At 32.3% G+C, this 72,089-nt stretch overlaps 2 protein-coding genes and 1 long non-coding RNA gene across 4 annotated transcripts; 1 reads left to right on the top strand and 2 right to left on the bottom strand.

Annotated features, from left to right (window-relative positions):
• Positions 1-21,685: 21,685 nt before the first annotated feature.
• On the top strand, positions 21,686-23,627 carry LOC115699412 (1-aminocyclopropane-1-carboxylate oxidase). Its single transcript, XM_030626803.2, has 4 exons — positions 21,686-22,013; positions 22,136-22,362; positions 22,615-22,948; positions 23,175-23,627. The coding sequence occupies exons 1-4, from the start codon at positions 21,909-21,911 to the stop codon at positions 23,466-23,468; spliced, it is 960 nt and encodes a 319-aa protein (XP_030482663.1). The 5' UTR covers positions 21,686-21,908; the 3' UTR covers positions 23,469-23,627.
• A 16,771-nt stretch (positions 23,628-40,398) lies between these two features.
• LOC115701326 (tyrosine-protein phosphatase DSP1) lies at positions 40,399-45,308 on the bottom strand. 2 transcript variants are annotated; one of them, XM_030629087.2, is made up of 5 exons: positions 44,676-45,308; positions 44,453-44,546; positions 41,254-41,311; positions 41,060-41,103; positions 40,399-40,974 (listed from the first exon to the last, which is right to left on the bottom strand). In XM_030629087.2, the coding sequence occupies exons 1-5, from the start codon at positions 44,993-44,995 to the stop codon at positions 40,744-40,746; spliced, it is 747 nt and encodes a 248-aa protein (XP_030484947.2). In that variant the 5' UTR covers positions 44,996-45,308; the 3' UTR covers positions 40,399-40,743. The 2 variants fall into 2 exon arrangements, with proteins under 2 accessions (XP_030484947.2, XP_030484948.2); XM_030629088.2 differs by having other exon boundaries at positions 40,399-40,950; positions 44,676-45,301.
• Positions 45,309-46,269: 961 nt separating this feature from the next.
• Positions 46,270-47,764, bottom strand: LOC133030309 (uncharacterized). The gene is made up of 3 exons (XR_009684159.1): positions 47,236-47,764; positions 46,976-47,136; positions 46,270-46,889 (listed from the first exon to the last, which is right to left on the bottom strand). It is a non-coding gene; the product is annotated as an uncharacterized LOC133030309 (long non-coding RNA).
• Between the last annotated feature and the right edge of the window lie 24,325 nt (positions 47,765-72,089).

The following is a 72,089-nucleotide window of genomic DNA, read 5'->3' as shown; positions in this document are numbered from 1 at the left end:
TTGCCAATTATAAAACCGCTAACACACAATAAATGGAAAATAGGTTCGATATAATGAATCGGTCCCCATTATTATTAGACGTAATAGATGGGCAAGTCACATGTCCAAAAAGTTTTTCAACCTTGTTGAATATTAATAATTGGTAGCTAGCCTACAAAGATAAATTTCCCACTAATAATACTATTCAAATGGTTTGTAACAGTTATATGGACATTAATTCATGTGGGGTAGCCTAAATTATTGTGTTACATATATAATGATAAATGTAAACCAGTATAGTTGAAAATTTTGTCCCAAAAAGTTTGGTCCCCTACCTTGAAACCGAAATTGACTCCTAAGATTTATGAACAATATAGTAAATTAAGGGAATTATTTGGATGGATAGATAGTGATGTACAATATCACATAATTGATAACAATACAATTGAATAGAGGTTAAAACTAACACTTCACCCTTGATTAGTTATTTCCTTTTGTCATTTGAGGTTGAGAAAAATTCGTGTCGTTGCAATTTTGGAATTGAGCATTTGAATCACTAATGATGCGTATAATTTTCAATCATTAACTAATTTGGAAAATATACAATTAATCATGTGTTAATTCCAAGATAAGATAAAATTATAAGAAGATTATTCTTGACAGAAATACTAAAATGAGAAGCAATGTGATTGTTAAGAATAACATTAATGAACAAAATAGACTTAAGCTGGAATATTGACAAGTCAACCAAAGTTAAAAAGAACAAATATCAGCGGCTATAATTGGTGTTGGAGATTCAAAATTTTATTGGGTGGACTTCTTCAAAGTTTACATCAATTTATATATTATATAAAAAAATCTATATAAATATGTGTCGATTGTGAAGAATGTGAAGAGCAATTTGACAAAATGAATTCTTGATTATGTTGAGAAAAGAATTACAAAACCCTTCTATACCATTAGAAAAGCTAAACAAGATTCATTAGTTAATCAAGAACAGAGAAACTTGACTAATCACTTGCTGCAACTAATCCTAACTGAATCAACATAACTATCTAACAGATTATTAAGTAATTATAACAGCTTAGCTAAAATAGTATCATTAACGGGTCCCCTCAAACAGAGTACAATGGAATAAACCACACCATGTTTGTCTCTTAGAAAAAGAAACTTAGAGTTGGATATAAGCTTTGTAAGAGAGACAGAAAGTTGATGATTAGCAAGAACATGCTGCACACAAATATCTTTTTGAAGCACTTTGTCGCGTACAAAGTAGAGATCAATCTCTATGGGTTTGGTGCGGGCGTGGAGTACTAGATTCGTAGCAAGCATAATGTTGCTCAAATTGTCACACCAAATCATAGGAACTGTAACAGGAGGCAAGTGCAATTCAGATAGTAAGGATTGAATCCAACTTATTTCAGAAACAACAGAGACAAGGCTTTGTAACTCAACTTTAGTTGAGGACCGAGAGATTGTATTCTACTTCTTAGATTGCAAGCCTATGAGATTGTCACCCCAAAAGATGCAGCAGCCAATTGAGGACCTACTATCATCAGGATTATTGACACAATCAACATCTCAATAGACTTCTAAGTTCAAATGAGAGGCTTTCTTAATGTGAAGACTTATAGTCTAGTGTTCCAGCCAAATACCTGAGATATCTTTAAAATAACTACTAAGTGAGATTGCAAAGGGTTTTGCATATATTGACAAGCTTTATTCACACTAAAGGCTATGTCAGGTCTTGTGATAGTAGCATATTGTAGAATCCCAACAATAGATCTATAGGCAGAAGGATCTACTACAGGATCACTTCCAAAGGTAGAGAGTCTAAGAGCATTGTTCATGGGGGTACTTTGTGTCTTTACTCCTTGTAGCTCACCTTTGCAAAATAGGTCATGTAAATACATTTGTTGGGACAAATGAGACCATTAGAAGTTGGAATAAATTGAATGCCCAAGAAAAAATTGAGGTTACCAAGATCTTTCAAAATAAACTTTGAGTTGAGAGTTGCTATAAGAGGGGATACTTAAGTACTATTGTTACCAGTGACCAAGATATCATCAACATAAACCAGTACATACAAACAGCTATGAGAGGTAATTTGAATAAATAATGAATGATTTGTCTTAGTTGAATGAAAGCCCAAACTTATTAGAGCAAAAGAGAGTTTGTCAAACTATGATCTTGGAGTCTGCTTAAGCCCATATAGAGCTTTGTTGAGTTTACAGAGTTTATTTAGATGTTGCAAATTAACAAAATCAAGAGTTTATTTCATGAAAATTTCCTCTTAAAGATATCCATTCAAAAAAGTATTCTTGACATCTAATTGCCTCACTGTCCACCCCTTTCTCATTGCTAAAGTTAGCATAATTCTGATAATAATAGGCTTTATGACTAGATGTTGGGAAAACCTATTGCAATTAACCACAATATTTTCCCTTTTTGTATGTCAAAAATGGGATACTTATCAAACACCACAACATGCAATATCAAATATCAACTAAAGCACCACAAACAATAAAAAACACCGTAGTCCGCTCAAATCATCCACTATCACCAAAGTTCAATAATGGGATTACAAAGTTCTTCTCTAGTAAAACTAGAGGCTCACAACAACATCAAGATTAAACAATCTTGGATCACCAATACAACCATCATCATCATCTCAAAAGATGGATACACAAATAGAAAAAGTTTGGGTCTCACCAAGTGGGTATTATAGAAGAGCACATTAGAGAGGACAATCGCCAAATCGGAACCGGTAGATTTGAAGAGCACCTTGCAAGGATTCACCACCAAAAATTTGAGCTAAAATGGATGAGAATCCACCACTTAATCTTCAATGCAAAATGGCAAAACCCTTTTCTCTCTCTAGCTTTCTTTCTCTTCTTTCCCTCTCTTTTTCTTTCTTTCTCTTTGGCTGCCTTGCTGCTCACGAAGCGCTTACAACCCCTTTTATTTTTTTTTCTTTTTGTTGATTGAATTAAACATAATGGGCCTTAAGCCCTTAAATGGTCCAAGCCCAACAAAAGGGGCGGACCCAACAAATCTCCCCCTCCGCCTCAGTTGGTGGGCTCTACTAAGCCCACTCTTCGCCTACAAGCTTTAAGCTTCTCTTTAGGCAAAGTCTTTGTCAACATATCGAAACCATTCTCACTGGTATGCACCTTTTCTAAGTGCAATTCTTTCATCTCAAGTACATCATGGATCCAATGATATCTAACATCAATAGCTTGGATCTTGAATGGAATGTTGAATTCTTAGAGAGGTGAATGGCACTCTGACTGTCACAATAGACAATGTATCTTTCTTGCTGCAAGCCCAACTCTTGTAGAAACTTTTTCATCCATAAACCTTCTTTACAAGCTTCAGTTACAGCTATGTATTCAACTTCTGTAGTAGACAAAGCAACACACTTCTGTAACCTCGATTGCCATGAAACAGCTCCCCCTGCAAATGTCATCAAGAATCCTGAAGTGGATTTCCTGGAATCACAATCACCAGCCATGTCTACATCTATGTACCCATCAAGCATAGGTTTACCACTACCAAAGCATAAGCACAACCTGGAAGTACCTCGTAGATATCTCAATATCCATTTCACTGCTTCCCAATGATCCTTACCAGGATTAGAGAGGAATCGGCTAACAACTCCAACTGCATGAGCAATATCTGGCCTTGTACAAACCATAGCATACAGCAAACTGCCAACTACAGATGCGTAAGGTATTGAAGCCATTTCTTGTTTATCCTTCTCACTTGTAGGACATTGTTTGGAGCTTAGCTTGAAATGGCCTGCAAGTGGAGAACTAACTGCTTTAGCTTTGCTCATGTTAAATCTTTCAAGAATTTTTTCAACATAAGCATCTTGAGATAACCAAAGTTTCCCATTCTTCCTGTCACGGGAAATCCTCATTCCAAGAATCTGTTTCGCCGATCCTAAGTCTTTCATAGCAAAAGACTTGCTCAACTCTTCCTTTAGCTTCTCAATCTTTCTGACATCATGGCCAAGAATCAACATATCATCAACATACAACAGGAGAATAATGAAATCATCATCAGAAAACTTCTTTGTAAACACACAATGATCGAAAGTAGTTCTGGTATATCCATGGCTCGACATGAATGAATCAAACTTCTTGTACCACTGTCTAGGTGCCTGTTTGAGTGCATATAAGCTTTTTCTAAGCTTGCACATAAGATTTTCTTTTCCCTTGACTTTGAAACCCTCTGGCTGCTCCATATAAATTTCTTCTTCCAAGTCACCATGAAGAAATGCAGTTTTCACATCAAGTTGTTCTACTTCTAAATTCAAGCGAGCAGCTAAACCAAGAACAACTCTAATAGAGGACATTTTCACAACAGGAGAAAATATTTCTTCAAAGTCAATACCTTTCTTCTGGCTGAATCCTTTCACAACGAATCGTGCCTTGTACCATTGTGAGCCATTGTTTTCAGTCTTATGCCTGTAAACCCATTTGATCTTAAGAGCTTTCTTCCCTTTAGGCAACTTCACCAAGTCATATGTGTGATTCTCATGCAAGGATCCCATCTCATCTTGCATGGCTCCATCCCACTCATTCTTGTGCTCATGTAGAATGGCTTCTTGGTAAGTTTCTGGCTCTCCCCCATCAGTGAGCATTACATACTCATGAGGATTGTATCTTGAAGTTGGTTTACGCTCTCTTGTGGATCACCTTACTGGAGTCCCAACTGTTGGTGGTGGAGGTGCTTCTTGATCCTGTTCAGTTGGCTCACCATCATCATGAAGATCATAATCAATATTCTCACCACGATCTTCTTGTTCATCTACTTCTTCATTGACATGCTCTTCATGGTTTTCCTGTTCACTCCGTAGTCTTGTGAGACTGGAAAGAACCTTCTTAGGACCAGGTCTCCTATGGAAAATTTTCTATTTTTCACTTTAAAATTGAAGTGTTTTTCCACTTTCCTTAGGTACGCAGCTAGACGAATTTGCGACTCTTCCTAGAGCTCTTCTACAAGATTCAAGAATTCTTGTAATAATGATTGATTGGTGACTAGATCGTAGTTGGTCCTTCTGTGGAAAGGAATAGTACTTTCAACTGGGACCATTACTTCGCATCCATATACCATTGGAAACAGAGAGTGTCCAGGGATTCAATTTTTTCTTCTTCGAAATCTGAAATATAAATAGCTTAAGTACCCAGTAATTTCCCCATCAACTTGATCTTCAGAATTGGATCATCAGAGGCTGGACCACATTTCTTTTCCTTTTTATCAGTACTCTTTGCAATTTCTTATGTAGAATTCTTACATGGCCGATCTCGACCTGCCATAGCATTAGCTTGAAGTTGAGATTACAATCCTAGCCCTAACAGAGCAAAACAGAGGAAAACAATTGAAAATATAGAAATAAAATTTTGAACATAAGAAGGGATAGAGAGGTTAAATGTTATAAAAGATAATGAATAGGAGATTTTATCACTGATTCAATTCCCTTACAAAATATATATGAACATAAATAATCTTTAATTTGTTCATGATTTTAGTACATTAGTTACACTAGTTTGCAGCTTTGCTCAACTGTTGGGCCCGTCTCGCAACTTTGCTCAGTTGTTCAGAGTTTTATGCAGAAGTTAACCGGCCAGCCTTATTTTTTAGGGCTTGGCCGGCCTATGTACTCTTATGGTTGGCCAGGTACTGCTCCTGTAGCCCGGAATGTGCTTGCCAACTTTCTATGTACTTGTCAGCCTTTTCATGTGTTTGTCAGCTTTCCCATGTATTTTGCCAACTTTTCCATGTGCTTGCCAGCTTTTCTAATTTCTTTGCACATTGCATAGGTCAGATTTCTTTGATCGAGCCTTTTTTGGTCTAATAGTCACCATTTGGCTAATGAGCTTGTGCTCAAAGTACAAAAGAGTATTTGTTTTTCTTCATATTGTAACTAATGTAAATATAAAAAAAACTTATCCTTTATAAATTAGGTGTGTGTCATCGAGAATATATTATTGAGAGTTCCCCTACATAACATAATCATAGCCATGTTCAAACTAATTAATATCAAGTCCAAACTAATAACTTCTCTCTCAAAAAAAGTCCAAAACTTAATAACAAGAAAAATTAAACAAAAGTTATTATTAGAATCTTATATTCAAATGGCATAAAAAGTTAAAACTATAATGAAATTACATGAATCTTCTATTACTTAATTATTACTCTAAAAAGAAAAAAAATCTTTGTTTCGAAGGAATATGTTGTAAAGTCCAGTTTGTATTCTCCTTAGATATATATTTTCTTTTATCGAAAGGAGACTCTCATGAGAATTTGATGACACCAAATTTGAACCTTAATTTGTCTTGAATATGAAAAAATGGGAAAATTTAATCGGTGGTTAGCATAATTTCTAGTACCGACCACAGGCACACACGGATGGTGGTCACTAGTTATTTCACATCAAAAATCATTTGCAAGACTAGTATATATGAAGACTAGTTCCACAAAATAATATTTTTGACCAACATATCAAGATCAAATTGCAGTTCGAAGTCGAACCACACTATACTAAGAAATTTCTAGGAACAGTTATCAAAAAAAAAAAAAAAAAAAAAAATTCTAAGAAGACTTAAATTTGCATGGTCAAACAAATTGCAACCACACCCTGCAAAATTTCAATTTATCAAGAAATCTATGTCGTAGTCCTTTATTATTTTTTTTCATTCTATTTATTAAATATTGGAGGAAGAAAATTTAATTCATCTATATATATTTATTTTATATAACTTGCAGCCTTTATTTATTTTATATTTTTTTCTAGTTTGACTAGTTTATTTATTTGTATTTGTTTTTCTTACAAAACAAATTTTTGTATTTGTTTGTTCTTGAAGCCGCCTGATTCCTATTTTCCTTCTTTAGCCTCCTTAGAACTAAATCACATGTTTTTTTTTTTTTTATATAAATAGATGATTATAATCACTTATACGTACTACATAGTAACTAGGCTACATCAACATCACCATCAATATGTGATCATCAATTACTTAATAACTAATTATTTATTCAAGTTATTTATAATTTTCCTATAATTATTGGTGATAAATTAAGCAAAAATTAAAGCCACCGTACGTGATTACAAAAAAGGATGTGTCATCTTGTTACTCTGCATTTGGGAGTAAAAACAATCGGTTTTAAAAGCACATATTGAATTAAAATAAAGCATGACACAAAATGCAATTTTTTTTTTTTGGTGAAATAAAGAAGATGCAATTTCTTTTAATTAATTGCAATGCCCTTCTTGCACGTGAAAATTAATTGCAATGTTTTGCATATATTTCCAAATTTTTGAAAGGCACTAAGAAAAAAAGAGTATTAGGAACGAATAGCTAAAAAACGACTGCACTAGCTAATAGTTTAGTTTGATAGGCAGTATAAATTGTTGGAAAGTAAAAAAGCTAGTCTGTCATGACTGATCAAGTCTTCATATTATGAATGCTGAGAAAATATTACCATGAAAAATATGTAATTTATGAAATCATTTTAAGGGCTAAGACATAAACAAAACTAAAGAGGAACATATAACTTTATTTTAAAATTGGGATAATAACTGATGAAGAATATACTAAATTTGTAATGTCCTAATTTTTAGGAACATCACTTTTTTTTCTTTTTTTTTTATATATAAATAAGCTTATAATAATAAGTTCAACTTTAAACTCTAAAAACATGTTTAATTAAAATTTTGATTTTGATATTTGGTATAAATAAATTATACATTCATTTAAAACTTTAATTTTATAGGCTCTTACTATTAGATAAACTACATTAATAATGTGTGAAAATTAAATACCATATATAAGATGCATAGGCTACTCATTATTAATTGGTTTTGAGATGAAATCTCATGCATCTTATCCTACACACTCTATTCTAACTTTCTCAACCATACGATCCTAAATTCAAATATATGGTATCTTAGCTAAAATTAAACTCTAACGAGTATCCAATCCAAATCTAAAAATCGATCCAAAAATACGAGCCAAAAAGAGATGCTTGTGATTCAGGCTTAGTGAGCCAAAAGAGCCGTTGTTAGCTAAAAAAGCCACTTGTGATCGAGACGTGCAAGATTGGTGACTTAAAATTAGCCACCATCTTGAGGAGAGATATTGGAGAGTCTCACATAAATCACTACAAGAAATGTCATTTTTTCTAACACATTTTTGTATTGGAAAAAGTTTGGTATTGCAATAGTAAAATAGAATTTACTTCTGATGTGTTGGCAAAAGGGGTTGGCAAATTAACGTTGGTATTAGAACTTTTGCCAGCACAAAATAAAAAGCGCTGGCAAAAATGACTTTTCCCAGCGCGTAAATACACTAATAAAAGTTAGATTTTAGCCATTGCAAATGTGCGCTGGTAAAACTTTTTTTTATTTGACTTTTTTACCAGCACAGTTACTTTTACCAGCGCAGTAGCGAACTGTTTTGGTAAAAGTGACACTTCTTGTAGTGAATAATATGTATAGAAACTAAATACCGTAAGATGCATGAAACTCCTCTCATTGCCAATTGGTTTTCAGATAGATCCTCATTTAAAATTAGGATAAGTTGAGGAATACCTCTTTTTTGTATATATCTATTAAATAAAAATACCATTGTATTATATTTTATTAAAATGTACTCACTTTTGTGAGTGGGTTACCCAATATACTCTCACCCTCCACTTAAGTTTAACACATAATTTACATTACCTTAAGGGGTATAATGGGAACATCATCTATAAAAATGAGTATATTTTAAAAAAAATATGAAAATAAAGGTGTAAAAATTAAAACATATAAAGTAAAGTGGGTATACAATAAAATTTTCTCTTTGAAACTAAACATTTTTATTTACATCAATAATAAAAAAAATACTAGATAATATACCATAGATATTTCAAAATCAACATTAATGAAGGGAGTAATAATCCATATTTAATGTGCATATATTAGTTTAACACATTAATTGAGTTGGCACATTTATATTAGTTTAATACATTATGGGACACCAATTTTTGACAGATAATCTTAATTCTGAGAGTTGTGATAACATATATTACTTTTTTTATTTGAAATTTACTCTTGAAAAAAAAATAATAAAATAAAAAAAATACTATCTAATAGTATAAAACAAACAAATATATATTAATATCTAAAAAACAAATATATATTAAATAAACACAATTTAAAAAGATATTAGATTCTAATCTAATAAAAGATGACTCCTTTATATGGAAGTCTAAGAATAATTCCTTTTAAATAAATAAACACATGAAAAATAGGAGTTATCTAAAAGTCGTATACTCGTATAGCTTTGAAACCCTATAATATTAAACACGCCCGTACGTTAATCATGGTATAATTAATAACCCGCAGTATAGTATAATAATAGTATGATTAAAAGCACCACTAAGTGATAATATTTTTTTACTTTATTTTTCAAAATATATTATATTTTTTTTTACAACACTTTTATATTACACCATACACCAATTTTTTAAAATACATCACCAAAAATTTATTTTTTAAAATTTAATTATATTTTCTTTTAAAGAAAAATTTTATTATATTTTTATTCATTTCAAATATATATATAATATTACTATATACATGTATTATTGTACAAAAATTATTATTACAACCTAAAATAATTAATAAAATATATAATTGATATATTTGCAGAATGAATAGTATTCTATAAATGCAGAACATGAATAGTGTATTTAAAAAAAATTAAAATGAATAAAGATTTTAGAATATTTGTTGTACATGTTTTTAGTACGATTTTTTAAAGTTTCTCAAAGAAAGGTGTTGTGAGTACTCTAATATCCATATATATATATCATATATACTAAGATGTTACGTGCTAAGTCACGTATGTTAATTTTATTTTAATTTTTAATTTTTTTTAATATCATAATTTTAAAATTAATAATATTCAATATAGTGATAATCATTGAAATTTGAAAGCATAGTAGTGATTTAAATTAAAACAAAAATTATTGTTATACTTTGTAATAGTAATTAAAAAAAATTATTATTCGTTAAATTTATCTTCGCAATTAATGAAAATGCTAATCTGGTTAAACTATTAAAACATTCAAATTTAATTTAAAATAATATTTAAAATTTAACTAATTCTAAATATTAAAATTTAAATAACAAATTTATTATTAATTGCAACACTTTAAGTGGATTAATTATATATATATTTAGGTTTAACTAAGTACATGGATGCTGACCATTTACGTGACAACATCTAATAATTTGTTATTTTTCTATTTAAAAAAAATTCACCTAATAATTTCTCATAAACTAAGAATTCTGTTATATAGCCACATTTTATATAGAATAGATATAGAGTTGTTATATTTAAAATATTTGTAGAATTTAAAATATGTGTAGAAATGTAATTATGTAGGGGTGTTCATCAAATCCAATTCGCACTATTTTGCTCATAGTGCATCCGATCCGCACTAAGTGCGGATTTCATTTTTTGGATCCAATCCAATCCACACAATAGCTCAAATCCAATGCGCAAAAGTGCGAAAATTTGATTGATTATTTTGGATTGGTTACTTTCTAATATTAATTATTTAATATTTATGAAAAAAAATATTTTTTTTTCACATAACTAGTTACAAAATAAAACAAAGTATGATTATTTTATGTCTTCAACAACATTAAAACAAATAAAATAGTAAATAACAAAAGGAAGGAAAAATTGTATGTATAAAGAAATATTTAATTTTATTTTAAATTGTATATAAGTGGATGATATATAAGCATAGAATATACATTTGATTTATTAAGTTTTGAAATATAATTGTATTATATTTTTAAATTACTATTTTTTTTATATTAAAATGTCATTTATATATATAATTTAATTTTTTATAAATATGTGTGGATTGGATTGAATCGGTTACTTTTACATGTCAATCAACATCTAATCCGTACATGTGCGGATTTTGAATTTTCTAATCCAATCCAATTCGCACAAGTACAGATATCCGCACTTTGGATTGAATTGAATTAAATCGTGCAGATTGGATTGGATCGACAATTTTATGAATATCCCTATATGTATATATGATAAGAATTATCCAATATGTAGGTAGGGTCTTCACTCCACACAAATTTCTTTGATCTTCTCCTATAGTGTAGTTATAAAAAGGACAAGTCCTTTTCTTAATTAAAATGGCGTCCTGGTGCAGTGCATGCTGCATAAATTTATATATTGCTTTTTGAACCCTACTCTGTTGTCGTTGTTCAGAAAAAAGAAAAACCCTACTTAATTTTTAATCTTAAACACGTATTATAAATATATTATACATATATATGAAAAATAAAAATGATATCATTGGCACGTCAGATATAATAATATTCCATATTATCATGTATATATAAAGAAGAGATCGAAAAAGAAAATCTTTCGTCCACTTCATCACTTTCGATTGTTTATCCTTAACATTATTATTATTATTGCCACAATTAATATTTTGTGGTCTTCAAATGGACACAAGGTGATCAACTGAATGATCCATATATATCATCACGTACATGTATAAACGGTTCTTAATGGCTTGTCATGAAATACATATATGATAATTGAGAAATGCTAAAAGGCACTAGTATTATCAAGCACTTTTACTATCGCTATTGATTAAATTTAATATCGGGTCCCATATAGTTAAATATAATAGCTTTTAGGGAGTATCGCTAGTCAATCGTAATACGACACGTTTTAAAAGTAATAGTCACTACTGGTACCCGATAACAATACTCTACATTATAAATGTGGCATGTCACGTGCACAACTTTCCATAATGGCTTGTCCAACTCAAAAAAAAAATTATATATATAATTAATAATATATATATATATATATATATATATATATACCAACCTACATATATGTATATATATAATTATTATCCGACAAATGATCAGAACTGCATTAACGACCAGTTAACGTGTGTAGAGCTTATAATTATTACCACATGGATATAGACATGATCAACTGGTTCATGATAAATATATAACTAATTTAGCAGTTATCATTGGAGCTAGGTATATTACCAATAATATAATGTGACTTATGTCGGGTATATGACCAATAATCCAGAAAATCACACTTATAAAAGTGTTATTAAATCTAATCTTTCTGTGTAGAGAAAAGTTAATTACATGGTGTTTATTATTGTAACTTTCTTTTTCCCCTTATATATTCTTTTCAATTAATATAAGATTATTAATTATTTATATACCTATATATTTCTATTATTATAGAATATATAAGTGGACTCATCGATCTACTTGTTGCAATGTTGACGTGGCCATTTTTGATTTGTTTACCACATGCCAATAATTGGAGAACATCCTCATGGTGCATGCTTTTACATAAGCCAACTATACTATCGACATTGCTTCAACTAATTATGTGTATGCATGTATTTGGTACATATAAGTATATTATTATATAAAATATTTAAACAACTCTATATACCCAACAAAAAGCTCTCTTGCCATTTTTTAATTTATTTATTTGGTCTTACCTCTCTCAGTATAGGGTCCTACCTATGCTTTATCAGGTAAGTTTGATCAAAATTATTAATAAAAGGCAAAAAATGAAAAAAAGAAAAGAAAGGAAATTTACCTCTTCTTCTTTTCTACTTTTTCCTTTTGTTTTTCTTAATTATTATTGATCAACTAAATAAGATCTCTATGAATAAACATGTGTAGGCATCTTAAGTTACTCTCATAACAACACTCAATTATGTTGTTTAATTACTAATTAAATTTCCGTGCATTAATTATGTTTTATGTGTACATTAGATATTTACATAATATCATGTAGTATTAATTTGTATTAAAATATTTTATATTGATATGTATATATATACAATTACAAATTATATAATACTTCTTTTTTTTCAAAAAAAAAAAAAAAATGCTTTACATACATGAAATTCAATCCTATAACCCCAACACACATGTATATATGACTATTTTAGCTAGCCTCAATAGTTAATATTATATAAAAAATACTAAACATAATGATATTATAAAATATAATTTAATAAAATACTATATAATACAATTTAATAGGCAAACACAAACCCATAATATAATTATTAATTAAGTGTTGCTACATAATTAAGGACATTTCTAGCTATAATGAACAACTAGATATGCTACCATAATCTTTTTTCTTCCATTCCATGCTGTTAAGACTGTTAAGACAGTTAGAAGTTAGTTAGTCTGTTTTGTACAGCTGTCAGCCGTTAGTTTCATTCTGTTGTAAAGTTGTTAGCTGACAGTTGGTTGTTACAACCGATTCTTTCTGTCTTAGCTTGTATATATTCTTGCTCCTTTAGTGAGCCAATCAGTGAATCATTATCTTTCTCTGATTCAATCTTTCTCTTCCTCTTTTCTCTCTTTTCTTTCATTCATGTCCTTTGCTTTCAGTTCTGTTCTTAACAATCTTTGCAGCTATGTCAAGAAGGAACTTCAACATGGTATCAGAGCAATTTCCACCATTAATGGCGAATGTCATTACCAGCAACTCGAGCAATCAACATCAGAACTCAACAGATCCTGGAGCTGCAAATGGCAGAAGGAAGGAATCAAATGAATCGGCAACAGTGTTCTTCAATCACAGTCTCTCTGTAAAGCTTAATGACCATAACTTTTTGCTGTGGAAGCAACAAGTCATGGCAGCCATCAGAGGAAATCGTTTACTGCATTTTATCCAAGGAGCTGCTCCTCCACCAAAATACTTGTCCGATGCAGATCAAGCTTCAAATACCTTGAATCCTGCTTACACTGATTGGGATGTTCAGGACCAGTTGCTTGTGTCCTGGCTTCTCTCTTCAATGTCCGAAAGCCTGCTAACTCGCATGGTGGGATGCGAATCTGCTGGCCAGATCTGGAGAACACTGGAAAAATATTTTACTCTTCAAGTTTCAGCCAAGATACTAGAGTTCAGAACTAAACTCCAGAACATCAAGAAAGGAAATCTTGGATTGAATGAGTATCTTCTTCGAATTAAGCAACATGTAGATTTGTTGGCCTCAGTTGGAGAAGTTCTATCAGCACGCGATCACATCGGAGCTATTTTCAAAGGACTACCTAGCGAGTATGATACTTTTGTGATTTCTGCTAATACAAGGATCGAAGGCTACTCTGTAGCTGAGATCGAGGCTTTGCTCCTTGCCTCTGAGTCTCGTATTGAGAAAACTGACTCTGAAGTGGATCTCAGCTCTCATATTATCACTAATGAGACTGACATTCATCCTGAAGCTAATTACACCAGCAACAGGAACTTCAGACAAAACCAGCAGGGAAATCACAATCAGTTTCATCCTCAAAGAGGGAATTACAATGGCAACTTCAATAGAAGCAATTTCTCTCAAGGTAACAGTCCTAATCTTTCCCAAAATAACTCCTTTTACTCTAATGATCGTGCTTTTGGAAGTGTATCAAGGGGAGGTGGATCTGGTTTTTCAAGAGGAGGAAGGTTCTCTCAATCGAGCAATAAACCTCAATGCCAGATCTGCTTCAGATTTGGTCATATTGCACAAGATTGTTACTACAGATTTGACAAATCTTTTAGTAACACTCCTGCCTCTAGCTCAACAGCTCAACCTTCTGCACAAGCCAACATTGCTGCTGCAAATCAGAGTTTGGACAGCAACTGGTACCCCGATTCAGGAGCAACTAATCATTGCACACCAGATCCTCAGAACATTATGAACAGCAGTGAATACAATGGCCCTGAACACATGTATGTTGGTGATGGTACAGGTCTGCCTATTAAACACATTGGTCATACTTTTATTTCTCAAAAATCTTGTCATTCTCAACCTTTACTTCTCAAAAATTTGTTGCATGTCCCTGCTCTCACTAAGAATTTAGTTAGTGTATCCAAATTTGCTGAAGATAATGGTGTGTATTTTCAGTTTCATGCTAACTGTTGTCTTGTGAAAGATCAGGTGAAACATGCTACTCTTCTCATGGGGAAACACAAGAATGGCCTGTATTCGTTTGAATCTGAGGACATTCAGCTGCAACCTTCTCCTCAAATTCAACCCTCTCAGTCTACACTTACACCCCAGCCCTCTGTCAATGCCCTAGTGGCATCTTCTCAGCCCATTCCAAGTGAATCCATAGTCAATAATTGTCCAAGTTGTAGTCATAATACTAATAGTCTTACTGTTTGGGATGTTTGGCACAATAGGCTTGGCCATCCATCTCAAAAAATTGTCAAGTCTGTACTACAATCTTGTAACATCTCAATCAATAAAGAATCTAATTCTGTTTGTGAAGCTTGCTGTTTAGGAAAGATTCACAAACTGCCTTTTCCCAAGGCATCCCAAACAGTTTATACCGAGCCTCTACAACTTGTTGTATCAGATTTATGGGGACCCTCCCATATAGATTCTTTCAATGGATACAAATACTATGTTCACTTTGTTGATGTCTTTTCTCGATTCACTTGGATATACCTATTGAAAAACAAATCTGAAGCTTTAAAAGTATTTTTAAACTTCAAAAATGAGGCTGAGTTGCAACTTGGCTTCAAGTTAAAGTGTCTTCAAACAGACTGGGGTGGGGAGTATAGGTCATTTACTAGTCACTTACAAGAAATGGGAGTCACTCATATTCATCCTTGCCCAACTACACATGAGCAAAATGGGATAGCTGAGAGAAAGCATAGACACATTGTTGAAAATGGTCTAGCTTTGCTTGCTCAAGCACATCTACCATTTAAATTTTGGGATGAGGCTTTTAGAACCTCAGTTTACCTTCATAACAGACTTCCTACACCTCTATTAAGCAACAAATCTCCCATAGAAGTTCTGTTCAATATCAAACCAGATTACAACTGGTTTAGAACCTTTGGTTGCACTTGCTACCCTAACATAAGACCCTATAACAAGCACAAACTCCAATTTAGGTCAACTCCTTGTACCTTTCTTGGATATAGTCTCAATCACAAGGGTTACAAGTGTCTAGGTTCAAATGGTAGATTGTATATCTCTAGAGATGTCATCTTTGATGAACATCAATTCCCTTATGCTAAAGTGTCTAAGCCTTCAAATTCACATAGTCAGTCTACTCCTACATGTTTGCCCTCAGCTCATATTCCCACTGCTATGTCTGTACCAGCTATTCCAACTACATGTGGTTCTCAAGAATGCCATATTGATCCCTTGGATTCTAACATTAACAGAACTGCTGATATACAGCAGCATTGTTTTCATGAACAGGTTGCAGGCCATGTCCCAGAATTACCAACTGTTCCTGCTACTGTTCCTACTGCTGTTAATATTTCTTCAGCTCCTGCAATTGTTCCTACCTCTGTCACTGATGCTTCTGCACACAATGACACTCCCACACAAGTACCAGCTCAGCAACCAAAACACAACATGCAAACTCGATCCAAGTCAGGGATCTACAAGCCAAAGACCTTCATTGTTTCCAAACTTCCTCAGAACATTCAACAGGCCTTATTGTATGGCCACTGGAACAATGCTATGTCTGAAGAAATGATGGCTTTGAAGAAAAACAAGACATACACACTTGTTAAATTACCTCCTGGAAGGCAAGCTATAGGGTGCAAATGGGTGTATAGAATCAAAGAAAATGCTGATGGCTCGGTGAACAAGTTCAAAGCAAGGCTTGTTGCTAAGGGTTTCCACCAACAACCTGGTTTCGATTTCACTGAGACATTTAGTCCAGTAGTCAAACCAGTCACTATAAGAGTTGTTCTAACTCTTGCCCTAAGCAATGGATGGTGTGTGAGACAACTGGATGTGAATAATGCATTTTTAAATGGCAATCTTCAAGAAGAAGTTTATATGTTACAACCACCTGGGTTTGAAGATCCCACAGCTCCTCATCTTGTTTGCAAACTTCATAAGGCACTCTACGGATTGAAGCAAGCCCCTAGAGCTTGGTTTGAGAGGCTGCAACAATGTTTGACCAGACTTGGATTTGTCTCATCCAAGGCAGACCATTCAATGTTCATTCAACACACACCAAGTTCAATAATCATCATCTTGGTTTATGTTGATGATATATTGGTCACTGGAAGTGATCAATCTGCTATAGCATCTCTTATAACTCAGCTGCACAATGAGTTTTCTCTAAAGGATTTGGGTTTGTTGGACTACTTCCTTGGCATTGAAGTGTTGTACACTGACCAAGGAATGATGTTAACTCAAACTAAATACATTAGAGATCTCCTCTGCAAGGCAAAAATGCAGGAAGCTAAGCCAAACTCGACCCCTATGACAAGTGGACAAAGGCTCTCTGCATATGGAAGTGATCCGATTGAAGATGTTCAGCTTTACAGGTCTATAGTTGGAGCTTTGCAGTATCTAACCATCACAAGACCTGAGATTGCCTTTAGCGTAAATAAAGTCTGTCAGTTTATGCATAACCCTTTGCAAACTCACTGGTTGGCAGTGAAGAGAATTTTAAGGTATATTAGTGGTACACAGTATCACGGGTTGCATCTAAAGCAATCGAATTCTCTTGATCTCAAAGCCTTCTGCGATGCAGATTGGGCCACAGATTGTGATGATAGGCGAAGTACATCTGGTTTTGCAATATTTTTGGGGTCAAATCTCATCACTTGGCAAAGCAAAAAACAGCATACGGTTTCCAGATCTAGTACTGAAGCTGAGTATAGGAGTTTGGCCAGTGTTGTAGCAGAGATATCTTGGTTGCAATCTCTGTTTTCTGAGCTGCATCTTAACCTCACACACCCCCCTGTAGTCTGGTGCGATAATTTGAGTACCATAATGCTTACTCAAAATCCCGTTTTACATGCCCGAACTAAGCACATTGAGTTAGATCTCTACTTTGTTCGAGAAAAAGTTCAACAAGGACTTATTGAAGTAAAACATGTTCCTTCCTTCGACCAATTGGCAGATGGTCTTACCAAAGCTATCTCAAGTGCTCGTTTTGCTAGCTTCAGAAACAATCTCACTATTGAAGATTCTTCAATGCTGAGATTGAGGGAGGATGTTAAGACTGTTAAGACAGTTAGAAGTTAGTTAGTCTGTTTTGTACAGCTGTCAGCCGTTAGTTTCATTCTGTTGTAAAGTTGTTAGCTGACAGTTGGTTGTTACAACCGATTCTTTCTGTCTTAGCTTGTATATATTCTTGCTCCTTTAGTGAGCCAATCAGTGAATCATTATCTTTCTCTGATTCAATCTTTCTCTTCCTCTTTTCTCTCTTTTCTTTCATTCATGTCCTTTGCTTTCAGTTCTGTTCTTAACAATCTTTGCAGCTATGTCAAGAAGGAACTTCAACACATGCTACATCAACAAAAATTACACCAACAAAATATAAAACTTATTGTTTGTAGTATATATAAAACTTATTATGTATAGATACAAATATTGAGATCTTTGATTTTAAAGATGCTTTTAGGATGTAATCGGTAAATGATTTTGGAGTAATGAATATACTTCTAATTCATCAAAAGAAAACCATCAACTAAAAAGTGAAAGATTATTGATAATAAATTTAATTGATTATATAGTATTTATTTTAGTAATAATTTAATAAAAAATAATATATAATATGATATAAATATATGAAAATTTTTATGTGGTTTAATAATTAAATGAAATTTATCTACTCAATGAGTTTATTTTTGCTAGAGTTTCATTGTACCACTAAAAAAATGCTTCTAGTGATAATTTTTTAGTCATAACATAAATTTTTTATGACTAAATGTGATTTTTACTCGACAAAAAGTTACTTATGAATAAAACATAATATTTAGACACAAGTTGTCACTAATTGATTAGTTTTAGACACAATAAGTATTGTGACTAAAAATATGTTTAATCACAACAAATTGTGATTTTTGTAACTAATATCTTTAACCACGGACTTTTTAGTCACAACATAAGAACAATAATTTATAATTAGTCTCAACTTTTTCTTTTTTAGTCACAAGTTTTGTTCTGACTAAAAGTAAGAATTTTTGTAGTGTACAAAAGAATTCTCTCCTTTTCGAGAATATGTAGGTTAAGACTTTATAGGTTAAGGATGCTTCATTCTCGGTGGGGTGATAGGGATAAGAACATGTACTTTTCATTTATTGGAGATTTTCTAGGTAGGTCTCAGATGGGGTCAGGTCCTCCCGCTCCCATTCTGCTAGACCATTCTTCTTACATCACCTCCAGTTGGTTCCTTTCATCAAATAGCTATCTAGAGGATGATGACTCTAATAATTTGATATATCAGTTTGTTAAAGAGGAATTTGGGCACCTGGGTAGGACAAGTTCTGTCTTGTATCCTCTATTAAACTTGACTAATTCCACTGTGAATATTGTGCTACTTTTCCATTTGATACTCACTAAGTTCTATTCACTTTTGCATGTCCTCAAATGGATGATACTTTTACCCTGGTGGACATGATCAATACTGATGTTGAGGGAGACGAAGTTACACTACTACAAAAATAATTTTTCTTGATGTTTTTAAATAGTCGTTTAAAGTATTTCTGTCAGTTTCTATATTCGTCGCATATACGACCGTCGCAAAATGAGCAAAATAGACGACAACTAAAAACCGTTGCTAATGTGAACTTCCCGACGGTTTAAATCGTGCCCTAAATATCATTGTGTTAGAATAGTATTTCTTTTTATTCGAGGAAGAATAATGTTTCTAAAAAATTCTAATGATTGAATAGTACTCATATATAAAATGATAAAGATAAATTCAGCTCCATATATAAATATAATATATCTAACATATTATTTAATTGATTATTTTTCTCTAACTGTATGAATATATTTTTTTTTTTTTGTTTTTATGTTTTTGTAAAATAATCCAAAAAAAAAAAAAAAAAACTTAACCAAAGACGCGGGATATAATTAAATGCTCTCCGAATTTCATTGTAATAAATTAATATTATAAACTTTTTATTCTTAGTTATTTAAAAGTATTAATATATCTAAAATGGAAGGGATAGGGATGTTTACTGGCCGACACACACACGTATATAAATAGCTTGAACTGTTGTTTTCCATCAACATTTTTTTACCTCTTCTTTAGTTTTGACGTGTGGGGTATCATTTAACTAAGATTTACACGGACAAAACATACATATTCCCAATCACTCCCACTCTCATGCAATAAATATATATATATATATATATATATATATATATATATTACATGTTTTTATCACCAAAAATGAAATAACCAAGGTCCCATTCCGATTAATTTCTCCAATAAAAAAGATAAACAATAAGGTCCCATTGGATTTTTGGGTATCTTCGTTTTAGCTCTCAACAAATTATACTATCCTAATCTACTTAAACTCTATAGCAAGAAAACATTGTTATTTGTTACATATTAAAAATATATTTAGTGCATAATAACTAAAAAGGAAAATTACTCAATATATTAATTTTTTATTTTTAAATTTACGGTTTGAGTTACTCCGGTAGTTTTTATGTAAGCTGTTATACGAATTTTAGTTGCGATTTAAATTGCTCCATTAGTTACTATAGGAGTTTTTATGTGTAATTTCGTAAAAATATATATATAAAAAAACTATTTTAAAGTATAAAAATAAAAAATACTTATAAATAAAGTTAAACCCTCCTCAAGATCATAACATGTTCAATCAGCTTTTGTTAAAGCAAAAATTAGGCAAAACCTATCATTTCATATTGCCAAAAAAAAAAAAAAGAGCAAAAAGAATGGGGGGAGTGGGAGCCAACTCAATTATTTAATGTTTTTTTTTTAAAAAAAAAAGGAATTTCTAGGCTATATTCAGTTAAAAAGAAAGAAATAAGAAAAGAGAGCAATATATTTTTAATTTTTGTGCTCTTGATATTATTATTAGTTTAGTAACTGCATTCAGAAAAAGGAAAGAACAATATTATTAGCCTAGATCCTTCTTTTTGGGAGGGCTTACTCACCATATAATAAAGCAGTGGTATTCACAAATGCTTCTTTCTTTTTAGTCTCCCACATTAAAGACCAAAGTTATCTTATTTTTTGTGTTATCAAAAAAAAAAGTTATATTATTTTTTTTGGGTCTACCCCAATTAATAATTTACAAAAGTACCCTTAATTATCAACTTCCTACATCATAAGTTTTTTTTTTCATCTCTCTAGTCTATATTTTAAGCAATTAAATTATATGAAAAGGGTATAATTTTCAGAAAAAATAAATATATCAAAAGGGGTATAAGGGTAACATGTTAGGGACAAAGACATAGTAGTAGGGCATGCCTAACATGTCAATGCTATAAAAGTTTCAATAATTTAGGGGTTAAAAATGCTATTTGTGAGTCCAAATAGATTGGCATCTTCCAAGATATAACCTTCATCAACATCAAGGCGTGCAAGTGGAACAAAAAATGGTACAAATGCATAAAATGAAAAATATGATTTGTATTTTCTCTGATTGGTCAAAGCTTCAAAGAAGTGAGCCACCATGGTGGGCCAAACACCTGGTATAGTGGAATAGAGGGGTGGTTTTGCAAGGCAAATGTGACAATTGCCAAGGATTGGGTGGGCCTAATTGAAAAACCAAAGAATTTTGGGCCCACTACACCGAACATTTTTATTTTAAGAATTTATTTCATTGTTTTTCTTTTAACTAAATATAAAAAAAAAAAAATAGGATCTCTACAACTCAACCTAGACCCACCACCCTTCCTCACAGCTAGTCAAATAATTTTGTATCCCCATTCCACTTCAAACCTCTATAAATAGCATAACACTCAACACCAAAACCCAACACAAACTAACTTTGTTAAAGAAAGAGATAGAGAGAAAAAACACAAAGAGAGTAGTAGAAAGGAAAGTGAAAAAAAAAAAAAAACAACAAAACTCATCAGCCAAAACAGTTATTATAGAGATGGAGAAGTTCCCTATTATCAATTTGGAGAAGCTCAATGGTGAGGAGAGGAACTCCATAATGGGGCAAATCAATGATGCCTGTGAAAACTGGGGTTTCTTTGAGGTAAAGATACACACACACACACACACTAAAATGATAGTACTTTCTTCTATTTTTTTCTTTGGACTTATATTAGTTTGCTTGCACAATACAATACTCATGTTTTACCTATGTGGTTTTTTTAGCTTGTGAATCATGGCATACCCCATGAGTTCTTGGACACAGTTGAAAAGATGACAAAAGAACACTACAGAAAGTGTATGGAGGAAAGGTTCAAGGAGCTTGTGAAAAGCAAAGGCCTTGATGCTGTTCAAGCAGAGGTCAATGACATTGATTGGGAAAGCACCTTTTTCCTGCGCCACCTTCCTGTCTCAAATATAGCTGAGATCCCAGATCTTGATGATGAATACAGGTAAAAATTTCTGACTCAAAACTCAGAAAAAAACAAAAGAAAGAAAAAAAAATCTCCCAAAAAGCCTCTGACTGGGCATTGAATTTAATTGGATTGACTATTCTTCTTTTCTGTAATATTTTGAGTGAATTAGTACTAAATAGTAACACTGACTTGGGTACAATAAATACCATAAAGTTGAAAAAGAAAATTAGAAAAAAGTGGGGTATGAGAAATGACATCTCATGACAAAATTTCCAAATAATAATGCAGGAAAATCATGAAGGAATTTGCTCAGAAGTTGGAGAAACTAGCAGAGTATCTGTTAGAGCTGCTATGTGAGAATCTTGGACTAGAAAAAGGGTACCTGAAAAAAGCATTTTATGGATCAAAAGGCCCAACCTTTGGGACCAAGGTCAGCAACTACCCTCCTTGCCCTAAGCCTGATCTGATCAAGGGTCTCAGGGCCCACACCGACGCCGGTGGCATCATTCTCCTCTTTCAGGATGACAAGGTCAGCGGCCTCCAGCTCCTCAAGGATGACAAATGGATTGATGTGCCTCCTATGCGCCACTCTATTGTTATCAACCTTGGTGACCAACTTGAGGTATAAAATATAAATTCAAAATCAATTCCAAAATCACTGTGCTTGATTGACATAATTGACAACTAAAACTATGATATGACCCTTTCGATTTCAGCATATAATATCAAATCTCAACTCTCAACCACTAAAATGAATCACTGAGTCCATTATTTAGGACCCTTTTGAGCATAGTCATGATTAGAACACTAATATAATTCATTTGTTTTTTTTTTCTTCTTCTTTTCAGGTGATCACCAATGGAAGATACAAGAGTGTTCTTCACAGGGTAATTGCACAAACAGATGGTACTCGTATGTCTTTAGCTTCATTCTACAATCCTGGAAGTGATGCTGTTATCTACCCAGCACCATCTCTGGTGGAGAAAGAAGCTGAAGAGAAAAACCAAGTCTACCCAAAATTTGTTTTTGAAGATTACATGAAGCTCTACACTACAGTCAAGTTCCAACCCAAGGAGCCAAGATTTGAGGCCATGAAAGCTGTCGAAGCTAAGGTCACCTTGGGCCCAATTGCCACAGCTTGAAATATACAATGTTTTTTTTTTACTTGCTAAATAAATAAAAATATATTTATATATATTATAACAAGAAAAGAAAAGAAAAAAAAAATAAGAGGTGTTTTCTATGTTTTAGCCATGTTGTAACAAGTTTTTAATCATTTGTTATAAAAATATTATTACTCTTTTTCGGTGTTAATTTATTATTTTGTAGAAAGGTAACTAAAGTTGCAAGTTAATAAATATATTTGAAGATAAAAAGGTTTTTGTTTAATGTTTTCGATCTATTCTTGTTTATTTTCAGTACAATTCTTTTCCCTTAGTTTTCGTTATGGCTAAGTGGGGAGTAGATCTCAAAAAGTCATAGGCTGTCCCCGGAAGTTAGTTAATAACATATAAAAGATAAAAACATTACTTAAAAGAGGGATAAACATACTAATTTTGTAGCTGTTTGTACAAGTTATATACTATTTTATTCATGTAGTAAAAAGAAGAAAACAGAATTATATAACTGAAGTCTAGTCTTACATTATTTTAATAGTATAAACGAGAAAGCTAGCAGATTTTAAATTTTTTGTTTAAAATAATAAGTGCCAAACACTAGGATATGCCTTGGAGTCACCTACATTTCTATTTTTGTATTACAAATAAAGTATAAATTATGACAAATATTGAACAATAAAGTAATCATTCAATGTTTAGGAGAAAGTCAAATATTTGTAAACAAGGAGATTAAGAGTTTGGGTCAACACCCCTCATAGGCGTGAAGAGTAAAATCTTAATTCTAAGTAGTTAGATTTAATTTATGTTATATTGTATTGGGATCCAAGGTTTAAGATTCTTATAAGATTCAACAATTTTTTTTTCAAAACCGAAATTTTATTTTATGCTTTCGCTATGATTCTGATATTAACCCTAAAAACCAACATTAGACTCCTTACAATCTCATCTACCTTATCAAAGGTAATCTACCACGTCAGTAATTAATGTCCTTCATTGGGATTGAGGCATTTTTTATCATAACATTTGCCTCGATACGTGTCTGTACATGAATTAGTCATCTTTCATAATATTCCAAGCATCACGCGCTTTCTCAATACGTGTAGGATTCACGAACTAAGAAGCTAAGGTTGTGTGTACGATGCTAGTTGTAATCCAAAGGTCCCCAACCTTCTCCATTCGAAAACATAAAAGGCGAAAAGGTCTCTTCGTTTTCAAGATTATCCACATGTTCATGGTAAACTAGAAAGAAGACTGCGAACTTCTGCCATCTTCAAATTCCAGAAGCTTCGGGGGTAAATATTATTCATGTTTTCGTAAGGATGACACGTGGCGTTTACAAAGTAAGATTAACTCGGAATGACTTGGAGTAAAGCCCTTTCTAAAGATAAGTCTAGCCCAGACGAAAGATGGGCCCGAGCCCCTCTAAAGCCCAAAAATCTCGCTTCTAGAAGGAGGCTCATCCGAATCTTAAAGGGTCTCCAGTATTCTTGAGAAAGAATATACGAAGCCCTCCGGATGAACATTGGGACGCATTTGGAGAGGGTATTCCAAGAGGCACCTGAGAAGCCTAATAGGATGACGTGGCTACCCTCTGACACCTGGTCCCACCGTATTAGATCTTGTCCCCTAATCAGAGCATGATAATGCATGCACCACCAAAAAGAAAACCTCCCTTTTGTCCCACGACACACCTTTGACAATATAGTACATATATGCGGCGCATGTAGGACATCTATCCCAGACCGCGTGGTCCCTAGACATACGGAAGCCTTTGTCCCATGAGCCAGAATCTTGCTAGTGGGCCCAAAGTCATGTATTTCATGTATTTACCCCAATAGTAAGCCTAGTTTTACATAGAAACCCTACCGGATCACAAGTATGCTGAATCTAGATCCTAGCCTATAAATACCTATTTATACCTTCATGCAAGGGGAATGATTAATTCACTTCACATCTTCTTAGGCTTCTTCTTCTCTAAGCTAGAATAACCTAAGTGAGGACAAATAGCAAGAAGGTAAGGTTCTTAAGCTTGTAAGATCCTATTGTAATACATTCAAGCCATTCAGCTTAATAGATTGACTCGTGAAATAGAATTAATTAACACTCGAACTACATAAAACTCTCTATCTCTATTTTTATATTTATTTAATTAATTTATTAAGCTCTTCTTTAAATCGGTTTTTAAAAATATCAATAAATAATAAGAATTTAAATACTTATAAATACTCAAAATTTTATCACACTCTATAAATAAAAGTATATGGAGATTTCAGGTTTTTTTTCCCTCTCTAAAGTTCAAGTGTATTACACAACTAATTATTTCATATGACTCAGAATTAGAAATATGCTGATTACCACATGTTACATGTATCACTAGTAAATCGCCATACGTACGATGAGTTTATTGAACAGAATAAACAGTTTATTAGATGATACCAACATAGTTTTATTGAACAGAATCAATAAATTTGTGGTAAAGCTGTTTGGACAAAATTGATGATAATTTTTTGTTAAAAAAAAAAAAAAATTGATGATAATTTTTTCTTTAATAGACTATAATTTTTACTATTAATTTAACTAAGTAGGAGGAAATCGTTGGATATGTAGCTATAAATTCACCATGCAAAAACAGAGCATGCACCACGATGTTATTAGTAGATATATAGGCAGTATAGTTTGAAATGCATATACATAAAGGTGTTTTTTATTAACTATACAATACAAGAATAATAATAACAACTAATTATTATTATAATAAAGGTAGCCGACATAATGTACTCCATCTCATTTAAAGTAATTTTTAATGGAGAGTACAAAGAGAGGCAAATATGTGTAATTGTCCCTCAATTTTTGGTCCATGTTACCATTTATTGGAAGTATAAGAAAAAGGCTTATATTATATTATATAAACAGAAATGATAAGTATCACAAGAGCTAGATATCGCTATTAATACAAATTAATATTGATATAAAAATTGTTAACCACTCGTAATATATGTCACATCGTTATAGTATTGAGTACTGTAAAATACGCAATGCACCTATATAAACTATAGGGATATTTATGGTTTATTATGGTAGGAGTGTAGGACTAGGAGGAGCTTAGGTCTCTTAAACACTCAAGATGTTGAGAATTGTCTCCTCTATCTTTATTTTTTTCTTTACACATAAGCTAATTATGGGAAACTTTATCATACCAATAAAAAACAATTTCAAAGTGTGATCAAGCAAAGAGAACACTCTTTATTTCTTTCTTTTTTATAAAGATTTTTCATTGCCCAACACAAAATGAACATGCAGTCCACAAAAATGCCACTTTATATATTATGACACCCACACTTTCAACTACCACATAAGAATTCAACTAGCTAGATTGTGACAGTTAGTGCGTGGAGCAGATAATAAGTACCTAAAAGACTATAAATATGTATATTTATTGTACCCAGATCTTTCACTTTTTATTATTTATTTGTTATAATTATACTGTTTTTGGAATCATCTGATAGATTCATAGACAAGTTAAGAACAAAATAAACATTAATTAATTAGAGAATCATGCACTTTGTGCGGCTAAGTTTGCTTATTCATTTGTCAGTTCTTCAAACTTAATTTTATATTTCAAACGTTAACTCAGTGAATGGCTTTTCTTTTTTATTTGATGGGGCATAGTTATGACTCTATGCAAAGAATGTAGCAGCTGATCAATGAGCACTACATGCTCCCACATAAAAAAAAAAAAAAAAAAAAAAAAAGAAATATATAAATTATCCCTAAAAATTCAGCAAAATGACATTGTTTGCCTTAATTCTTACATCAGTTGTGTGTGAATTTTTTGAGGTATTTATATTCTATTCTATGCTGATAGTAATCACTAACACTAGGATAGAGTTTTGTCAATATTCTTTAAAATCAAAAAATTAGAACGGAACCCTTCAGGGTTATAAGGGATTAAAATTTGAAGAAAAAAAAAATGCATGGCTTTAATAATTAATTAACATTTAAATATGAATTTAATCAGAAAATTTTATCATGGCTTAAATATTTTCATTCATATTTTTAATCAGAAAATTGTATGATACTGCTTTATGAAATATACTTGAGAAACGATCAGTTGGCTCTAGTTCTTCTCGTCAAATGATTATTCAATAAAATTTAATATATGACTAAATGATTTGTTTTTATTATTTTTTTTTTTGGATTATTTTAAAAAATATGAGAAAAATTATTAAAATTATAATAAATATGGCATAAAAAATAAATGTCACTAAATATGACATTATCTAACCAATCAAACTAAAAATATAGTTTTTTTTTTTTAAAAAAAAAACCAAAACATTAAAAAGAAATCTGAATTTAAAATTTATAAAAAAATTAAAACTTAATTAAATTACCATAAAAAATATTAAAATTCACTTCATATTTATTTTGTTAAAAAAACAAACCAAATAAAACTATAGTGATCGCTGGAGTTATCACTCGTGCCGAAAAAGTCACCGGAGTTTGCTGCCGGCACCGGAAAAGTCGTCGGAGTAGCTGCCGGTACTGAAAAAGTCATCGGAATTGCTGCCGGCGCCGAAAAAGTTGTCAGAATTAGCATTGTCGCTGGAAAAATCACAGGAAAAATAAACTGGTTTCTTGATGAAGAAACCGATTTCTTGGTGATTTTTTCAGTAATTTTACCGGTGACAATGCCAATTCCGACGACTATTCTAGAGTTTGATGTCGGTGCCAAAAAAGTCGCCGGAGTAATTGCCGGTGTCGAAAAAATCGCCGGAGTTATTGCTGGTGTCAAAAAAGTCGTCAAAATTGGCATTGTCGCCAGCAAAATCACTAGAAAAATCACCAAGAGAGTGGTTTTTTCATTAAGAAACCGGTTTCTTCACCAAGAAAGTGGTTTCTTCATCAAGGAACTAGTTTTGTTACACAACAATAATAAATATTATGAAAACAAAACAAAAATGATATACACTGAATATAATTGAAACCAGTTTCATCAATCAATCAAATAGAGAAAAAAAAATACAAAAAAAATTACCAAGAAATTGGTTTCTTGATGAAGAAAAGAAACTAGTTTCTTGGTGATTTTTTTGGTAATTTTTCCGATGACAATGCCAATTTCGACGAATTTCCTAGAGTTTAGTGTTGGTACTGAAAAAGTCACCGGAGTAGCTGCTGGTGTATTAGTCGTTAGAGTTGGTACCAACGACAGAAAAGTAGTCAGAATTTCCATTGTCGTCAGAAAAATCACTGAAAAAATCACTAAGAAACTGGTTCCTTAGTTTCTTGGTAATTTTTCCAGCGACTATGCCAATTCTGATGACTTTTTTGAAGTTTGTTGTCGGTGCCGGAAAAGTCGCTGGAGTAGTTGCTAGCGTCAGAAAATTCGTCAGAATTGGCATTGTCAATGGAAAAATCACCAAGAAAGTGGTTTCTTCATCAAGAAACCGGTTTCTTCTTCTCTTGGTGATTTTTTCAGTGATTTTTCTGGCGACAATACCAATTTCGACGAATTTTTCGGCGCCGACAGCAACTCCGACGACTTTTCTGGCACCAACTGCTACTCCGGTGACTTTTCCGGCACCGACAGCAAACTCCGGTGACTTTTTTGATATCAATGACAAATGAAACTTCCTAAATAAATAAAAACATTAAATATGGAATTTGAAAACCTAATTACATGACATATCAAATACCATAAAAAGACTTAAAAATAAAAAAAAATACCATATAAATTGGTCAAACTTAAATGTGCCATATTTATCATAAAAACTTTTAAAATCCCATAAGTCTAATTTCTCTTTTTTGTTTTTTTACTATAACCTTTGTAGAGTTTGTTCTATTTATTTTTTCAAAGAAAAAAAAAACACTATAACTATAGGCACCATTGCAAATGTTATGCGTCCCTTCGATTGCATTACGTTCATATTTTTTTTAGAGTTTACGAGTACTAAAGATTGAAGTGGTGCTAATCTAACCCAATTCAAGAGTAGTTAATGTACAAAATTATATATTATTAGATGTAGTTGGATAAGTAAATTAGAATTATACTATTTGTTGTAATGATTTTATATGAAAAATGATTTAAGCTGGAAATAAGTAATTTAATTTAATCTTGTTTTAAATTTCATATTTGGAGGACGAATTGATAAAAGTTTGAAAAATGGAGAAAGTTGACAAAATTCAAAGGTCAAATATAACAATAGGCCCAAGCCCAACTCTCACACGTGTTTTATACATGTGCTTACATAGCATGTTTTTCTTTCTGCAATCAAATACGTGGCATATTGTTTAGGAGCTTTTTATCCAACTTCAAGCACCTTTTAATTGATCTATTTTACATAAATAATGTGATCCATTTATCTTCAATTTCTATTGACAGTGGCGGACCCAGAATTTAAAGTGAGGGGGGGCATAAATAAATTTAAAAAAAAAATATAAAGTGTAGTTAGTGGGATTTGAACCTTTCACATCTAACCTATTTACCAACTACCTTAACCATTACACCAAGGTTACTATTATGTCTATAAATATTATCTTTTAATACAAATATATGTTGTAACTAAGTAAAATACATATACATTTTTTTCTCGATTTTTTTTTTCAGGGGGGGCGACTGCCCCCCCTCGCTACAATGTGGGTCCGCCCCTGTCTATTGATATATAATTTTGGAATAAAATGCATTTATGGATTAAAATTAAATAGATTTAGACTTTATGGTGATTATATATATATATATATATTTATATATGATGTTATCTGGTATAGAAGAAAACTATCATATCAGTAACATTCTTAGTAAAAACTCACCTAGCCAAATTATAGATCGCAAAATTATAATATTTTGAAATAAATAAAAATTTACAACTTAACAAACGATTAGAGAGACATAGTTACTAATACCCCAACTGGAATAGGCTCCTTTTAGCGTCTTGATAACTGTCTCAAAGTCACTCTCTATCATCACAAAAAGGTGATTCAATGAAATTGTTGTCTCCATAGCTAACAGACAGGTTGTAACTTCTACAACAAGAGTATCACAAAAATTGAGCATGTTAGTAGCTACCCACAAAACAGACTCTGTATGGTCCCTGGCCAAAGTCACCACGCACATTGAACTCCAACCAACTTTAACATCACAGTTGATTTTGACCCAATCATCAGGAAGAGGGGAACAAGCAGAGACTCAATAGCCTTCGACGAATCAAACAAACAAGAACCGTAATCTGCTTAACAAATAGAGATAGAGTCAATACAATGTTTAAGGTTACTTAAAAAATCATTTTGTACCTTATTCTTGCATGCTTCTCAGATTTTATCCACCACAACGAAGCATAAAGGAACAATTCATGAACATCGTCCACTCCTTTAGACTTCATACTCCATAGAAATTGAACTCAATCCCAAACACGGGCTCTAGAATCCATAACCGGCATTACTCCCTAGGGGGATGACCTCCACTGGTGAAAGGAAAAATTGCAATATAGTAACACATGCTCAATTGTTTCCTCTCCCTCCCCACAAAGAGGACATGAAACTTCCTCAATATGTAATCTTCTAGAGAGGAGAAAGTGGATAGGGAGAGCATTTGAGAGAATCTCCACCAAAGGACCTTGTGACGCTCCAAAATTTTAGAATTCCAAAATTTATTCCACATAGCAGGAGCAACATTGCACAATGGTGCACGATTCAAATCTTGAATCAGGTATCTAGATTTAGTAGAGAATAAATCATTTAGCTCTTTAGTCCATATCCACTTATCCCTATCCTGGCCATAGGGTCTACCACTTTTGATCATATTATTGGTTTGTTTCTGGGTCAAAAAAAAGCATGTAGTTTGGAGATGTCCCAATTCCCATTGTTTGAAAGTAAATTCGCAACTTTCTCCAAACCCTCAGGTCGATTGTTATTAGATTGACAATAGAAATTTTGGCCATGTATAACCCACAGATCATCCTAGATATTTGTTTCTTTCCCATTCGAAAAAAGTTTACAGGCCCCTTGTTTAAAAATTTCTTTAGATTTCACAACATTCTTCCAAAACCATGAATCAGATTTCTTAAAGGAACAATTCAAGAAAGGCATACCTTTTAGATACTTGGCACTTAAAATCTTACAACACAGAGATTGATCCTCATTAATGAGAGCTCAACCCCACTTAGCCAGTAAAGCCTAATTCATTTCCAAAATCTTTCAGAAGCCTAGTCCTCCTTAGGATTTTGGGACACAACTGATCCTAAGCCTTTTATATAGATAACATGGTTGCCTTGTTCACAAACCCACCAAAAGTCCCTGACCATACCATAAATTCTAGAGGCTAGTTTTTTCGACAACTTTGTGGTCTGCATGGAGTAAACTGGTAAAATAAGGCCAACCAAGTTGATCAAAGTAGCATGACCAACTTTTGACAAGGATTTCAACTTCCATCCGTGAAGCTTCGAGATAAGGTTATCAAGAATGAAGTTGAAATTTCCATCCTTATTGCGAGTTCTAAACAACAAAATCCCTAGGTAATTAATGTTGCCAATGGCATTGTCGAGCCCAAGTTCTTATTTTATACCACGTTTTATCCTATTATTACTGAAGAAAATAGATAGTTTTAGCTTATTTATTCTCTGACCAGACCAATCATAAAATTTCTCCAGATGCCAAACGCCCTTGGCTTCCCTCATGGTGGCCCTACCCACAAGGATTAGATCATCGACAAAGAAAAGACGAGAAAGCTGGGGTCTATTCCTACTCAACTTGATGCCTCTAATGGTTCCAACACCCAGGGTGTTCTCTAGAATACGCAAGAGGATATTAGCAGCCTAAATAAATAGATAAGGGGAAAGGGGATCCCCTTGTCTTATGCCACACTCAGGAGCAAAATTGCTAACAGTGCCTCCATTTAGGCAAATATTGAAGGAAGTCGTAGAGATGCACCGACAGACCCAATTACAAAACTTGTTAGGAGCCTTGAAGTTGCAGAGCACATGATCAATAAATTGCCAGCTTAGCTTATCATGGGCTTTAACTAAGTCAGTTTTAAAGCAAAAAAAAACCTTCTTTTCCTTTTTTTGAGATTAAACGAATGGATGATCTCTCTGACTAGCACATTATTATCTTGAATATTTTGCCATGGAACAAAAGCTGCCTGAGTAAGGCAAATCAACATGGGGAGAATCGGTCTAATTCTATTGTCAATGATTTTTGGGATAACCTTGTAAACCACATTTCAAAGAGAAATATGTTTGAATTGTGACACTTTTTTTTTGGGTTGGGAACCTTAGGAATCAGGACTATATTTGTTTCGTTGAGACCCTTATGCATAGTTCCTGATTGAAATAAATCCAAAACTACCTCACAGAGATCTGCACCCATTGAGTTCTAGTATTGCTTAAAGAACAAGATAGACATACCATCTAGTCTCGGGGCTTTCAAACTTCTCATAGAGAAAAGTGTCTTTCTAATTTACTCATGCCCTGGGATTAATTCTAGTTCAACTTGATTAAGGGAAGAAAGGTGTTCCAAAATCAAATGGTCCATACTCTCTAGAGGTCCCTGGACCGGATTAGTGAAGATATCCCCCAGGAAAGATGAGAACTCCTTTCCAAAATTTCTTTCTTATTCGTTATCCAGACCCAATTCTATTCAAGATACTCTCCACACTATTTTGCCTATTTCGGATGGTGGCAGCAATGAAAAAAAACTTAAAACATTTATCACCATCCTTAATCCAAGAAACACGAGATCTATATTGCTAATATAATGCTTTCCACTGTAAAGCCTTGTTAAGGGCCTTTCTCACTTCAACTTCATGGGCCCAATTCTTAGAACCAGCTGGCATTTTCAGAATATTCCGGAGATGATTTTTGAGCTGGCTAATGCTAGTATCCAACTTACAAAAATTCTCTCTACTCCACCTACTCAATGACAGACGGGTAGCCCCCACCTTCTTAAAAATTCTAGCCAGGGCCCACTCATGAGAAGTTGAATTTTGTTAACATTAATTTTTGTTAACTCAAAATAATAAGTCATTTCGTAATAAATATATCATAGAAATAATAATAAATTATTATATAACACCAGGGATTTTACGTGATTTTGCAGTTAAATCTGTATACTCCACGAGTTTATCTTATAATGATATTTTTCTGTATAATTGTTACAAGATACAAGTGTTGATCTTTTTCTCTCTCAAAAAAATCTATCCCTTTTTCTGTGAAATGTTCTCCTATTTATAAGAATATAAGTTGGCAGTTATTTACATTCAATTCAAAATATAACCGCTTATGAAGCGTGATCAATTCTCACGTTTTATTTAAATCATATGTTGGATAATACTAGATAACCACTTAACTGCTTATTATTCTTATCCTTTATCGATGGTGAATGTTGATTTTGACAATGGTATCTCGCTAAACCAGAGTCAATTTCCTTGTTTATCTTGATGTAGAAAAAATTTTAAGTGTTAGAAGATAATTCCCCTCATCACATCTCTTCATTTGTGTTAATATTGCGAGGTGAATGTCTCGCTATACATATAATCTGAGGCTGTGTTGTGTGTGCATTCATTCTATTCCGAAATAATGAATTATCTTCTTTGGTTGTGTGCTCCTAGGAAGGTGCTTGTCTCGTCAATATGAGTTTTAATAGTCTTTTATCCTCGTCTCGCTTAAGACTATATAGTCATCGAGTTGTGAATATTTTCTATTAACCTTTTTATTAACGAGTTATTCTTATCTTGCATTTAATGATATAATTTTATTATGTTAGCTGAATTTTAGGTATAACAAATCTCAAGCATGGTCAACAATTAGTGTACTTTGAAGGTCCCTTGTCCACCAAGCCTTAAACTGAAATTGTCGTCTTGTTCTAGAGTTAGGATCCACTATACAAATACAAAAGGACATGCTGTCTAAATTGCAAGTATGGAGAGATTGGATCACAATTTTTGGAAAGAGATGTAACCAATCATCATTGACCAAAGCTTTATGAAGGGCCAATTAATGTGAGTTGGGCCAACCCTATGGTTATCCCAAGTCAAGTTGTCCCCTTTAATGGGCATATCAATCAATGCATGCGCTTAATCAACTTAGTGATAAAAGGGAGAAATTGGTCTTTCCCTTAGAACCGACACGCTTAGAGCTACTTAGAACAAAATTCACATATCCCAGGATCAACCAAGACCTGCCAAATTTTGTGCCAATTTCTATAATGTTTGACCAGAATTTCTTCTTCCCATGGAAGTAAGGAGGCCCGTATACACAAGACAATAACCAAGGATTATGCTCAGGGTCAGAGTATACAATGCCAGAAATCTAGTTTTTTGATATACAAATGCTTTCAAAAGTAAAACTAGCTTTCCAAGCTAAAATTATACTCCTCGCACTACCAACAGTAGGAACAACAAAATTAAAATAAAGTATAAATTCTTAAGAGAGTGTACCAAAAAGGCGACATCCATTTTTAGTTTAGTAATGAAAATGAAGCTAGGAGAGCACGACTGAATCAAGGGCTTTTAATTCCAGAACTGTAGAGGTCTTCCCAACCCTCTACAGTTCCAAGCTACACCTATCATGGCTTCTGTGGAGGAGGGACACCATCCTCCTCCACAGGGGCCACACCACCAACTAGCTCACCAATCGCAGAACCCTCATCCTTAATCGAAAAATCCTTCTTGACAGAGATAGAGATATCCATCAATCGAGCTTTGGCTTTCCACACCGTAAGCCTAGCTGACTGTCCCGAAGAAATTGGCTTTTCCACTTGCTGAGAGCACACTGTATCAACCTTAGCGCAAACAATATTCTCCACTTTGTCACTGGCTAGAGGTTCTTCTGACGATCCAGTAAAAATTTGATTAAAATTAGCATCTTCAACAACACACACCAGACCAACTCTCCTAGGGAAATCTCTAACCACTCGCTTCACTCTTCTAATACACAGATTTGGCTTTCTCCCAAGAGAAAAAGTTTCAAAATCCAACCTCTACTTCTTTACAGGCATTGTTCGCTCATTGATTTTAGAAGACAGTTGAACACCAATATCAAAAATGGAAGCTTTCCATTTATTTTGGCCTGAGGCTCTAATAGCGTCATGTTCTTGGATGTATCTTTCTTAGGCTTGAAAGAATTTAGACAGTGATCTATTTTCATCAAGATGAGCAGAGACATCTTGGCCCAATAAAGAGCTATTTTTTTTTTTATAATCAATAAAGAGCTATTTGGGTCATCACAATGTAGATTAATATCCAAGTTAATATTTTTACCCTTAGTAACATTAACCTCATCACAATGCCTTCCAACTAAAATGCTTTTATTTGGCCCAACTGGCGTACTTGAGCAGTGAACTTGTTGAGCATACACCACATCATCCACGTGAGACAAACGACCCAATCCATTAATTAAGTTCTTTTTATTTGGCCCATGAGTCTTAACCAAGAGAGTGAGCTGGTTGAGGGCACCCTCTCCATTCATAAAATTCTCACAGCCCAACTCACCATCATGCCCACAAATATCACATGTAATGTTTGGTTGAGAAAAGTCAACCTTACTTTTACCTTTCAATCCAATACAACTGGCCTCTCTTCTCTTCAAATTCGAAACCATATTTAACTTAGGTAAAGACTTAGAGTTCTCTCCCAGTTGTAGACACAACTTCGAATAAAGGTTTCCACAAACGGCCATACCTTGTGAGACTCGAGTCGGCACAATCGATGAGTTCTTAGGCACCTAAACTTTGCCAGGTCTGAAACGAGTTTGACATGTCATTTTCACTAGAGGCCCGATGTTCGAGCCATCTGTATGAGTCCCTGGAGCAACTTCAGCATACACGGCTTGAAGCTCCACTTCCATCACCGGAAATGCTAATCCCAAATGTCTTGCCTCTGGCCTCCAACTAATTCTTCCCTTGCCAATCATTGCCCTAAAAAATTTACCAAAGAAGCAGCTCAGGTAAAAGGACAATGCATTAATCTAAGGGAAAAACAAAGAGAGATAGATTCCATGAGCATTAAGAATGGTGACAGGAGACACCAGAGCACAATCCCCTCTTTGATGACCCATACAATCGCACAAGTAGCAAAAATTACCTATTTTCTCATATTTAAATTGAACCCAGCAAGCATTAGAACTAACCAGTTTGAAGACACATCCACAAAACAAAGGATTATTAGCATCAACATTAACTTAAAATCTTATCCATTTGTTCCAGGTAACTAGTTTAGTTTCATCCAGTTTAATACACACAACCTTACCCGCCTGAACTGCCAACACATTTGCATTAACCCTAGAAAAGTAATCATGTGGCAGGTGGTGTATTTGGATCCACAAATGTATTGTATCAAAGGCCAACTCTTTGACACCAAAGCCAGAAGTCCAAGGAAGAAGCACAATAATCTCTCCTTTATGCATTAGGTGTTAGGGATTATTTACCAAGATCTAAATTTACTACCATGTATGTTATTTAACATCCTAAATATGAATTCCTAAAACAATGTAATTTAAACACATATAAAGTTTAAGAAACCTTACATTGGTTGCAGTGAAATTAAATGACTCATTCCGCTCAGATCTCTAACCCTTGTATCCTTTCTGTAGCAGAGTATCACCAAGACCTGAGCCTGATTCCCCTTCAGTTGAATTAGATTCTTCACAGTCTTACATACTATGATTGAGTACCAACTTGCTATGTGTAGGCATGTACTCTATCACTATAAGGTTCGAAATTGAAGAGAGAAAGAAAGAGGAAGGATTCAAAAATACAGAGAGAGAAGAGAAGGCTCAAATTTTGACTGGAAGGCTTGAGTGCATCCTCTTTCAATTTGAGACCATCACTATCTATTTATAGAAATCTATCTAGGTTTAGGTTTGAATTATTTGGCATTAAAAAATTGATAAATAAATGGTAAAATCATGCTTAAGTGGTCGGCCATAGGATGTGGGCCATCACTTGCAATTTCGCCATTTTTCAACTATTTATCTTATTTTTCTCAGAAATACCATATTTTCTAATTCAACAACTTAAATGCCAAAATTATTTATTTAATAATTAAAATAATTATCAAATAAAATTGTCATCTATAATATTTATTAAATAGACTCCATAAAAAGTCTCTTAATTAATAAATAAACCCTAAAATCATATTTCTTTACAATCAAGCCATATCTTAGTGAAAATTCACAAACTAGACATAGTCTAATTTTAGAATTATAATTGATTAAAATCAATTAACTGAGTCTTACAAGCAGTATTGTCTCAACTAGTATGGGGATCATAGGCCTATATAACCGAGCTTCCAATAAGTAGATCTAGAATTTACCAAGTAAATTTCCTAACTTATTAATTCCTCATTGCACCACTATAGAACTTGGAATTGCACTCTCAGTTATATAGAACACTCTATATGTTCCACGATATAGATACGCTATAAATATTTAACCATCGTTCTAATCCAAATAATCAAAGATCCTCTATAGATGATTTACACCGAGTAGGGACAAATTTACCGTTTCACCCCTCAATGTATTTTATCCTTAAAACACTTAGCTTCCTATAAATGATATTTCAGTAAACTAATATAATCACTGAAATAAGAGCTCTTCCATTTATCTCTATTAAGCCAAGCTCGAAGGAAATTATCATTTCACTTTTATGTCAAGATAGAATCTATAGATTCCATATCTATGTTTAGCGCTCCCACTCAATTGTACTATCATGTTCTCAAAATGTACGTTTTACCCAGACTAAAATGTAGGCTTAACTAACAAATCAAAGAACACAAATAACACTCTTGAGATTGAACCTAACCATGTCAGGATTGAGATCTTTTGATCTAAGATCAACCAGTGATATTGACTTAGAAAGATACAAGAGTAAGATTATAATATCTTTACCAAGATCAATATCGGTCTCAGTCCAATGTATACTCCATACATCCGAAACTAGCATACTTTGCCAATGTTTTGGAAAGAATATAACACTTATCTAAGGTGTAAGTAAGCTTTATCGCTGACTATCACATCAGTGTAAATCCAGTGTACTGATGAATCAAGGGACATTATTTTTTGAAGCATATAATCACAATTACTTTCCACTGTGTTGACATCACTGTAATTGTGAATAACTATATGTTCTGAATTTAACAGATTTTGTACACATTAAACCATAAACATGAAAACTACATGTAAACATAAATGACTTCTAATCTTCTATTGATAACAAATTAGATTAGATTGAAATGAGTTTTATTTAGGGCATAAAATCCCAACACTAGGGACCATGCTCCATAACCCATTTTCCGTCTGACCCCTTTTCAAAGCCAAAACAGAAGACATTACAAAAAGCTTGGCCAGGAAATGGGGTATCAACTCTCACTTGGGTCATCCACAGATTAGTACAATAATAAATGCAGATCAAGTAATTTTAAATTTTAGTAGTAATAGGGTTGTTCATCGAAACCGAAAAACTATGGTTTAAATCCGGAACGCGATAATCCAAATTGCTGTAGACCGTAATCGGGGAAACCATTTTTGGTGGTCCGATTAATCCGGACCGTTTACCGCATAATGGTTCGTAATAAATTATTAACGGTTAAACCAAACCGGACCGTTTATAATAAATAATTGATTTATATATATTTTTTATATATGACTATATGTATAATATGTATAATTTTGAACTTTTTTGTGTGTCGGGTTTTTTATTGCATGAATTTTGAATTTTATTTGATGTTTGACTTTTGAGAATTTTTTTATATTGTTATTTATATGTTATAGATCTATTACTTATCATGTTAAATATATACTTTGAAAAATAAAATTAAAAACTTGGTAAAAATAGTACAATTACTTAAGATATATGAATAAGTATAAATTCTACTTAAACCATAGTTTCGAACCAAACCAAACCGTTCTCAATGGTTTGGTTTGAAAAATTTATTGGTCTTGTTTGGTTTCTAATATTTAAAAAACCGTTATACTGGTTTGGTTCAAAAAATATGAAAATTTGGACCAAACCAATTCGTGAGCACCCCTAATTAGTAACTAGTTACTACTGAACAATACCAGTTTTTATAAAGCTTTTACCAGTAAATAGTAGTAATATACTAAATTGTGATAAACATCATCTAGTTACCAGTTTTTTATTTCAACATTTTTTTCTTTACGAACCCTCTTTCTGTTTGCAATAAATTCAAAGGTGCCTCCATAATTACTCATTGTTTAAAAGAGAATAATAAATGGATGCAATTATTTTTTTGAAGGGGATGAGATGTAGTTATTTCATTATTTTTTTTTTTACATATATAGATGTCAGATCAGATGTAGTCTCTCATTTATAATAGTCATGTTCCATTCTCGAGTAATTTATATGCCCGGAAGGGATGTGTTGCGGCAATTTTGGATGAAACCACAGTACATTACTGCAACCACGGTTGCCAAAAAATCCATAAAAATCTTTAGTAGGTAACGTATTCCTTCTCTTTTCTTTTCTACTAAATTCAAACATAGTATAGTAATTTAAGTTGAACGACACAAATTCAACTATAAAACTGAGCATTGTTGATTAATCAAAGTTGAAAGTGAGACACAAATGCTAGAGTTTTCATGGGAAACGTGGAGAGACTTAAATGAATTTGGATCAAGATTTGTAGGACTCTATCTAAGAAAACAAGCGTTCATCATCTTCTTTAGGCTTTTCTTTGGAAGACTTGATAAGATTATTTATGTTGTTATCTCATTTTCAATGTCACTGTATCCTTATCAACTTATATATGAACATAACCATTGCTCTTTGTTGCTTAAATAATATTTTCCTTTTGAAATTCTCTCGTTTTAATAAATATGTTCAGGCAAACTAATAATGGTGCTTCTTAAATGAAAAAGGTTCCCAAATTGCATTTTCAACAAGTGTTCGAAAAGACACAAACTTTTAAGCAGCTTAAGAAACAAAAAAGTTATAGAGATTAATTATGTTGCAGAATAATATAGGAGTTCTTCTAATGACAACCTTAATATACTTTATTTGTTTCTTATACCAATGACTTTTGAAGAAGACAAAATCCACTTTGGTTGCCTTTACATTATAATAACTAGGCAGGAACAGCTATCTGGGACAATTGAGGTTGCATTAATCTTGATTACAGAACGCTTTTAAGAAAAATGCTAACTATATAACTTTCTTAATTATTTTAATTAATACGAAGGAAAAAAGAGGAAAAAAAAAACTACATGCATCATCACATTTTTCTATTCATTGTTCCAAGTATGATCTAGAAATGATTCTCTTAAGCAAAGGATGAAGAGGTCCTTGAAGCGAATCAAGAACACTGGTTATTGTTACACTTCTTAGAGCATGAAAATGACATTGGTTGATGCTTCAAGCTAGAAACATCAAACAGTTCCATAAATCTTTGATCTGAAACTCTAGCTTTAGCTGCTGCAAACCGCTGGTACTCGTCGAAGACCGATGAAAGGCACCATCTTTGTAATTTTCTAATGCAGCCAACCAGGCAACCAGTTCGGTGCTGCCAATCAAAGCAAGTAACCATCTACAATATATTAGAAGGTATACATACAGACAGGACTTATAATCACTAATACTAATATCAAAGTAACCGATAATGTTGCTCTTACCTTCCCTCTTTTGCAGTGAATCAACACCGGGTGATTCTTTACATCTGGATTAAGAAGATTGTAAAAACAAAAATGTTAGCCTATAAGCCAAATCTATTTTTTCTTTTCCCCTTTTTTTTTCACCTTCGAATTCAAATTCAGATGGGGAAATATAATAGAAAGATATTAAAATGGCAATGTGCTTGAAGTAGTACCAAGAACAACTTGTAGTGCTTCACGGATGGTATCCTCTGGGATGTTTACAAAAGGTTCCTGGTTGATCAATTGAATTCCCAAATATCAGTTTGTATTTAGTGTGAGAAAGTTATAATTAGTTGTAATTGATATATGTACAAAGATAAGTTTCTAAACATATCATATTTCACCGAACTTAATCCTTACAAACATCAGTATTATCATCCCCTTAACAATCAAAAACTATATGCCATATTACGTTGTAGTAACTAGCAAGAACCAAAATGAAGTTCATAAAAGAATATAAACTTTAATTACTGTCTACTGTATTTTGTAAGAAAAAGGAAATAGCACAATCATTTGTTTCCCGTACAGATTTAACACATATAAACTAATATAAATACATCTGTTCTAAAATGTTTCTTTGTAGGACTCAGTATTTTTAAACAACTTTCTCAAATTGTTATCGATATTGTATGGAAATCGAAATCAACAAGTTAGCGCATTGAAATATTTACTATTATTATTTTATGTGACAGTCTTATATAAGCTAGGCACTGGTGGAGGCATGGCCACATTTTTTGTAATAAAATTTACTTATGCATGGTAATTTTTCTTCTTATAAAAATGTACAAATTTATAAATAACAAAAAATTTTGCTCTAAAATTAATTAATAAAAATACAAAAACTACATTGATAGATAAATATTCATTTTAAAGCTTGTGTCCTAGAATGATCAGTGACAGTTAATTAAAAAAAAAAATTATACATATATATAGTGAATCTATTTTTTACTATGTCATAGTCCAATGTTAATTTTTTTCTTGAAAGAATAATATGTTATAATGTTAATCAGTTTATTATGAGAATTTGTATAAAAAATAAAACATACAGACACAAAGACTTTAAATTAATTTATCAAAAAAAAAAAAGACTTTAATGGCACGTTTACTATACAGTAATCAGAATCGGAATAAATTAATGGAGAAATGTAACGGAATAAATGAAAAATAATCGGAATCAATATTTGTAATATGTTGTTTACTAAATTTTTTTAGAAATGGAATAGTTGTGATTTATCTTGTTTACTTTATTAGGAAACGTAATCGGAATGCTTAAATTGACTAAATTGCCCTTTTGAGTTAAACTATATTATATGGTAGTTATTTTGCAAGACATATTTTAAAGGACAAAATTGTCATTATATATTTAATATTAAAAAATAAAATAAAAATAATAAAAATCCATTAGCCATTAAACCCTTAGTGGCATTCCTTACAAAATTGGTGGGAGAAGTTCTCCCTTTCTTTTCTCCCTTATTTAATCAACTTCTCCCTTTCCTAATTTTAATAATGCAAGTAAACAAATGTAAGGGAATGATTACCTTACTATTGATTCCCATTACTTATTAGTAAACATGCCATAAGACTAAAACTATGTACAAATAAAAATAATTGGAAAGGTCATACTAATGTTATAACAAAACAGTCGAATATGGGAGTAGAAACACTAAGCAATGTTCAGCAACTAGCACTTGGTTTTGTACTGAATAGGTACTTTGTGTAATTTTATTTAATTTCAAAGGATTTGAATTAAAATGTAATTATAATGTGCATGATTCATGACCTGAGAGAATCAGGCAATGAATTCTCTTCACAGAACAACTGCTGCAAGCCCATAATTTTTTGTTTCATTATAGAAATATATAATTTTATGCAAAAGCTGGTAGGACCCCAAAGTATTTAATGATCAAACACCAATAAAATATACATAAATATATACAATAGAAGTATCTCTCTCTTTCTGCAAAAATATATTTTAATTTTATTTATATATCGATATACCATCTTGTAGTTATTTTTGGATTTTTTTTTTGGGTCAACTTTTAGAAAATTGCAAATAATTTGCTATACTGATAATATAGAAACAATTTATTAGTAAATGTATTTTTAGCACCACATGTTATTATTTAAAAAATAAAATAAAAAACTTAGTTTATAGAAAGACTCAAGCCCCTACCAAAAGCTTTCCCTAATAAATTATATTATATACATAATTAGGAATATGAAAATATATTAAATAGTTCAGGCCTACAAGTAGAAAGCACTTAATTTGGTGGAATCCTTAAAATATTTTTGTAAGTTAATATGATTAGAAGTATAATAATTAGAAGGTCTACTCTACACAGCTTTTGGATTGTAAATGATATATCCTATAGTAGTATCAAGGACTTCTACAAACAACATGATCGTTACCGGTAAGAAAGCATATATAAATATTATATATGATATATATTTTATAATAATTCATTAAATGTATGCATTATTACTAAATTATAAATAATAAATTAACAAAAAAAATTAGGAGAATTATTTCATAAGTTATTTTTTTAATTTTTTTTTTTAAATTTACCGTTTGGGAATAATTGTTTAAGTAGTTTTTATGTGGATTTTTATGTGATTTATATTATTTTGTTGTTGCTATGTAGGTTATTATATAGACTTTCGTAAAAATGTAAAAAAAAAAAAATTGAATAAATTAAAAAAAAATCAAAGAAAAAAAACAATATATAATGACAAATTAATACTAATTAGAATCCTGTGTCTCTAAGTGTTAATTTATGGTTGTTAGTAATCTTATTATTTATTAAATTAAAACGTAAAACATCTCATGCTATAATGCATTATAACCTCATTCAGAATTAAAAATGATAAGAATAATATATGTGTCCACATAATAAATCACACAAACTTGACTAATTTTAACTCATTCCATTTTTAACAAAGTGACAAGCCAGATATTTATCCTAGTTAATTAATTGCTTGAATTTAATGTATCAATAATACCCCCAATAATTAATCAAGCATCATAAACAAAACACTATAATATATATATTGAAGAAAAGAAAAATGCAAAAAGAATTTTCTTTACAGAAAATTAGAGCACACCAGAAGCAATGAAAAAATGCTGGCACATTATAGAACGTGGTTGTCAAACGATTCATAGTTCATACACATACTTTTGAAAATAGCATATAATACGTCTGCGTAATGTATACATATATAGAGAAGAGAAATTTTACATGCATCTTTTTTAAGGGATTAAGCTCTGAAAGTGATCCAAAATAATAGTTATCATCAATTCATATGTAGTAACTGAATTCGAATTAAAGAATGGGAATGGAGCAAAATATATATAATATAAATATATATACGCACCTTATTACTTTCAATCCCAAATTGAAAAAGTCGAATTCCATTAGACTTAAGGAACTCCATGTTTATATCAGGGTACGGCTCCGGACACAGGCCTCTAATAATCAATTAAAATCAATCAAACACGCATAAGAAAAGCCCTAATTAAATTCATCAATCTGAATCTTTTCTTTTCTTTTCAATGAATAAATAAAACAAAAGAATTGATAAAACAAAGCTTAATTACATGATGGAGCGAAGGCCAAGAGTTTGGAGGAATGAGAAGTTGGCAGAATCAGGAAATCCAGACCTGAAAATGCCATTATCTACCATGGAAAAGTTGAGAGGGGGAATGAAAAGGCCTTCCCCTTCGACTAATTCTCCGCTGTCGCAGTCGTCCTCTTCAGCGGTAGGAACGGCGGAGATCGGTTTCTCGGGAAGAGTCAAGTGGCGGCAATCGAATGCGGGCGGTGGCGGAGTTGCAGGAGAGGGCGAAGGATCGACCTCGATGGTTCTGCACATCTCGTAGTCGCCATGAGCGGATTCCTTCTGATGTTCCAATTTCATTACTAATCAACAGTAAAGTCCAGCTCAAGACCAAAGACCAAGAACAGGGCTTGGGATCGCTGAGGATATTCTCTCAAGAGTTTTTCTTTTTCTTTTTTTTTTTTAAAAAAAAGGGCTGCGCGGTTTGAGTTTTTTTTTTTTTTTTAAAGAGTGACAGTTGAAAAGGGTTTAGAGAGAGAGAGGCAATATTATGGTGAAGGATAGAGATGATGGTGCGGTGGGCTGTTGGATATGATGAAATGGTAAACTGTGTATTTATAGATTTAGCAAAGGGGGCAAGACGCACGGCTCCGCAGTCGATATTTTTAATTAAATTTATTATTTTTATTAAATAAATAAAAGTTCAAAATATTTATTTATTTATTCTGAACAAAAAAACTCATTTTTTAAAATGGACAAATAATTTGAAAAACAATAATAACAATAATTTATAACGAATTGCCAATGATACGCGCCTGCGCGTGATGAGAAAAGATTAATCGAATTCAATTTGTTGGAAGGAAGTGGATAAAGGAAAGGTCTTTTCTTATTTGGCGGTGGCTCACTCCAATGTTCGCTAATAAAATATTGTTAATCACTATTATTAAAATAGTATATCTATGTTAAGTGTTATTTTATTTTTTATTTAAAATAAATACATTACAATTTAAATTTTAATTCATAACACATATCTTTTATCTTTTATTTTTTATTTTATATTTTATAATATATATAATTCTTTTTAATATTACAATTTAAATTTATATTCTATAAAATATAGTATCTTTCTATTATCAATTTCTTAACTAAATTCACATGCGAAATTATATTTCTATTATTATTAAAAAAAAATTAAGATAAATGTATGATTTTTTAAAAAAATATATATTATAAAATTAAAAATATTACACATAAACTAAAATTATAACAATAAATAATTCATAACATATTTATATTTAGTATTTAGAGTGTTCTATGTAATTAAGAGTGCAATTCTGAATCTATAGTGGAGTCAAGAGAAATTAATAAGCTAAGAAATTTACTTGATAAATTTCAGATCTACTAATGAGGAGCTTAGTTACATAGGCTCATGGTTCCCACATTATCTGAGATAATGTCATTTTATAGACTCAACTAATTGACAAATTCAATTAGAATTCGAAAATAGACTATGTCTTATCTAATATAATTTTTACTAAGTTTGGACAATTTTGAGAAGAAAAGAAAAATAAGGATTTATTTGTTAATTAGTACACTTTGTGGGTCTAATTAAGGGATAATTGCGGCAAAAGTCCCCAAAAACTTGAGGTTGATGCCGATTAGTCCTCAACCTCAAAAATTGGCGGTGAAAATACCTAAGGTCCCAATTTTTGTTTGTCCGTTGGTCCCTTTTTCTAACAGATCCGTTAAATCAAAATAAATACCACGTGTCAATTTTTTATTAGTCCAAATAATAATTTTAATTAAAAAATTTAAAAAACTAAAAAAAGTTATTTTAAAATCATAAAATAACTTTTTTTTTTCCTTTTCTCTTTTATTTTCTTTTTTCTCTTCGTCTTCTTCACACAATTCATACCCATGCCGATCCCCAGCCACCACCCCCATTCCCAGCCACGGTCACCAACTACCACCGTCGACATCAAAGACAATCAGAAAACAAAACAAAACCCTGTTTGCTACACTCACGAACCAAATCTCCAACAAAAACTTAAATCTATTTTTTTTTACTCAGACCACCACCATTGTTTTGATAAAATAATAAAGAAAAATCAAATATATATATATATATATATATACACAGATGAGAATAAATAAGAGAGAACCAGTTGGATCTAATTAGAGCACCACCACCAGAGTTCTCCATTAAACTTGAAAATGGAGCTCCTTCACAATCAAATCGTAAGATTCTAAGGATCTAACACCAAAAAAAAAATATTTTCTGCTTGTTATATAAATTCTCAACAAAAAAAATGGGAGTTAAAAGAGGAATGAGACACTAACCCATTGATTGCTCTTGATATTGAACTTGTAGAAAGTGACATGAGCATCAGTGATCACAATCTCTTCGATGAACAGGTCGATCTTTGAAGCACAATGAGATTGAGGGCTTTGGTGCAATGTTGGTCGAGATTAGACATTAATTTCCAACTTTTTTTTTTTTGCTAAAATTGAAATTATATTTACATATATTCAGTTCAGATTCATGCAAGAAAAGAAATTAACTAATTCTTTTCTTTCTTTTATAAACAAAATTAGCTTACCTCACGAATGGTAGCCAAACGCTTAGTCTCTTCTTCAACTCGACCCAACTGAGCTTGTACTTTCTCTCTGACTGAGATATTTTTTTACTTTACAATAAATAAATTAGAAACCCTAATTTTTGGAAATGAATTTTCTTGGTGAATTTGGTGGTGAGGGTCGTGGCTGAGATGGGCATGGGGTGAGGGTCATGGCTGGGATTGGGAATTGTGTGAAGAAAGAAGATGACGAAGAAAAAGAAAAGAGAAAAAAAAGTAATTTTATGATTTAAAATAATTTTTTTTTATTTTTTATATTATTTTAAAATTTTTTAATTAAAATTATTATTTGGACTAATAAAAAATTGACACGTGGCATTTATTTTGATTTAACGGATCTGTTAGAAAGAGGGACCAACGGACAAACAAAAATTGGGACCTTAGGTATTTTCACCGCCAATTTTTGAGGTTGAGGACTAATCGGCATCAACCTCAAGTTTTTGGGGACTTTTGCCGCAATTATCCCTCTAATTAATAAATATATTTAAATTTTGTTTTATTTAAATAATTAGATGAGATAAGTGGTAAAATAAGTTTAGACACATTATTTTATTTAAATAAAATAAAGTGGCATGAATCTAACTTTAAAGCCTGTAGATGGTAAAATCCACAATCGATTGAAGATGATCGTACGCAGGCACCGACAACCTGTAGAACAAAGAAGAAAGTAACTGGGAAACCTTGGGACACCGGGATGGTACCGACCGAAGGGACTCCGACGGTCAAGTCAGCAAGATTGTTAACAATGTAATAAAAAGATGAGAATAAATGATCGAACTAAGTTACCACCTATCTTGACTACGGAAATAAGTATGTATCTTTTAGAGAGAATTAGATTGAACGATAAGTAAGAAGTATTGAGATGACTGAAATTTTTTTCCTCCCCTCTCAGTAACTGAGAGTGACTCTTATAGGCGTCCATGGAAGGATGTTACTCATGACCGCTCACCCTCCTTTAGAAGCGCTCTTCCCCACTTGATCAAGGAGATCATTATTTGCGGGGTCAGTTTGACTGACCACTTCAAAGGTTGTTAGATGAGTGATAAGACTGGGTATCGTATACGGGTCAGATCATTGTGAGCTCAATGACGGGTCATGGGTAATGTTAATGTCTGACTTGACTGTATTGTTTTGGGCCTATTGGGCTTGATGTTGTGATCGTACCATCATAATTAGTCAAATAGTCCAACCCAATCTTACTCGAGCATTCTTTAAAAACGTCGCATGTGATATTGGGCCTAAGACCGATTTTGGCCTCTACAAAGCCCATGAGGAATTCGGCCCTAGATTTAGAGTTCAGCCCAAGTCTCTATTTCAAGGTCAATCTCATCTAACCTAGCCTTAAGTGAAGCCTATACAAAGAAAGTGATGAGAAGAGAGAATTAGCCTAAATTTTCAATGCCAGGCAACTCTTTTCTCTTCTTTCTTCATAATTTTCAAAATTCACGAAGTTTCTCTCTCAAAATATTGTTCCAAAGGTGTTTGAGTATCATCCCACACTATTCAAGGTGATACTCAAGCCTTTGTGGAAGACTGTGATGAACACAATCGAATGAGAAGAAGATCCAAGTTCAAATCTTGATAATGCTCTGCTACAGATAGGAATCAAGGGCTAGAGATCTGAATGGAAGGAGTCATATTATTTTGCTGCCATCACTGTAAGAATTTCTTAATATCTTATGTGTTTATTTATCGTTTTAGGAATTTCATATTTAGGATGTTAGATTATAGAATTATAATCAACATACCTGTTATTAAATCTAGATCATGGTAAAATAATTTCCAACAATCGTCTCGTTTGAGCGGCTGATCTTGCAGCCTTTGCCCCCCCAGTTTGCTGAGTAAACCACCTGATTAGGTTGGTAGCCTCTCTGGATTGGCAGTTTATTTCTTCTTGTTGGGCTTGCATAGATCAAGCCTTGCGATACATCCACTCTTGGAATTCACGTCGCTACTGTTTGAATGCGTGATTCACAACGATGCATGTTTCCTCTTGGTTGTGGTGGATTGTGTTAGTATGTGTCTGGACTTGTCTTAATGCATCCCTCAGATCCTACAAATCAGAGTTATCCCCCAGATAAACTCGGGGCTCTCATACATATGGCTGATCAGTGCTAGGCCTAGTCTCTCCAGCGTATGCCTGACAAGTAGTCCTAGCCTCTTGGACACCAAGAATAACTCCAGTAAGATGTGTTGTAATCCTAGTGGCCCTAGGGTTAACATTAGCAGGGACTGTATGTTGATTGCCTCGAGGTGGAAGCCAAGCGTTTCCCTGGGTCAGTAGGTGTTTGGACACTGGGGTCCATCACCATATGATTGTGCAATTCAGTCGACGAGGATCTTCTTGTCAAAACCATGATTGATGATTCAAAGGTGGATGCAAGATCGTAGGTTGATGAGAGCTAGATAATACTTAATGCTCTCAATGAAAGTACCAAAATGTTGACCTCGCTTTTAGTCAATGACACTGAGTCTTTAAAGTGATAATAACTGTGGAGTAAATAATAATGAAATGAGAATAATAAACAACACACAATATTTATAAAGGTTTGACATCTTATAACGGTAATAGCCTACTCCACTTTTAGTTGTATTATTATGAAGAATTATCAAGTCACAAGGTCCAACCAGGTGAGTTTCTTGATAATTCTTAGGAAGTGTACAATTATTTCTGCAGAGTGATTGCTCTTTTAGAATGCAAAAAAAAAAAAGATTTCTAAACAGTGATGTGACCTCACTATTTATAGGGAAATACAATTATATTTACCAAGAATTAATAGCCAATAAATTAGGGAGATTTGAATACAGAATCTATAACGCCCGTACTTAAAAATTAACTAATTCAAAATTTAAACAAATTTTTATTATATTTATAAAATTTCGTAAGTCAGGATCCCGAATTTAAAACTACTGTTGAAAATACATATATCATAATTATAGTTACATAATATTTTTTTTTTTACAAACCACAGGGCGGCAACAAAATATGACTCAAAATACGGTAAGACTGAAACCCTCCAGGATGCACTGCCGCGATATGTACAATCCTTGTCGAGCTCCAACTCACCGCTCCTCCACCTTAGCCTTTTCCTTACCTACACAGGGTAGCAAACTGATGATTCGACAAACTCAGTAAGATATGCATAAAACATATATAAGCAATGCGATACCAGCTTTGTACTTAAGCCATCCTAAGCCTAAATGCAAGGCTCACCAAATGGTTATGAACGCTCTCAACGGAAGTACGACCGTTGTACCACATGCACTAGAGTACCAACTTCGTACTCGTGTTGGTAGGGACATTACTATACTTCTGAGAGTTATTGAGTGTTGTACCACATGCACTCCGTACTCCCTGGTACTCGTGTTGGTAACACTGTAACTACCCTTAAATACCCTACATTGTACTAACACCCTTAACACTATGACTATACCAGTGTTAGTAGTGTAAACAATTAATAACACGCATTCATTCATTCACATATATACTTTATGCTAATCTTACCTTATTTTCGTGCTCATGTGTGCCGGTCAGCCTGAGTGGAACAGCAGCTCGACGCTTTACAGGGCCCTATATCACAATTTCTGTAATTCTGATGAGAGACACGCTAAAACACTTATCAGGGACTTAAAATCAAAACTAAAGATTTCCCTATCGATGAATAACATGGCAATACCCTAAATATCACAAAAACGGGAAAAACTAGGGTTCACAAAATTGTCCCAACCGGTAGACCGGTTCCCCAATCAGAATTTCGGTTTAGTAGAGTTTCCTAGGGACCAACCGGTCGACCAGTTCAGCGCAGGAACCACCAAAAATGTCCCCAACACTTCAAATTAACCCTAAACTCTCCAACAATCTTCGGAAGACATGTATATACCATAATGAACCAATTCAAGCAATAAGCCTAAATAATAAACTCAAAAATTCAAAACACCATTTGAGAACCAAGTTAAGTTCTCTAACCTCAATTTTGCTCAAACCACACCAAAATCTACGAACACAACTCAAAAACCACTCAAATAATCCTATTCCAACCCCAAACTATGAAATTAAACTAATTGTACAACCATAAAACCTAAATTCTCAAAATCAAGCACCCAAAACCTATCTTGAGCTAAATAATATTAAAAAGAAGAGGGATTAAGTGCTATACCTTGAATTGGAGCACACAAATTCAGCTAGGCTTCACTAAATTGAGCTGAGAAAATCCCAGCTCCTGCTAGTTTATTCCTCAACTTTACTAAATAAATCCTAATTTATTATTTATTAAACCTAACTCAAATAAATCAGGGTTATACAACCCATAAAAGACAAAAGAATTTCAATGCATAAAGACTATTTCTGTGACAGTCAGTAGTCCCGTGATCCGTAAGGGGAAACACCAGGTAAGCTGTGCAATCCCACACCGCCTGGGGAAGGTCAAGTGGGATGATTCTGAGACTGTGTAGGTATGGGACTGCACAGTTGAAGAGAGCAAAAATGGATTGATTGGTACTACCTATATCAACAAGGTGCATCTTGTTTTTCGGTAGCCCATCACGAAAGAACTCCACAGTTAAGCGTGCTTGGCCTGGAGCAATTTCAAGGATGGGTGACCTCCTGGGAAGTTTTCGCAGGATGCGTGTGAGTGAGGACAAAGCACGCCGAAAACACTCGTGTTGGTCTGTAGGGCCAGTCATCAATCCAGGAAGCAGCCAAAGTGACGTAATCGTGTATAAGAGCCATTATTCCGTGGGTGTAAGGGCCCAATAGAGGCTTGAAGCGGGGACGTTACAATTTCGCCCCTAAACATAATTCAAAGGTTTAAAGGCCTCCAAGGGTGATTTGGTCATTTCCAAACCCTGCCAATTTCCTGTTATTTCCAATGCCTAACAATGATGCCCTGCTAACAATAAAATTCTAAACCATATGAAAACGTGACTCTCTAATGGTCCAACATTACGTTCCACTGCTACCGAGCACAAAATACAGAAAACAAGAAATACATATATATATATCATAAATAACATAATCTGAATTCATATAAATCTCCACGTACAAATGCAAAAATCATAATTGATAACTTAATTTCATAATTAAATCCTAATTATTTAATAATTCATCATATTAAAATTATACGGTCTTTTTAACTATTCCCACATATACAAATGCTTGATTTACTCAGATTATTATGGGATTTGAGATCTGTCTAGATGATAGTTTCTGAAGAATTAGTCTTTAGCCAATTTAGCTCTGACTTGATTTGGATTGTATGATAGGGAGATATACTCCGCCTAGGACCAAATATATACAATATAGTTTATTATATTTTCCTTTAAAAAATATTTTGTGAAAAGAAAAAGACATAAAAAGATGTTTATTCTTTTTTTAAAAAAATCAAGTTGTTTATTCCTTTAATCATAGAATTAAATGAATGTTTTAAAATGTATCAAAGCATTGTTATTGGGTATTAGTGGTGCCCAATACCTTTTATAGGTGGCGTTCTACGATTGGTTAGCGATATTCTTTAAAAGTTATTTTCTTAAATTATATGAGACTTAATAATTAATTATACTAATAATGATATGGCATGGAGAAATGTGTTAGGTACCAATAATATCTTCTAGCAATTCTCTTTTAAATTAGGAAATTAACATAGAACTCTTCAATAGAAGAGTTGTTATATTATTATTATATATATATTTATATAAAAGTGTGACAAACTATATTTTGTCATGTGATTAGAAGTCAAATGTGTAGATGCTAGTCATAATGAAATTATTGGTAAAAATTAATGATTTTGTGGCACTCGTTCAAGTTTCAAGTTCTAACCAGAAACTAAACTTTATAAATAGTGATCATATTGCTTACTCATTGTACACTTGTAACAATGTTAAAAAACACAGAAAATATTACGGTAATAACATTGATAAGGCACTAGGCTAGAGCATATGTAGGATTTGAGAGTTTCCCTGGTATTTAAGTGAGGAAAAAAAAGTCTCTTAAAACAAAAATCTAGAACATTGTTTAAACATTGTATGTATCTCCTTCTCTTCTTTGTGGTAATTCTTCACTATTTCTCTCAATAGTTGCCATGTAATTTTTTTTTTTTTTGGAAAAATGTTGTCATGTAATATTGATACAATACATTTATTTGTAATATTGAGTGGTTGTAGTAACTCTCTTCCCTTTTTAAGTGTAATATTCTCCAACAAGAATGAGGTACTTCCACTAAAAAAAAAGAGTAAGGTACTTTATCTTGGTGATTGGATGTGATGAAATTTTGGAGGTTGAAAAGAAATATATTATAGATAAAGTTTCAAATTATAGACCTCTAAATTAAGATGACTGAGTTAAAGTTTAAAAATTAATTGCTTCAAAAAGAAATTTTTTTAAATTAATAAACAATGGTCGAAATAGTAAATGGACTTATTATGGTTGGACTTTTAGCTTCTGAGGAAGAGCTTCTTAAGAAATCTGCATAAGTTGACATTTGTTAGGAGTGCTTTTTAGTACTAAAAGCTTAAATTTTTACCTAATTAAAAGTATTTTTGGAGTTTCAAAAACTTAAAAGCAGTTTTTAAAAATCCAACCAACTAAAATGAGTGTTGTTCAGTAACTATTAAAGAATAAGTTTTAGTTTAATTAACTAGTTTAAACTAAGAAGAAAACAGGAAATTTCGTTTAGTAAAACTAAGAAAAATAAAATATTATTGAATAACTAAGACCATCCTCAATTAGAGATATAAAAATTGTGCTATATATTTAGCACAAAAAATAATTTTATAATATATTTGCATTAATTTTAGTATTGTAATACACAATTACAAAACTTAATATAAAATTTAATTTCAATTAATATTTTTATTTAAAAAATAATAATTTTATCAATAATTTTGTTATGTAAAAAAGAATTTATATATATATATATATACATGTCAATAATTCATAATTTAATGCTATAACTGAATATATTAATAAAAATAATAAAATCGGCAAAAAAAATTAGATTAAAAGATAGTGTTTTGTGGTAATGCAAATTTTACATCATGATAAATATTATGTTAAATTTGGCATAACAAATACTAGAGCATATATTTGTAATTATTTATTATGTACGAAATTTGCAAATATTATGTAAATATTTGCTATGTACTAAATTTATAACACTTTACAACATACTAAAGCATATATTTTATTCGATGAGTTATATTTTAACTTTGCATTACTTTATTTGTGAAAATGCTCTAAGCTTCGAGATGGCAATTTTACTCATAAATTTGTTTACCTGTGGGTAAGGGTAGGGTATTACCTGTGGGTAAGGGTAGAGTATTACTTGTTGAATTAGGGTTTAGAATAGGATAAGTGTATGAAAAGATGTACTAAATGCGGGTATAGGGTAAGATACGGGTATAAGTGTACCCTGCCCTATTATCCTACCAGACCTGATAATATACTTATATTTATATATATTTGAATAGTATGCATTTTATTTATATTTGAAAAATATGTAAAATCCTAAAATCTTAAAATAATTATATAATACTTTAATATTATTTTAATGGTTAGTAATTATATTTTTTTATTAATTTTACAGATAATATAATTAATACTTATTATTTAAGTAATTACATATAATTTTTTTTATGTCATTAAACATAATTTTATTGATTTTTTATTTTTTTTAAAAAATTATTAGGGTAGGATTTATTCGTGGATACCCTATATCGTTAGTGTAACACCCGTATTCTATTCAGAAAATTATAATAAAGTAATAGGGTAGAGTATGAGTATAACTTTTTTCATAAGGTAAAATCATAAAATAAGTATATCTTACTTATATATTACCTGTTGTCATTCCTATCTAAAAAAATAGTTATAACTTATAAGTAAGGTAGTACTCATCAATTTTTTTTAAAGGGTAAACACTATTTTGAATCTTGTGTTTTGCAAAAATTATGAATTGGACTCTCTGTTTTGTTAAATGACAAAATAGACACTGTATTTTTCAAAATGGTACAAATAGGACTCTGAATTGATTTTTTGTCAAAATAAATTTTAATAATAATCTGATCTAGAGATATTTTGATAAAAATGGTTATATTTTCTGTATCTGTTTGTGTTATAAATGATCTTCAAGTTGGTTTTTTTAAAAAATAAAATTATCAAAAATTGAGCTCAGGGTCCTATTTTTACTATTTTGAAAAATACAGGGTCTATTTTATCATTTAACAAAATAGAGAATCCATTTAGTAAGTTTTGCAAAACACAGAGTCCAAAATAGTATTTAATCTTTTTTAAAAAGTTAAATAATCTTTATTAGTTTTTTTTTTTTTTTTGTAAGGTTAATAGATTAATATTTAATTTGTGGAAAAAGCTTTAATTTTTTTTTTTTATGGAAAATGCAAATCTATACAAAGTATACATAAATAAATAATGACCAATGATTTTTATATCTTATATATCATTTTTTTAAAACTAGTTAATTTATTGGTAAAATAAATAGAATATTTGAAGTGACTTAAAAAAGAATCAATCAAAATAAGTTTCCAACTGTATTAATTTAAAATAAGAAAGCTATTTTGGAGATTTTTTTATTTTTTTATTTTTATTTTTTTAAAAAAAAAAACTATTTTAGAGATTGAGTAATAGGAAAGCTGTCAACATGACAAGTGGAGGTCTATGCCTTTAATTTATGAGCGATTTTATATTTATTTTGTTTCCACAAAAGAAAAAAAAATAATAAAAAAAAAACTAAAAACAATAAGTATAAAAAATCAATCTGTGCTATTTATTGATTTTTTTTTTTTTATTTTAGTATTCTTGGTAAGGGTGGTAATTCGTATTCGAAAGTCATTCACATCATATTAAGATACAACTTATAAGCATATGCTTGATTCGAATACAACTTATTTGGTAATTATGTCAAAAATAAAATTCAAACGCAATCTATTTATAAGCAAGTTGACACGACACATCCTGAATAACTTGTTTTTGTTTATAAATAGAATTTTTTTTTAAATATGTCAGATCATTAATATATTAATGATATGTTAAATTATTAACTAATTTTAAATAGGTCAGTAGTGAGTGAGTTTTGTATTAGTACTGGCAGAAGAATATGAGTTATGTGGGGGCACATAACCCCACTCAACTTTTTATAATTCCTTTTTTATATAACTTTTTTTATGTATTTACATTTTTGCCTCAATAAATTTAATTTTTTCTAGTTTTGTCATCACATTTTATAATTTTGTCATAATAAATTTATACTTTTCATTTTTTTCTTCACATGCTTTATATTTCTTCTCATGTATCTAATTTTGCCTCTATAAAATTTGAATTTTTTAATAAAAAATATTATATTTTATTTATCAGTGCCATTTTATCCAAAAAAAATTTTGCCCCCTAACATTTGTGGCTGGCTACGCCACTGGTATTAGTCTTGTCAACTCGATCACGATCCGTTTATTAAACGAGTTAGATAAGTCAACCTAAATACGACCCAAGCCTGCTAACTTTTGTCCAAATTTCGAGTCATGTTATCGTATCCGACCTGTTTTGTCGACCCTAGTTATTTAAGGCATTTTTTCTTCAAAAATAAATAAAAAATAAAACATACACAAAACACCTAAAATCAGACCTTTTTTAGTTATTTATTTTTCATTTCTTACATTTTACGGGAGTTATTGTTTAAGTTTTTAATATTTTTCTAAAAAACAACAATGTTTTAACATTGCAGAAACATAGTGTAATATAATGTTATCCTTAAGATTTCACAAAGTATAATCTTGTAACTATGATGAGCGGAGTAGTCAAAAACTAAGAGGTCATCACTTGACGATGATATTTGGAGGCTAATCACATGATTCAAGTCAGTTTAAGTGTCTTTGACACTTATTGGTAGAGATGGAAACAATTGGTCACTTGAGTTAGAAGGCGTGAATTGTTAATGGCTTAAGACACCTGTAAAGTTAGAATTGGATTCAGAGCTAGACATAAAGTTATAGATCTTTTTCTTATCTTTCTAAAACATCTTAAATCACTTAATTCTGAGTTATAACGAGCAAGTTATGACTAAAATACTAATGGATGGCACAATAAAAATCAAGGGCTCGTCCGCTCACCCAAGAGCTTGCCCATATAGGGTTCGCCCAAGGAATTCGGGACCCCTGGAAAGGCCTGAGACTCACCGAAGTAGCCTAAGACTTACCTAAAGAGCTCCCACAACTCCCCATGACTCATCTCACTTCATAACCACTCAACTTTCTTACATAAAGATCTCCTCCACGGTGGCTCGCCAATAGGCTCACTACTCCTCTCACTTTTCTCTCTTCCATGGTGGCTCGCCTATTGGCTCACCACACCTCTCTTTTCTCTCTCTTCCGTGGTGGCTCACAAATGGGCTCACCACACCTCTCATTTCTCTCTCCTTTGTGGTGGCTTGCCCATGGCCTTACCTTTCATCTCTTTTCTCTCTCCTCTATGGTGGCTCTCCCATGGCCTCACCATTCATCTCTTTTCTCTCTCCTTTGTGGTGGCTCACCCATGGGCTCGCCATTCTTCTCATTTCTCTATCCTTTGTGGTGGCTTGCCTATGGGCTATCCACACCTATCTTTTCTCTCTCCTTTGTGGTGGCTTGCCTATGGGCTCACCACTCCTCTATTTTCTCTCTCCTCCGAGGTAACCCGCCTTCCTTAGCCTACAAGAAGGTGATTTTCTCACCTTGGACACCTTGAAGCTGGCTCACACACCTAGTCCTCCAAGAAGCTGGCTCACCTTCTTTAGCCTCCAAGCAGGTGGTTTGCCTACCTCGGACCTTGTAGGTGGCTCGCTCACCTAGCCCTCCAAGGAGGTGGCTTGCATTCCTTAGCCTCAAAGAAGGTGGTTTGCCCACCTTGGACTCCTTGAAGGTGGCTCACCCACCTAGCCTTCCAAGGAGGTGTCTCCTGTTGGTTTGAACACTTTGTAAATATTTCAAACACAATGGGAAAATGGTGAGGAAGTATGCGTATTTAAGAACGAGCCAGAAGATACAACCATACTTCCTACAAAACTTGAGGAAGTGTAGTAAACATACATGAGGCACATACGAGACAAGTAGTGGAGGCTGCTCTCCGCATGTTAATATGACCTGACGCCCGACCACCACTACCTCCGCTCCACTACCAACTGAATCTGCCACTTGACACCATCAGAGTAGTAGATGGTCCTCATAAGTACCGCATAAATATCAACTTGTAAATTTCTACCAATAGAGCTCCCCCTCTATAAATACCCTTCTCTTCCATTGGTCATCATTATGATATAAATCAAATCTTTATAGTCAACGACATGTTTGATAAAAATAGCTTAATTACATATCAGTCCTTGTCATATATAATCTCTACTATATACAACACATTCACTTAGATGTCATGCTACATCAGTAATCCGAATCAAGATTACTTCTACCGAATAACAAGCATCAACAAATCGCACTATCAACCATTAATTGAAGATTCATAAACTTTAATATGTTACTGACTGTTTAATTCATGGATATATGATCTTAATTCTCCGTACAATACAAGTCGCGGTCTCATGTATGAATAAAGAATTTTTTATATTTATATTTAATTATAAATTATTCAATATAAAATATTAATAATTTAACAATCAAGCATATATGAAAATATTCAACTCTTATGTATAAATAGAAATGTCTTTACAGGCTTTTGAAGGTATAAATCATAATAATCCCCCACTTGTCCTAAAAGTAAATTGGGCATCTCCCTTAGTCACATATTAGTTATATGATCCATAAAAAATTTCAATGGTAGCATCTTTGTGAATGAATCTGCCAGGTTATGTTCCGACACAATCTTAAGGTCGTCACATCACCTCTTTCTACAATATCTCTTATTAGATGGTACTTCCTCTCAATGTGCTTGTTCTCTTGTGGCTTCTTGGTTCCTTAGAGTTGGCCACCGCTCTAATATTGTCACAGTAGAGCACCAATAGTTTTTCTACTTTTGGAACTACTTTCAGGTCAGTGTATAATTTCTTCAACCAACGTGCTTTCTTAGCTGCTTCGCAATCTACTATATATTGAGCTTCCATGGTTGAATCTACAATATTAGTTTTCTTAATATTTCTCCAAACTACAACTCTACCACCAAGAGTGAATACTAACCCATATGTCCACTTTCGACTATATTTGTCTAAATAAAAATCAAAATCAATATATTTAGTAGGATTTAACTCTCATCCTCTCATTTGAAATATACAAGCATAAGATATCTCGTTCTCTAAATATACTTGAGAATGCTCTTTAGAACTATCTAGTGTTCCAAATCTAGATTCGATTGGTAACGACTAACAATCTATACATCATAGCATATGTCAGCCCTTGTACACAACATTGCATACATTAAGGTCCTCCATCTTATGAGGAGTCTTTGGACATTGATCTTTATAAAATAAAAAAAGTGAGCTTTTGGTGAGTTATACAGGATAGAGTAGAGAAGCTGATGTAAGTGCTCTTAGAGCAGCTCTAAGGAGATTGCAAAACTCATCTTTGATGCTCAGAGTGTTTCCAACGGGACTGCATATATCAAAATTATATTTGTCGTGTGGCATTATTTTTTACTATGTTTTACCTTTTGGCTAATTTTTTTTAGCTATTAGCCATTTTACATCTTCTATTGTGAGTGCTTTAACATTTTCTTCCCAAACACAAACTTGAAAACTAACGCTCCTCTTAATGAGAGTGCATATATGTCGTGGTACTGTAGCAATGATATCTAATGCTTTTTTTATTATTATTATTTATATGTATTTATATTTATAAGATTAAGAATTTAATTTATTGTGTGTAAATTAAGAATTTAATTTAAAATCTAATTTACCTTGGTGTATTATTGGTGACTTTAATAATGTTACTTCTCAGAGTGATAAAAAAGGAGGTAATCCTTATCCCAATTGGTTAATCAATGGTTTTTGTGATACTTTGGAGGATTGTGGCTTGATTGATTTGGAACTGGGTGGTTATCCATATACGTGGGAGAAGGGTCGAGGAACTGATGCGTGGATTGAAGTTCGTATTGACAGAGTCGTGGTAACTCAAAACTGGTTAGATGTTTTTCCGATTGCTAAGCTGTCAAATTTGGAGGTATCAACATCCGATCATTGTCCCTTGTACCTTGTCCTTGAAACTGAAGTGAGAACAGGAGGTATAAGGCCATTTAAATTCGAAAATTCTTGGCTCCGTGAGCCTTTGTGTTTTCAAATAGTGAAGGATACCTGGAACTGTTATGTTGGTCATTCGATTATGCAAAAAATTAAGCAATCTGGTGAAAGTCTTAAGGTCTGGGGTAATGAATATACTGGGAACTTTAAAGATCGTATCAAAGCTTGCAAAGCTGAGTTAAAGCGTTGGAAGAAAGGTAGGGACTCGGCTGCAATTCAGAATTATAAGGAAGCTGAAGTTAAACTGCAGGAGGTGTTGTTGCAGCGTGAAATATTTTGGCGCCAAAGGTCAAAACAATTATGGTTAAGGGAGGGAGATCAAAACTCAAAATATTTTCATGCCACAGCGAGTTCGAGGAGAAGAAACAATGCCATTCAGAAGCTTCGGAAAGAGGATGGAACCTGGGCCGATTGGGAATCTGATTTGCCTTGTGTTATAACTGATTATTTTCAGAACTTGTTTGCTGCCTCTGTGGTCGATTGTAGTGAAGTGGTTGGTTCTATTCCTAATGTTGTCTCGGATGAGCAGAATGATGCATTACTTAGGCCTATCACTGAAGATGAAGTGCGGAAGGCTCTGTTTCAGATGCACCCTGATAAGTCTCCTGGTCCAGATGGTATGACACCAGGATTTTTTCAGAAATTCTGGCATGTGGTGGGCAATGATGTGATCAGACAAGTACGAGATTTCTTTGATACAGGTTTTTTCTGTCCTGAGCTTAATGAGACCAATATTGTGCTTATTCCTTAGAAGAAATTACCTGAAACTATGAGTGATCTGAGACCGATCTCGTTATGTAATGTTTTATATAAGATCATCTCAAAAGTTTTGGCGAATAGGATTAAAGAAGTGCTACCTATTGTGATATCTGATAGTCAAAGTGCTTTCTTGTCGGGACGTCTAATTTCAGATAATATCATGATATCCTTTGAGATTATGCATTATCTTAAAAGGAAGAGAATGGGTAAGGATGGGTATATGGCTCTTAAGCTTGATCTCAGTAAAGCCTATGATAGAGTGGAGTGGGTTTTCCTGGAACAAATGATGTTGCATATGGGCTTTCATAGCAAGCTTGTTTCCTTGATTGTTCAATGTGTTTCTACGGTCAAATATAACATAAACCATGGCAGCCATGTAATGGGTCCAATTTTACCAAGTAGAGGCATTAGGCAAGGAGATCCATTATCTCCTTATTTGTTTCTCATTTGTGCTGAGGGGTTCTCTGCTTTGGTCAAAAGATATGTGTATAATCGATGGCTCTCGGGGTGTCGGGTGGCAAGAGGTGCACCTGTGATATCACATATGTTGTTTGCAGATGACAACTATGTGTATTGCAAAGCAACTGATGATGAAGCTACGAATGTACTGAATATGTTAGCAAGCTATGAAAGGGCATCTGGACAGAAGGTTAACTTGAACAAATCTTCTGTGTTCTTCAGCACTAATACCACAGAGAATAATCGTGTTCATATCTGTAACCGATTGGGAATGGTAGCAGCGTCTGAACAAAGCACTTATCTCGGTTTGCCTTGTACAATGGGTCGTAGTAAGAATGCAATTCTGGGATTTCTCAAAGAAAAAATGAGGAAGAAGATTATGAGTTGGGAGACTAGATTTCTGTCTAAGGCAGGAAAAGAAGTGATGTTGAAATCTGTAGGCCAAGCTTTACCGAGTTTTGCAATGAGTGTTTTCCTTTTAACCAAGGAAATATGTTCTCAGCTAGAAGGTTTGATGGCTAAGTTTTGGTGGAAATCCCAATTTAATTCCAATTCTAAAGGAGTTAGTTGGATGAGTTGGGAAAAAATGTGTCGTCACAAAGATGTAGGGGGGCTCGGATTTCGAAATTTGAGGGATTATAACATGGCGTTTCTGGGGAAACAAGGATGGAGATTAGTCACCAATGAACACTCTCTAGTGGCTAAGATTTATCGGGCTAGGTACTATCCGAAAGGGAATTTTTTCAATGCTGAATTGGGTCCTAACCCAAGCTTTATTTGGAGAAGTATTTGGGAAGCTAAAGGTTTGGTTAATTTGGGGGCTAGGAGAGCTATTGGAGATGGAAAATCAACTATGGTTCTTGATGTACCATGGCTGCCTGGGGCTGGGAACAATTGTATTACTACAGTTCATCCTAGTTTGATAGGAAGAACTTTGATAGGAAGAACTGTGGACTGCTTGTTCAAAACCGATGGCAGAGGCTGGGATGTTGAGCTGGTGCAGGACATGTTTAATGAGCAAGAAATAGGCAAGATTTTATCTATACAGTTGGGGGATAATCAATGTGATGATACCTGGTACTGGTCTGAGGAGTCTAGTGGATTGTACTCTGTTAAGAGTGCATACAAACTATTGCAGCAAAAGAAAGGGGCTTGGCCGATTACTGGTGCAGTGAAACATTGGCAGAATTTGTGGCAAATGCAAGTGCCAGCCAAGGTTCAACATATGGTGTGGCGTGCAATGTCTGGTACTCTTCCAACTAAAGTTCAATTATCCACCAAACATGTTTATGTCGATCTTACATGCCCGTTATGTAATATGGAGGTTGAAACTATTTCACATGTGTTGGTTCATTGCCGTTTTGCTAAGTCTTGCTGGAATATCTCTGCGGTTGACTGTGCACGAGATGAATCTGTGAGCTTTGGCTCCTGGTTTGGTGATATTCTGTCAAAAAACCAGCAGGAAGTTATGGCTGAAGCTGCCATGATTGTTTGGCGTCTTTGGATGGGCCGAAATGATGTTCTCTGGAATAATAAAAGTGTTAAAGCTTTTGATGTGGTGAAATTAGCTAGAACTAATCTTGTAAGTTGGAAAAATGCTCAAACTCAAAAATCAGATCCATTACTAAATGTCAATTATAGTAATGATCTGGAGCATTGGAGGAAACCGATTATTCATAAATACAAGATCAATGTTGATGGAGCCATTTTTGAAGCTGAGAATTGTTTTGGAGTGGGAGTGGTCATTCGGGATCATACGGGGAAGCTAATTGAAGCTGTGTCAGTTAGCAAATCTGGTGTGGTTGGTCCTGAGATTGCGGAGGTTATTGGGGTCAAGGAGGCCCTCAGTTGGATAAAGAAGCATAATTACTCTGATGTTGAGATTGAAACTGACTCTTTAGTGGTTGTTCAAGCTATTAATGGGAAGGTTTATATGCCATCCCAATTTGGTATGTTAGTACAAGATTGTCGGTTGATGGTATCTTCTTTGAATAATGTGGTGATTTCTTTTGTTAAGCGATCTGCAAATAGGGCTGCTCATTGTGTTGCGAGGCAGTCTTATTTCATGTCAGGTTGTATTTTTAGTGAGCTGAATGCTCCTTCTGAATTATTATCTATTGTAATGGACGAACGTTCTCGTTAAATAAAATTTTTCCCATTTCAAAAAAAAAAAAAAAAATGTAAGTACGTACCATATTTTTTTTTTTATAATTTAAGTAAAAGACTATTAAATTTTTGTATTTTTTTAAAAAAAATATTATACAATACAAACATTATAAATTAAAATACACATTAAAATTAAAATTAAACACACTAAATATCACATTCTTATTTTTTTGAACAAAAATATCACATTCTTATTAATTAATAGTATACATATATATATTCAATATTACATAATATAACATTATAAACTTAAAACATCATTAATAGTACATAATAAAAAGTGATTATTAATTAAATTATTAAAAAAATATTTTATTTTAGTAGTTTTATTTAAATTATTAATTAAATATAATAATTGTAGTGATTTTAGTAAATTAATATAATATTAAAAAAATATTTTATTTTATTAAAAAATTAATAAAATAATAAAGAATATTATTTAGTGTAATTTTTAGAGTTAGAAAAAAAAATTTGATACTAAATTTTAGGGGTGTTCGCGGTGCGGGTGGTGCGGTTTTTGACTATTTTTTCAAGCCAACCCGCACATGCGGTTTTTTAAATTTCTCAAACTGCACCCGCACCGCGAAATTAATAACCCGCAAAAACCGCACCGCAAAAAATAGTGCGGTGCAGTGCGGTTTTTGTGGTTTATGCGGTTTGAACTATCTCTAAATAATTAAACTATCACAAATACAACAAACTTTGAGCAAAACTTATCAAAATACCATAAGGCTTGAAAATAAATATGAAAAAAAAAATTAAATGTCAACAATACAATAATTAGTAGACTTTTAAGTTTTTTTTTTTAATGAATAGTAGACTTTAAGTTGAATATTCATATATTGGACCTAAATAAATATAAAAATTACTATTTTTATAATATGCGGTGCGGTGCAGTTTGAACCAGGGCCGTCTTAAACATTTTAGAGGCCCTGTTCTAATCTTAAAAATTTGGCCCTTAATAATAATGATAAGTATAATTAAATTCTAAGTTCAATTTTTTTATTTATTTTTTTTAGGTAGATCAAGTTTAAAAATTTACTTATAGAAGTTTTAGTTAAAAAAAAAATGTTTCATTCATATTTGATAATTTTTTTTAAAAAAAATAAAGTCTTCATTAACTCATATATATAATCCTGTGTATATTTTTTTTTCTCTCTTTTGATATTTTTTTTTTTTTTTTTTTTAAATGAAAAACTTAAAATTGAATAGAAATATTTAAATATATATGATGAAAAAAAATATTTATTAATTAGTTTTTGAAACAACTAAAAGATATTATATATTAATCAGTTTTTGAAACAACTAAAAATATTATATATATATTCCACTATTAAACATATATTGAATGGAATATAAAAGATTGAAAAAAATAAATAAATAGTAAACTACCATAAATTGTAAGAGATTCTAAGTATAAAGAGGTGAGTCATTAATTAAAAAAATAATAAAAAAAAAATTGAAAAAAGATTTAAATTTAAAAATGATAAATATTTTAGCATTTATTTAATTGGGCCCTATGTAAGATTGGGCCCTGTGCAATTGCACAACTTGCACAGGGTCATAGCCGGCCTTGGTTTGAACCGCATATTAACAATTCAAAACCGCAAACCGCACCGCACCGTGCGGTCTAGGAAAAATTCAAACCGCGACCGCACTGCAAAGAATTTCAAACCGCATTTTTTTTGCAGTGTGGTGCGGTGCGAGCGGTTTGAGCGGTTTGGGCGGTTTGATGAACACCCCTACTAAATTTAGTGTAAGTGTGATAAGTTGGAGATACTCTTAGGGTGCGCCCTCACCGCAAGTAGTCTCTGACTTATCGAAATTTGCATAATCCATATCTGACTCAGCTCCACCCTACCAAATAGCAACAACGAACGAATCTTTGCCTCAAATCCAAAACCAACTGGGGCCCACCCTAACACCCAAGTGCCCTACCACACCCAATACTTTCCAAGTTTCATTGACACTACATGAAAAAGCCAATAATATTTGCATGAAATAATATTTTGATTGACGAAACAAATTAAAACAATTAAATTCTTTTCATTTCTTTCTTTTTTGTTATTATTTTACATGAATAATAAATAAATATGTAAGGGTTAGAAAGAACATTCTAAGGAATATGCCAAAATGGCAAGAGCGAGAGAGTGCTTTTAAGTGAAAATAGTACGAGTAGGGTAGTGCTAACAAAATGCGAGACCTCTTCGCCACGTATTTTATTATTATATTTATCTAAAAACAAATAAATAATGAAAATAATAATAATAATAATTTAATAAATACCACGCCAGAAAGTACACAAAAAGCGTACCAAAAAGACACTGTTTTTTCAGTCTCTCACATGCTACTTGCCTTGCCTTTTTTTCCCTGTCAAATGCTGATTTGGGGTTCCTTTGGTTCGATATAATTATATCAACTTGCAACTTGAACCTATTTATGGTGTGTCTTAGTTTTATTTTAAAAATAATTTTTCCACTTTGATTTAAAGCAATATTATGGTCGGTCTTATTTGTATGTAGAGTTTTTAGTTTCAACCGTTGCTTATTTGACTAATAAGAAACCAATACAAATAATAATAAATAGCTTATAAATAGAATTTGAAACCCACATTAAAAGGAATATTCCGAAACTTAATGTAGCTTAATCACTTTTTTATGTATTTTATTCTTAATATATAAAAGTAAAACGCACCTAGCTAGCTAGGCCATCAATATGCTTAAAACTATGTTGGGTAGAGAAGAAAAGAAGCAAAATTATTTGTTTGATTGGAAATAAAAAAGAGTAAAATAGAAAAATAGATATAGATGCACTAATATTCTTTTTCTTCCTATAATTAGAAAGAAAAACTTTTGTTTAATTATAGTGAAAATGCACTAGCTAGCAATAAAGTGTTTATTTAAGTTCATTGGTGTTTGATGTTAGTATTATTAATGCTCAATTATTGTTATTTTCAAGGTACATAGGGTGGCAGATGTTAGGTCCTCAACTGAATTATACCAAAGTATTGCTAGAGTATCTCTACTATTTAATTGAGTGATGTAAAACTAACTCAATTTTACATCTTAGAATAGTTAGAGGTGTAATTTTAGCTAAAATGTTTAAAATATCACTACGTCTACATCCACATAGTAAAAAAACGAATTATAATATTAGTGCATTTACAAAAAGTTAACAGTTTTCTATAATTATAAAGTAAAATAAGTAAGATCTAATATTAAAGAGAAATATTAAAAGTAAAAGATATTAGTAATATTTAATATTTTTTTTTATATTACTATCGGTGCAATTAAATATCGAATCTCATATAATTAAGAAAATAATTAAAAAAAAATGCTAACTAATCGTAAAAAGTCTTCTCTAGATAGTACTAGACTTCACTAACGTTGAATAACAATGCTCAATAATATTAAATTGTACTAAAATATCATAGGTACCATTTTCACATTATACAAGGGAGAGAGAAAGAGTCGTTTGTGTTTATAATGGGAAGGGTATGTCAAAAGAAAAACACTTTTAAATTTGTAATCAACAAGAATATTTTTTTGTCTTTTTTTTTTTTTTTTACAAATTGGACCACCATTTATTCATATTTCTTCTCTCTCTTACACACCATGCCCATTGGAAATTGCCTTGCCCTTATGTATGTGATTGTGAGGTATAGTTAATTTTATTGGGAGGGCATGTGATCATGCAGTCATTGCTGACATTAGTTAACTGTTTTTCTTCGTAAGTATTTTTTTTTTTATTTAAGCGTTTATATATTACATCAGCATAATTTGGGACTCGAACCCAGGACCTCCAATACACACACACCCCCTATGGCCACTTGAGCTAGCCTCAAGTGGTTTCTTCATTGTAAGTATAATAGTTGAACTTAACCCCACTAAATTAAAAATAGCAAAACTCAACTTGATTCAATAATTTACTCCATCCCCCACTTTTGACCAAATACATCCATACAACAATTTCTTACCGTACAAATATTTATTTCTTTTAATTATTGTAGTTTTATATTCATTTAATTATTTTAACGCAAGAAAACACTCAAAACATATGGAAGGTGAGATAACATTTCTTACTACTTTAAAACACTATTTTTAATGCAAGATGTAATAAATATTATATTAAATTTGATAAAAAAAAAAATTAACAAATATTATATATAGCACAATATTTATAATTATATTCCAATACACAATAATGTTTAAAGAGGTAAGTTTATCTAAAAAGGAAAATATTATTAATTAATAACTACCAATAAATTAAATATTTAAAAAAATTATTAATAATAATATTATAAATAAAATATATGAATTAAAGTACGCCATTAATGATTATTGACAAAGATATAAATTAAAATAGGAAAACTTACAAAAATTACTGAAATTTAAATTAATTTTTATAAAAATACTGCTACACGATTTTTTTTTTCAAAAATACTATATTTTTATAAAATAGTAGGAAAACACAAAACAGAACAACTAAAAATAATAGTGGAACAACTAAAAACAACTGTGAAAACTTAACACAGTACACGATATAAAACTTACACAGTATTTTTGAAAAAAAAACACAATTTTTTTGAAAAAAATTCCACCCTACAGTAAAAAAGTAAAAAAGTTAGAAATTACAGCATCTAGTGTAAATAATCCTTAAAAATATAGCATTTATTCTGTGCTAAATTTGGCACAATGCTATCTTGTACCAAATTTGGCCCAGTATTTAGCATGTGCCTAATTTGGCACAACTTATACCATATCCAATGCAAGATAATTTGATACAAAAAATAAGCTTGTGCTATATTTGACAAATTATTTATAATCGCACTCCAATGCATAAGATGTAAAGTAAAAAAAAAAATACATTGATGGTAATTTAATATTTTATTGAGAATATATAAAAATTATTATTATTTTAGTTTTTTATTATTTAAATGATAGTAATATGGTAAATAAAGAATGTAAAGTTTTATAAAGTTAATGAATCATAATAATTAGCGGTATTGTACATTAGTAGTGTCTTCTTGTAGTGGACCATATTACAAGTTTCGTAATACATATTTTCTCGAGTATCCCAAACTGGTGTACTCGGAGTACCTTGATTCATGCTGACTTTTTCCGTTTTTTCAGAGCCTCGCTCTGGCTTTGGCCTTTTCCATTCCTCTTTCCCCTAGGTTGACTCACACTTGATTCTAGAACCTTTTTTTGTTGGCTTGTCTATCTATGGGTGGAACTGCATCCAGATTGTGCAACCCCGAAGCTGGAAAAATTAGTTTGTGTAGGCGCATACCTTGAGGTAGTGGGCCCATAGACTGTAGGAGTTGTAAATTGGCTCGGGTGGGGTTATAGCCAGATTGAGAATTGTAGGGTAAGTTAAATTACTTACGATTGCTGATGGTACCAGAGGGACTCCATAAGCTTGTATATATGCTTTTTCCAATTTATCAAGCATTGGGCCCTAGATAAGAAATTAGATAAGGTGGCTTACTTTTTTATTTGTAGCTCACCCTATAACAGAGATCCGATAGATATTCTAGATGTTAGGGCCACTAGCTTCATATCATTATTAATCTTTGTTCTAGTTGTTGCTCCCATCATCCTTTGGATGTAGTTCTTGAGGCTTTATCTTCCTTATTGCTCGTCATTAGTCAGATAACTGACTTCCATATCATAGTCCTTTTAGCTACGAATCGTTTCTTAAACACGAATTGTAGATCCTTCCACCTTCAAATGGATCTGGGAGACAAATTTTTTCACCAATCTTCAACAAATTTTGTTAAAGTTAATGAAAAATATAGGCATTTCACATCATCATTTGCTTTGCCACTTGCATCAATCTGATATATTTGGAAAGATTGGGCCTGGAGTCCATTATGCCCTTATATAACTTCACTTGTGGCATTCTAAAGTTCTTAGACAAGAGTGCTTCTATAATTCTTCTGACACATGGTTCTGCATCCTCCTCTTTCAAATTAGATACAACCCCACTTTTTTCTGAACCAGACAATCAATGAGCTTAGTTAATGCAGCTATCTAATCTTTCAACTGTCTGGTATGATAATCCAAGAACTCACATCCACGGATTTCGTCATTGATGTTGTTCCTAGGGTCACCTCCGAAAGGCTTGCCCTTTCCCCTTTGGCTCTATCTCTTTTGGTATTCACTACTACAAAACAAGATTTAAGAGACAATTTTTCAGCCGAGTAATAAAATAGGAAAGCTAAAGCCTCCAAATAGTTTTTTGGGTTTCCAACTATTGAAAATTGACATTTAAAGGGAGTTATATTCTAAAAACCACAATTATAAAGTGTACTTAATTGCTATACATGTGTTTTTTTTTTCTTTTAGTCATGACTGGGGAAATGAAAATAGCATGTGACATTTATGTCGTCGGTTTTTTCCTAATAACCGACACCATTGGTGCACGTGATGGCTGACGCGTGTCACCTATGGCATTGAATATTAGGAAATAACCGACGACATAGGATTTTATAACTCTCTTATTCGTTTCAACTATTCATCTTCATCATTTTGTCTAACAACTAGCCCATGAGAGAAAACCAAAGCAAACTCACGAGAAAACCTCAAAACCCTCGTCTAAAAGCCACATTCTAGTTATTTTAGGACTATTTGGGTTCATTTTTTTAATCTCTCATTTTCAATACCCAAAAATATATTGTCAGTGTTGGATTATTTTTTTTAGGATTTTAGTGTAAAACAAGCTTTTAAGGTGGCAACTTAGGGCGTTTCTTAGCTCTAAGTTGAATCTTAATGTTCATTGCAGTAAAAATCTATTCTACAATAAGTTTATTGATGATTTTTTTTTTATTTTTGTTAAAAAAATATGGGTGATTTTATTTTTGTATTTTATTAATTTAATTACTATAGTATGTAATGTGTTAATGATTGTATATATTATATATGTATGTATTTTGTGTTGTATTGAATATGTATTGTATTGTATGTATAAAAATATTGTAATTGTATTTATATATTTTATGTATTGTACATATATTGAATATTTCAAACTAGTAGTTTTGTTAAATATTTTGATGGTAAATGAGATATGAGAGTATTAAAATAATAGTTTAGAAATTAGTTTCTATGAAATATATGAAACTCATGTTTTTTGCTATTTAGTATCTAGTTACTAATTTAACTAGTTACTAATTTTCATTCTTATTTATGTATTTTATAACTAATTAGTCATTAGTAACTAGTAATTAGTTAAAATTATTGACTTAACTAATTAGTTACTCAAAAGTTATATAACTATTAAGTAGTTACATAATTAAATTTTTAATTTTGTAGTATTTCTATATGTTGTAGGTTGTGAGGTCAATTTGCAAGGACCCAACTTACTTAGTGTTGATTGATTTCTAGCTAACTAGAGGTATACATTCACTATCTCTTGTTATTAATTAATTATGAATGCTTAGAAGAGTTTGAATATCTTAAATATTTATTTGTAGTGAAGTAGGTTTTGCGGTATATTATATTGTGGTCGGATGGATAGAATAATATTCATGTTAGTATAGTTTAAAGGTCTTAAATATTCATCCATAGTGAAGTAAGTTCTACGATTAGATGGGTGGAATAATATGCCATGGTATTCACACCTTTTATTTGGGTCCCATTTTTACTTTTCACCTTTGTACATTAGCGAAGGCCTCTTATAGTGGACCATATTGTAGGTTACTTTATACACATTCTCTCGAGTATCAATCAAAATTGTGTACTCAGAGTATATTGGTTCATGAGTTCTTCCTTTCTTTGCAGATTTGCTTCAGCTTGTAGGGTTTAGAAATTCTTTTGCCATGAGAATCGCTTATGTTTGATTCTGGAACTTTCTGTTGTTGGTTTGTCTTCTCGGGAGTGACATATATTCAATTTGTACAACCCAAAGCTGGAGAAACTTGCATGTCTAGTTAGCTGTACAGAAGTATCAGGCCCATAAACGATAGGTGTTGTGAACGTAGGTGCTGAGGCAATATGGCCAGAGCAGTTGTCTAAGTTGTAAATTATTTACTGATGGTGTAAGAAGTACTCCATATGCCTGAGCATAAGCGTCTTCCAAGTTAATGAATCCTTAGGCCGTGGATAAGAAATCAGATAATGAATCCACCCTCTTTCTTTGAAGGTCGCCCCATAATAAGGATCTAGTGGATATACCTGATGTTAAAGTCACCATCTTCATATCATCATTAATCTTCATTTT

The sequence above is a fragment of the Cannabis sativa genome, chromosome 8 (genome assembly GCF_029168945.1).
Source record: "Cannabis sativa cultivar Pink pepper isolate KNU-18-1 chromosome 8, ASM2916894v1, whole genome shotgun sequence".
Classification (NCBI taxonomy): Eukaryota; Viridiplantae; Streptophyta; class Magnoliopsida; order Rosales; family Cannabaceae; genus Cannabis; species Cannabis sativa.
This window is presented reverse-complemented; position numbering and strand designations above follow the sequence as displayed.

Excerpts from the sequence above, each read along its gene's own strand:
- LOC115699412 (XM_030626803.2), top strand. The coding sequence starts at position 21,909 with ATGGAGAAGTTCCCTATTATCAATTTGGAGAAGCTCAATGGTGAGGAG. Across the intron at positions 22,014-22,135 it reads AAAACTGGGGTTTCTTTGAG|CTTGTGAATCATGGCATACC; the intron begins GTAAAGATACAC and ends TGGTTTTTTTAG. Across the intron at positions 22,949-23,174 it reads ACCTTGGTGACCAACTTGAG|GTGATCACCAATGGAAGATA; the intron begins GTATAAAATATA and ends TCTTCTTTTCAG.
- LOC115701326 (XM_030629087.2), bottom strand. The coding sequence starts at position 44,995 with ATGAAATTGGAACATCAGAAGGAATCCGCTCATGGCGACTACGAGATG. Across the intron at positions 44,547-44,675 it reads CTTGGCCTTCGCTCCATCAT|AGGCCTGTGTCCGGAGCCGT; the intron begins GTAATTAAGCTT and ends ATTGATTATTAG. Across the intron at positions 41,312-44,452 it reads TTGGGATTGAAAGTAATAAG|GAACCTTTTGTAAACATCCC; the intron begins GTGCGTATATAT and ends TTGATCAACCAG.